We start from the raw sequence: 72089 nt of genomic DNA on the forward strand, positions 1-72089 counted from the left end.
ATTAATCAAATCTAATAAGCACATAAAAGACTATGTGAGGTGACAAGGTATCCTTACCTTCAAATAGTTTAATCACAATAATCTTGCAAGTTATGCAAGGCAAGTGTATCGCCAGATACATTGCTAGTTTAACCTTCAGCTACCTTAGAAGAATAAACATGCACTGATTAAGTATTGTGTTAAGTAATTATAATTTCAGTCCGCTTAAATAATTAATTCATTAGTTACCTCACAATTGTAATGCAAGAATAACTTAGGCCTGATTTTACTTAATCAAACATTTTACCGAGGCCTATAACAGCACAAACACAATTTTAATAATTTAAGAAGATGAAATGCAATCAAACCAACACGAATTAAATTCAAGCTAAGTTGATTAAATTAACCATTCTAACAACATAAATATTCATAGATATGTTCATTATAACAACAACAAAAATTAAAGAGATAGGGAACAAGAATCAAATCCGGTGTTTCTCCGTGGCTTAACTAGGTTGCTCCGTCTTCGTTCTCTGTTGTCCTCACTGATCAAGGTTGCTATGAACACTCAATGTTGCTCCAAAATGGCTAATGAATGCCCCTTTTCCAAGAGGAGAAATCAGCAAGAGAGCAAGGGACTTGGAATGGGAAAATGAGAGGAGAAAGTGAGAAAGGAAAGAAGAGATGTGAATGAATGAGGGATGCTTTGAATGATCAACCAAGGGGGGTTTTATAGCTGAATGTGGAAGCTAAAATTTAACCGAATTCGCATGAATTTAAGTTAAAAAGGGTATGAAAAAGTGTTTAAATTTTTGTGTTTCTACTATCACACTTGTGTTTAAATGATTTTGCTTGATGTTTTTCATGAAATGGAACGTTTATCAGTTAAGAGTTACAATTGCAGATGCGTTAAAAGCATCAGTTAGAATTTGTTATGAAAAGTATGAACTTTGGTTAAACGTTATGAAAATTTAATGTATTTAGAATATTATGATTTGGACTTTCGAGTATGTTTCGACTGATGATTATTGAGAATTTCTCTAGAGTTGTGCTAATGATGATAAAGTTAAGATAGGAGAGCATCAAAGCTGTTTAGATAAGTCCAAGTATAGTATCAAGTTCTAATGTGAGTTCTGATATGAGTTCTAAATCGAGATGAGTTATGATTGACTTATTTATTGACTACAATTAAAAATATGGAAGAAAGACTCGACCTGATGGCTATTATCAGGTGAGCAATTTCGAGGATGAAATTTTTCGTAAGGGGGAGAGTTGTAACAACCTATTCTTCAGTGGTGTCAGAAATAGTGGTTTTGGGACCACAAATTTGACAGTAAGTTTGTAAATATTATTATTTAATATTTACGAGTCAATTATGGCTTTACAAAGGTTTTTGATATGATAATTTATATTATATGAATGATTAATTAAGTTCAAGTGGTAAGACTTTAAGGTCAAGTGGTTTTAAAAAATAAGGTATTGTGACCTTGTTTCTATAAACTGAGCCGTAAGTATTTTTATAAATATTTACAGAGTGTTATTAAGGTTTTATTAAAGTTTCGTTAAAAATTTTAATATTTCATAGCTAAGTAAGAAAAAAGGACTAAATCGTAAAAGTTAAAAAGTTAATCGCTATTAGTTTAAAGATGTTAATTGATTAAAGAATTATAATTGGATGGCCTTATTAGATAAATAAACCATCCTTAAAATAGTGGGACGATTTAATGCTTTAATTTATTTTAAGTTTTAACGTTTATTATGTTATTATATTATGAAAATAATGAATAAAAGGTTTAAAAAATAAAAATAAACACATAAAAAAAGGTATTTTTCTTCTCTCCCACTGAATGTCACTATGAAAATGGAAATTGAAAAGCTTCAAGCTTCGGTTCTTTTATGGATGATGCATGGTAAGCCATTTTTCATCCATTTCTATTAATTTTTATGTTTTTGAGATTGTCGCAACTAGGTCCAACTAGCTTGTATCTTCGTTTTTGAAAATGCTAAAGATTTTGAATGTTTCCATTGATAAATATTTGTGATTTTAGATGTTAATTGATTGATTGAAAGCAGGGATTTAAATTATCGTGCCGCCACGATTTTGGTCGGGTTGTGTTTGTCGCGGTTGCAGACATAACGGATGCTATTGCAATCACCGTGGGTATCGCGATCGTGAATTTTCTTAAAAATTCACACAACTTATTGTAAAGCATAATAGCGGTTTCGACCGGTGCCGCTACCGCTATATAGCGGCCACTATAGCAGTATCAAACCTCTATTTAAATCCCTGATTGAAAGTATTAGTTGTTATTTATAAGTATTTTATTATGTGATTTTTGATGAATTTACCAATTAGGGACTAAATTGTTAAAATAGTAATAGTTCAAGGACTTGATATGAAGTTGTTGCAAAAATGGGCTGAAATGGATGCTATTGACATTTGACTGGTATAAATTTTCAATAAAATTGGTTTATTTGCATGGTTCGGACATAGGGATTAAATTGAATAAAATGAAAAGTTGAGGGTAATTTTATAAAATATCAAAAGAACTAAATTGCATAAAATGAAATGATTTTTCTATCTAAATTACTAAATTTAATAAAATTATTAATTTAGATCAAGAACAGTTGAAAATCGAGAAGAAAGAAAAATTACCAAATAGCCCATTTACTTTGTCATTTCTGCAATTTTGCCAAGTAAGTTCGTATGAACTATAATCACTTAAATGTTGATTAAATTGAATGTTTAATGTGGTGTTCTAATGTAAATGAATCGACATATATATGTTCTATATTATTTTGCAATTTATCATGTAAAGAAACGATGAAAATCCAACGACGTACGATGACTATCGAGCCCCATTTGGACCTTAGGAATTCTTAGGATACAAATGACATGTCATTAGGCTTTCCCTATTTTGGGTGCTAGTCTTGAATGTCCTACCGATGGCTGAGGTCTTGCATTTGTTGCGGATACTCCACAGTTCGTGTGAGGAGGCCCATTTCACAGCTCGTGTGAGCAATGATGTAAAGGAAAGGAAAATTTACAATTATATGTTTAGCACACTTCGTGTGAACTATCTCGCGTATCCGATGATATTCTAAACAGTTGAACGGGTATGAAAAGGAAGGAACAATTGCATTCAAATGACTTATATCATGAAAACTATGAAAAGGAATGAAAAGGAAATTTTGAATGAAAGTATGTCTATGTTCATGAAATTGATGATTTCAAGTGAGATTATTTATGTTTAACAACGTACCTTATGTTAATTCAAGTGAATTATGAATTGATGCACTAACATGTGTTATTAATGATGCTTAGGCTTGTGCCAAGCTATTGGTTGGATTGTGTTATGCTAGTTTTAAAGATATGCATTGAAATGGTAAGTGTCCAACTAGAAATATGCTTATGTTCAGGAAAGGTTGGTAAGAATCAAAGTATGTAATTTCTTATGAATGGTTTATCATGTAGTTGATTTCAAATGAGTTATGTTTAAATGCACTAGCTTGTAGCTATGGTTGATGTTCATGCTTATGTCTTTCGTGTTATGCAAATGAAATGGGTGAGAATAGATAATGAAATGGTAAGTTCATAGTAGAGATGTAATATGATTAAATAAAAGGATTATTGAGTTAAAGAACTTACTTGTAAGTGCGAGTTTACTTATGACATGAATAAGTACACTAATTCGTGAATTGATAACGTAATTAAGCTTATGCTGTATAATGGAATAGTAAGTAAATGACATGGTTCATTGTTTTAAGAAAAGCTTGATGAATTTATAATTCAACTTATAAGACCCTATTATGTTAAATGGAATGTATTCGAGATGTTAATGAACCTATTCATTTGTGAGATGATAGTTACATAGTTTGATAAATTTTGAGGAATTGGTTAGGTTTATTCATGACTTATAAAGTCCATATTTGAAATGGAATGTTATGTTTAAAGTTTATACGAGCTTACTAAGCATTCATTGCTTACGTAGTTATTTTCCTTTACTTTACAGATTATCGAAAGCTCAATCGGTTTGGAAGGTTGTCGGAGATCTATGACACTATGCAATAATTATATTGGTAGATTTTGATGTCTTGATCAAGGTTATAATGACATGTATAGGTGGACTTGTGGTTTATGTTAGTTGATGAGTTTGGCATGTATATGTTATTTTGGTTTATGTAACCTTGACACTTTTGATTCCTTATTGATGTGTGTTATTTTGACACTGTATTAATTCATGTTTGAATGGCTAAAATGGTAGGTGATGAATTGACCTCAACATGGTCAAGTTATGGTATGCTTTGGGAAGGTTTTGAATAGATGTGCATGATTGAAATATGGTATGTATGTATGTTGGTTGTTGGAACCATTTGGAAATAACTAGTTTTGTGTCATTTTGATGGTTTTGATGTGTGTGAGAAATGGTCCAAATGGCAAGGTTATTTTGATATGGCATGAATCTAATATGGTATGTTTGATATGTGTCAATTGTGATGTGTTTTGGTATGGAAACAAGTTAGTTGATAAATGGTTAAATATGTATATGTTTAGGTATGTTTGATGTATGTGCTTGTGTCATGGGTTGCGAAGGGAAACTTGCAACCATGACGGACTTGTGCGATTTATCGCTTTTGAGGGAGGTCATTTGGCCCAATTAGATTGGTCCAGTGCTTGGAGAGATTAAAAGCCCATATCCGGAGCTTGGCAAATATGGAAAGTAATCTTCAAATATATGCTTGGCAAATATGGAAGGTGTAACACCCCGAACCCGAGACCATCGCCGGTGTCGGACACGAGGGGTTAGCAAGCCAAGTTCACTTGTTTTGCCCATCCATTGGACATTTCCAGTCAGGCTGGAAAAACTGCGTCACTGTCGCCTTAAAAATCATATCTCGAGTTTCAAAACTCGAAAACTGGTTTCGTAAATTTTCCCTGAATTTAGACTCATATATCCATCCATGGATTTATTTCTAGAATTTTTGGTCGGGCCAATTGGTACAGTTTATTAGTTAAAGTCACCCATGTTACAGGGATCGACTGCTCTGACCTTCACGTGGTATAACTTGAATATCTCTCTGTACAGGGCTTTAATGCTGGTACCGTTTGTTTCTAATGAAACTAGACTCAAAATGGAATCTGTACATATAAGGTATGTCTCCTAATTATTTCTGGATAATTTATAGTAAATTTTTAAAGTTGCGACAGGGAACCCAGAAACCGTTCTGGCCCTGTCTCACAATAGCTTTATTATCTCTTAACATGTAACTCCTATGACCATTTCGTTTCTTCCATATGAAAATAGACTCATCAATGTTCATTTACATAGCTGATTCACTATTTAATACCATTCCTACAAATTTTGGTGATTTTCACATTCACATTACTGCAGCTGGCAGCATCTGTTTTAAGGTAGGTCTTACCTATTTTGTAGTCTCCATGAACCAACTAGTCTTGCCTTACATAGGTCCACATATGATCATTTTAACCATGCCAATGGCTGATCATGTGACCAACATTCCCATTTCCAATTCATAGTCACATCATGACACCATATATATATATACAAACCACAAATAGTTTAAGTTGATACTTCACTATTACGAGCCATTTTCGCATGGCCGTACACATATACATCATAACATATTTAAACCAACAAGGGGTAGTCCTATACATGCCATTTCAAGTTCAACCAAGAATTTATACCAAAATGGGGGCTTGATAGTGTGGATGACTTCGACTTCAACGATCCCGAATCCGATTGCTATCGAGCGAAATCTAGAAAGCGAGAGCCAAAGCGGTGGAGTAAGCATTTTTATGCTTAGTAAGTCTCAAGGAATATAATCAACTCTAATTACAGCAATACATTCACATAGTTAAATGCATCATTTCATTAATGCACATTCACATAATCATACTTACTTCACCATCCCAACTCTTATGTTCATACACAAATAACGGCTTCATTAAGGCCGATAACTCGTTCCATCATAGGAGCAGATATTCACACGCTCTTAGTCCTAGCGCGCAAAGCACACACCGCACTTACCTTGTCATTGGGAAATTTCACAAGTGCATTAGCTGAAATTTTCCAGCAAGCTTATAATTTTCAAATCACATACCTTCGAGTTTAACCGGATGTCGCTACTCGATCAATCGCCGGGACATAGCCGGTTATGGTAACCCGCACCAAGGCCTACGGGACTTAACCCGGATATCACGATTTGCACAAATGCCTTGGTCTTAGCCGGATAGAATGACTTCATACGAATGCCTTGGTCTTAGCCGGATGTAGCCACTAGCACAATTGCCTTGGTCTTAACCCGGTTATAATTTCCAGCATAATTGTCTTGGGCTTAGCCGGATATCAATCAATTTCTCATGCACACATACATCAATAATCATTGGACATACATATTTATTTTCGTTACTAAGGCTCAAACACAATTATAATCACTAACATAATCGCCTTCGGGACTTAGCCCGGGTATCATTCGAATACTCATACACACATAAATCAATAATCAATACATCCATATTTCATTCCACATAATTCAAGTAAGGTCACTTCTTGAGGACTTACCTCGGATGTTGTCGAGCGGCTTTTACGGCTATTCGATTACTTTTTCCTTCCCCTTGTCCAATTGTGGCCCTCTTAGCTCTTGAGCTAATTCAAACAAATTCAATTTATCAAAACCTCATTGTGCTAGCTTATGGCGAATATGACAAGGAATTTAAATGGTCATATGGCCACCCTTTAGCTTGAATACACAATGGTCATGCACATTTTATACTACATCAAGCACTTCAATACAATTTATTCGAGCATCAAGGAAAAGCTAAGGCCTTCAATAGGCTACCCAAGGCCGAATATACTTGTCCATGTTGAGGCCAATTATGCACTTAATACCACACAAAAACAGCATGCATTTTACTAGTTAATGCTTTGCATATTGTAGCTCAAAACTTACAATATAGCATCAAGCACTCATATGTGTGCTAGGCGAATGTGCTTACAATTTCACAATTATTCTTCAACATCTTCTTCTTTAAACAAACTTATTCATCACTTCCTTCATAACCAAAACATCATGTGCAAACATATATATACATATATGGGCATGGCGAATTTCAAGGTGTCCATAGCCATCCAAAACACAAATTTTAACTAACATGCAAGAAGCATGAACCATGCTCATGAATGCATCATGGCGAATATGACAATCATGCTCCTTTTCAACTTCAATCATGATAAAACAAAAGAAAGCTCAAAATCTTACTCAAGAGTAGACAATCCATCATTGCATGCATCATCATCAAGCTTCACACTTAGCATGCAATGGCTTTATCACCATAACAACTTTGGCCAAATACCATTTCCATGGCTTAACAAAGATTTGAGCCATGGCTAACATGCACATCAAGTTAGCAACCAAAACATGCATGAAACTCCTAACACAACCTCATACATACCTTAATCTTGATGCAAACTTAGCCAAATCTCCTTCTAGATCTCTTCCAAACCAAGCATGAAGCAAAAATCCTCCTTCTTCCTTAGTTTTGGCTCAAAGAAAGGATGAACAAAATTTTTTCTTTCCTTCTCTACAACTCACGGCAATGGGGGGATTACCACACTCACACACATTTTTTTCATTTTTTATCACCCATACACCTTTGTTTATTATTTCACCCTAATGCACCAACAAAACATGTTTCATGACATGTTTAGCCCATCCTCCTTGTCATGGCCGCCACCACCTATAAAAGGGGGAATTTGACATGCAAGTCCATTATTTTGCATGCATGATTTAATTAGTCATCACACATTTCCTATCATACTTTCAAAGTTCATTACTAAGTCCTTTCTTGTGGAATTCACCCTTATAACACTAAATCAATCATCATAAAATGTCATACATGAGCACACACATATTATAGGCATCAAAATAAATTTTAATTATTTTTATGCCTCGGTTTTCTTGATCCTGAGACCACCTTCCGACTAGGGTCAATTTTGGGTGTCACAACTCTCCCCACTTAAGAAATTTTCGTCCCAGAAAATCTTACCGTAAATAGGTTTGGATATCGCTCTTTCATAGAGTTCTCGGTCTCCCAAGTAGCTTCTTCTATCCCGTGCTTGAGCCATAACACTTTTACTAGCGGAACCCGCTTGTTTCACAACTCTTTCACTTCTCGTGATAGGATACGAATCGGTTCTTCCTCATAACTCATATTAGCTTGAATTTCAATTTCGATGGACTAATCACGTGCGATGGATCGGATCTATAGCGTCGAAGCATCGAAGCGTGAAAGACATCGTGAACCTTTTCGAGTTCGGGGCAAAATCAAGCGATATGCCCTTGGATCGACTCGCTCGGATATCTCATATGGCCCAACGAACCTCGGGCTCAACTTGCCCTTACGGGCGAATTTGAGTATCTTTTTCCAAGGCGATACCTTGAGAAACACTTTATCACCCACGATACTCGATATCCTTACGCTTCAGTCCGCGACGACTTCGACGATCGGAGGCTATCTTGAGACTTTCACGGATTACTTTCACTTTCTGTTCAACATCCCTAATCAAATCCACCCGAAAATCTTGCTTTCACCGAGCTCGGTCCAAAACAATGGTGTACGGCATTTACGACCGCATAAGGCCTCGTAGGTGCCATCTTAATACTTGATTGAAAGTGTTGTTGTAAGCGAATTCAATCAACGGCAAATACCGTTCCCATGAACCACTAAACTCGAGGACGCAACATCTTAACATATCCTCAAGTATCTGAATTATCCGCCGGATTGACCATCGGTTTGGGGGTGAAAGGCGGTCTGAAATGCAACTTGGTACCCAAAGCTTCTTGCAACTTTTTCCAAAATCGCGAGGTAAATCTCGGATCTCTATCCGACACGATGGAAATAGGCACCCGTGTAATCTCACAATCGAGAAAGCGTACAATTCAGCTAATTTGTCCATTGAAAAATCCGTGCATTATGGGGACAAAGTGGCCAACTTAGTCAATCGATCTACCACGACCCAAACCGCATCCTTCTTACTTGCTGACAATGGCAGTCCGGATACAAAGTTCATTGTGACTCGATCCCATTTCCACTCGGGTATCGTGATTGGCTGAAGTAATCCTGAAGGCACCTGATGTTCCGCTTTCACTTGTTGACATATTAAACATCTCGAAACAAAGTCGGAGATGTCTCGCTTCATACCATGCCACCAAAATCGACGTTTCAAATCATTGTACATCTTCGTACTCCTCGGGTGGATTGCCATTCGGCTACAATGGGCTTCATTCAGAATTATCGAAATGAGTTCCGAATTCTTTGGAACACACAGACGACTTTTGAACCTCAAACAATCATCATCATCGATTTGAAACTCGAATCCTTGTTGAAACACACTCGGCCCGCTTTGCGACCAACTCGTCGTCGACTTTCTCGAGCTTCTCGAATTTGATGTATCAATAGTGGTTTGGCTTTCAATTCAGCTACTAACACACTATCGGATCAAGCAGACAAGTGCACGTTCATCGCTCAGAAGCGAATAATGATTTACGACTCAAGGCATCCGCAACCACATTCGCCTTTCCGGGTGATAGTCAATGACCAGCTCGTAATCCTTTAACAGCTCGAGCCAACGTCTTTGTCGCAGATATAAGTCTCTTTGGATCATCAAATATTTGAGACTTTTGTGATCCGAGTATACATGGCACCTTTCACCAAATAAGTAATGTCGCCAAATCTTTAAGGCGAATACAATGGCGGCCAATTCGAGATCATGAGTCGGATAATTTTTCTCATGTGGCTTTAATTGCCTCGACGACAGGCCACAACTCGACCTTCTTGCATTAATACGCAACCTAACCCAAGTAGAGAGGCGTCGCTATAGATGACAAACTCTTTGCGAACTCGGGTTGCACTAGAATTGGGGCTTCATCAAATAAGTTTTCGATTGATCGAAACTTTTTGGCATTTCTCCGTCCATTCGAACTTAACATCCTTTTGGAGTAGCCGTCATCGGCGTGGCTATCGTTGAGAAGCCTTTACAAATCGTCGGTAATAACAAGCAAGCCCCAAAATGCTCGAACCTCGTAATATTTCTGAGGCTTCCAATTAAGTATGGCTGAAATTTTATTGAATTCGACTCGAATACCGATCAGATACCACATGACCCAAGAAGCTAACCTCTCTTAACCGAACTCACACTTCTTGAACTTAGCATATAATTGCTTATCCCGTAAAATTTGCAGCACTAACCGCGGTGTTCAGCATGTTCGGTCTCATTTCTTGAATAGACCAAGATGTCATCAATGAACACGACTACGAATCGATCCAAATATGGTCTAAAGATCCGATTCATTAAATCCATAAATACCGCGAGGGTATTAGTGAGCCCAAACGGCATCACTAGGAACTCATAGTGACCATATCTCGCTCAAGGCGGTCTTGGGTGCGTCCGAATCTCGGATTCGCAATTGATAATAGCCCGATCTCAAATCTATTTTCGAGAACACCGAGGCTCCCTTTAGTTGATCGAACAAGTCATCGATACATGGCAGCGGATATTTGTTCTTTATTGTCGCTTTATTAAGTCGACGATAATCGATGCACAACCGCATGGTTCCATCCTTCTTTTCACAAACAACACCGGCGCACCCTAAGGCGAAAAACTCGGCGAGCAAAACCTCTATCCACCAATTCTTTGGCGAGCTTCCAACTCCTTTAATTCCGTTGGTGCCATACGACACGGAGCTATCGAAATTGAGTGGTACCGGTACCAATTCGATGCCAAATTCTATTTCCGAACGGTGGTAAACCCGCAATTCTTGAGGAAAACATCCGGTATTCACAAACCACGGCGCAGATTCGGGTTTCTTTTACGATTCCTTGTCATCGAGCACGTCGCAAGGTACGCTTCGCACTCTTTTCTTACATATTTTAGGGCCAACATTGCGATATTACGGTGGCAACCCTTTAAGTCCGTAGACTTAACCCGAATTATCTCGTTATTCGCACCTCAAATCGATAGTCTTGCTTTTGCAATTTACGACCGCATCGTGCATGGTCAACCCATCCAAACCAAGAATAACGTCGAATTCATCGAGCGGCAAAAGCATCTAGTCCGCGGAAACATGAACCTCGGAACACTAGGGGACTTTTCTTGCACACTTTGTTGACAAGCACGTAATGACCCAAGGGTTTGACACCGAATTACAAACTCGATGAGACTCAATAGGCAAAGTCTTCTTTGGATGCTAAGGTTTCACATATATAAGATTGAGTAGAACCGGGGTCAACCAAAGCAATCACATTAGTATTGAAAAGAGTGAAAGAACCGGTAATGACATCTGGAGAGGCAGCATCCTCGCGTGCGCGTATGGCATAAGTCCTCGCAGGAGCACGAGCCTCAGATCTAATGGTAGCATCTCTAGATCCTCTCGACCGCCACCGACATTGCCCATATTTCTAGGTGGCCTACCTCGGCGATGGTAGCACCCGAGTTTCCACTCGACTCACATTCATTCAAGCATCCTCGGGCAATCCTTCCTAAAGTGGTCGGCCGATCCACACTTATAGCAGGAGCGATCACGAAACCAACAGCTCCCCGAATGCCATTTGCCGCAATGTTGACACTCCGCCCTCTCTCGGCGATCATTTCCACCACTGGCGATCGAAGTGACTCGTGTGGTCACAGGGGGTCAATCGCGTCCTCGTCTGGAAAAGCCCAAAGTGCCTCTAGACCGGTTCACATCATCTCGAAATCTCTTCGGTGCCTGTTGAAGAGACTTTCCCGAGGACCTCTTTCGGAATTCTCCAGTTCCCACATCAGCTTTTTGTTTCTCCTTTCTAAGCTCTTCGACTTTACAAGCTCGCTCAACAAGTACTACGATCTCTCGTATTTCGAGAATGCCAACGAACATCCTTATATCATCATTCAGCCCATCCTTGAAGCGTTTACACATAATAGCCGGACGAAATGCATTCTCGCGTGTCGGCTAAGCCTCACAAATTTTCGTTCATAGTCGGTGCAGACATAGAACCTTGCTTAAGATCAAGAAATTCCTTCGCTTTTGGTCGATGAATCTCGATCGATATACTTTTTTTTTTTTGAACTTGGTTTGAAAGAATTCCCAAGTCACTTGCTCTCTAGGTACCACGAAGTCGAGTACTCCACCAATAGTAGGTGGAATCACGTAGCAAGGAGATGGTACACTTTAAGCACTCATCGGGTGTACAAGATAGCTCATCGAGCACCGGATAGTGTTGTCCAACCAAAATTCAGCTCGTTCGGCATCATCATCATCCGTAGCTTTAAATTCAGTGGCCCCATGTTTTGAATCCTATCGATTGGGGCTTACTTGACCTTATTTGGTCGATTCTGGGAGGTATTGTAGGTCTTGGGGTTGCATTTTTGGGAATGGAGGTTGTGGGACAGTAGTGTTAGTTCGAATGTATTGATTAAACCATTCGTTCATCACACTATAAAAGGCTTGCCTAGCCTCATCATTCGGATTGCTGGCCATAGGTTGAGAGTCCGCCGGTGCTGTCCCTTGTGGGAGCAGCGCCACACTCTCCACATCATCAGCTATTGCTCGGTTAGGATCGGGATCCATTGCTATAAACAAACTCAAAGTCAAATTGTCGAAATCACCACACTATCGATTCATCATTTAATGGCATGTATAGCTAGACCCCAAACACCTCACGGTAGTCCTAGAATCGACTAAACCGTGGCTCGATACCAATAAAATTGTAACACCCGAACCCGAGACCATCGCCGGTGTCGGACACGAGGGTTAGCAAGCCAAGTTCACTTGTTTTGCCCATCCATTGGACATTTCCAGTCAGGCTGGAAAAACTGCGTCACTGTCGCCTTAAAATCATATCTCGAGTTTCAAAACTCGAAAACTGGTTTCGTAAATTTTCCCTGAATTTAGACTCATATATCCATCCATGGATTTATTTCTAGAATTTTTGGTCGGGCCAATTGGTACAGTTTATTAGTTAAAGTCACCCATGTTACAGGGATCGACTGCTCTGACCTTCACGTGGTATAACTTGAATATCTCTCTGTACAGGGCTTTAATGCTGGTACCGTTTGTTTCTAATGAAACTAGACTCAAAATGGAATCTGTACATATAAGGTATGTCTCCTAATTATTTCTGGATAATTTATAGTAAATTTTTAAAGTTGCGACAGGGAACCCAGAAACCGTTCTGGCCCTGTCTCACAATAGCTTTATTATCTCTTAACATGTAACTCCTATGACCATTTCGTTTCTTCCATATGAAAATAGACTCATCAATGTTCATTTACATAGCTGATTCACTATTTAATACCATTCCTACAAATTTTGGTGATTTTCACATTCACATTACTGCAGCTGGCAGCATCTGTTTTAAGGTAGGTCTTACCTATTTTGTAGTCTCCATGAACCAACTAGTCTTGCCTTACATAGGTCCACATATGATCATTTTAACCATGCCAATGGCTGATCATGTGACCAACATTCCCATTTCAATTCATAGTCACATCATGACACCATATATATATATACAAACCACAAATAGTTTAAGTTGATACTTCACTATTACGAGCCATTTTCGCATGGCCGTACACATATACATCATAACATATTTAAACCAACAAGGGTAGTCCTATACATGCCATTTCAAGTTCAACCAAGAATTTATACCAAAATGGGGGCTTGATAGTGTGGATGACTTCGACTTCAACGATCCCGAATCCGATTGCTATCGAGCGAAATCTAGAAAAGCGAGAGCCAAAGCGGTGAGTAAGCATTTTTATGCTTAGTAAGTCTCAAGGAATATAATCAACTCTAATTACAGCAATACATTCACATAGTTAAATGCATCATTTCATTAATGCACATTCACATAATCATACTTACTTCACCATCCCAACTCTTATGTTCATACACAAATAACGGCTTCATTAAGGCCGATAACTCGTTCCATCATAGGAGCAGATATTCACACGCTCTTAGTCCTAGCGCGCAAAGCACACCGCACTTACCTTGTCATTGGGAAATTTCACAAGTGCATTAGCTGAAATTTTCCAGCAAGCTTATAATTTTCAAATCACATACCTTGAGTTTAACCGGATGTCGCTACTCGATCAATCGCCTTGGGACATAGCCGGTTATGGTAACCCGCACCAAGGCCTACGGGACTTAACCCGGATATCACGATTTGCACAAATGCCTTGGTCTTAGCCGGATAGAATGACTTCATACGAATGCCTTGGTCTTAGCCGGATGTAGCCACTAGCACAATTGCCTTGGTCTTAACCGGTTATAATTTCCAGCATAATTGTCTTCGGGCTTAGCCGGATATCAATCAATTTCTCATGCACACATACATCAATAATCATTGGACATACATATTTATTTTCGTTACTAAGGCTCAAACACAATTATAATCACTAACATAATCGCCTTGGGACTTAGCCGGGTATCATTCGAATACTCATACACACATAAATCAATAATCAATACATCCATATTTCATTCCACATAATTCAAGTAAGGTCACTTCTTGAGGACTTACCTCGGATGTTGTCGAGCGGCTTTTACGGCTATTCGATTACTTTTTCCTTCCCTTGTCCAATTGTGGCCCTCTTAGCTCTTGAGCTAATTCAAACAAATTCAATTTATCAAAACCTCATTGTGCTAGCTTATGGCCGAATATGACAAGGAATTTAAATGGTCATATGGCCACCCTTTAGCTTGAATACACAATGGTCATGCACATTTTATACTACATCAAGCACTTCAATACAATTTATTCGAGCATCAAGGAAAAGCTAAGGCCTTCAATAGGCTACCCAAGGCCGAATATACTTGTCCATGTTGAGGCCAATTATGCACTTAATACCACACAAAACAGCATGCATTTTACTAGTTAATGCTTTGCATATTGTAGCTCAAAACTTACAATATAGCATCAAGCACTCATATGTGTGCTAGGCGAATGTGCTTACAATTTCACAATTATTCTTCAACATCTTCTTCTTTAAACAAACTTATTCATCACTTCCTTCATAACCAAAACATCATGTGCAAACATATATATACATATATGGGCATGGCGAATTTCAAGGTGTCCATAGCCATCCAAAACACAAATTTTAACTAACATGCAAGAAGCATGAACCATGCTCATGAATGCATCATGGCGAATATGACAATCATGCTCCTTTTCAACTTCAATCATGATAAAACAAAAGAAAGCTCAAAATCTTACTCAAGAGTAGACAATCCATCATTGCATGCATCATCATCAAGCTTCACACTTAGCATGCAATGGCTTTATCACCATAACAACTTTGGCCAAATACCATTTCCATGGCTTAACAAAGATTTGAGCCATGGCTAACATGCACATCAAGTTAGCAACCAAAACATGCATGAAACTCCTAACACAACCTCATACATACCTTAATCTTGATGCAAACTTAGCCAAATCTCCTTCTAGATCTCTTCCAAACCAAGCATGAAGCAAAAATCCTCCTTCTTCCTTAGTTTTGGCTCAAAGAAAGGATGAACAAAATTTTTTTCTTTCCTTCTCTACAACTCACGGCAATGGGGGGGGATTACCACACTCACACACATTTTTTTTCATTTTTTATCACCCATACACCTTTGTTTATTATTTCACCCTAATGCACCAACAAAACATGTTTCATGACATGTTTAGCCCATCCTCCCTTGTCATGGCGGCCACCACCTATAAAAGGGGAATTTGACATGCAAGTCCATTATTTTGCATGCATGATTTAATTAGTCATCACACATTTCCCTATCATACTTTCAAAGTTCATTACTAAGTCCTTTCTTGTGGAATTCACCCTTATAACACTAAATCAATCATCATAAAATGTCATACATGAGCACACACATATTATAGGCATCAAAATAAATTTTTAATTATTTTTATGCCTCGGTTTTGCGGTCCTGAGACCACCTTCCGACTAGGGTCAATTTTGGGCTGTCACAGAAGGAGATCTTCAAAGATATGTGATCCTAGACTTTAATGTAATCTTTAGAAGATACGATTCTGTAATCTTAGAGATTTGATATCTTGATAGATTTAGATCTTAGCCATTGATGTATTTCGATCTGTACCGTTGATATTGGGAAGGCTCAACTATAAATAGAGGCCTCTCGCCCTTATTGTATTCATTCAGTGATTAATAGAATTTTGAGAGCATTCACTCAAACTTTTCTCTCAAGTGTTCTTATTTTTCTGTGGCTTTTGTTCATCTTTTGAGATCGTTCTTACTCATTCATTTGCTGCTCTTCATGGGTTCTTTAGAGGAGTTCTCTTGAATCCTCAATTGTTGCGAGATAGGCTGACTTAGGCATTTTTGGATCAGAGAAACGCTTAAGGCCGCACGGATTGCTAGTGAAAACTCTAAATCCGTGATAGTTGGTATCCGAGCTAGTGTTCGAAGGCACCGTTGAATGATGCCGAAAGAAGTTGCTGAGAATATTGATGGAATTTAGACTCGTGGGAGGGCTAGGAAAGCTAGCCGTTCGAGGGACATACTGTCGGCTTTGGAAGATCTAGTCGTCACTCTTGAAGAATCCGTGGGGGATGTCAAGGAGAGGGTTGATGATATCAATGATAAGGTCAACGATGGGTTGCAGTCTATGCAAGAGCAGCTCAAAGAGTATGTGTTGGATAATGTTGAAAGCTGACGAGTTGGGATGATGCCATCGAGATTATGATGGTTGGTAAGACTGATGCCATGGAGGCTATGATAATGACCTTGAAAGAGGAGATTGTGGAGCTCAAGGGTGAACTCACAATCTACAAGGCTGCTTTGGGCAATGGAGGGTTGGCTGCTGTCACACCCAAGCCCAGTGTGGATGTTCCTAAGCCAAAGGAGTCTAAGGGAACAAGGTCCGCAAGTGATGTGGACAATTTTCTGTGGGGAGTCAAGCAATACTTTTGTACCAAGGGCATTGCTGATGATGCCACTAAGGTAATTACTGCTGCTATGTATCTTACTGACATTGCCTTATTGTGGTGGCGTCATAGGTCCACCGATGTGAGATGTGGTGGGACAGAAATTGGAACTTGGAAGGAGTTTCAATATGAGTTCAAAGCACAGTTTTATCCTGAGTATGCCGAGGATGAAGCTCGGGTAAATTTGCGTCGGCTTTCGCAACAAGGCATTGTGAGGGAGTATGTGCAGGAGTTTAGCGAACTCATGCTTCAAATTTCTGATATGGGTGAGAAAAAGGCATTCTTTTCCTTCATAGATGGGTTGAAACCATGAGCGAAGCAAGAGTTGCAACACCGAGGAGTCCAAGAACTTACCAAGGCCATGTCTGTAGCAGAATCGTTGGCTGAATTTGGTGGGAAGAAAGACAAGCCTGTGTCTTTTAAGCCTAAGTCCCAGCCAAAGGGAAATAGTGGGGGAGACAAAGAAAGGCCCCCTAGAAATGACAACAGTAAGAAGCATTGGGACAAAAGGAAGGTGGGCCTATAAGGTGCTTCCATTGTGATGGCCCACACATGATTAAGGATTGTCCAAAGAAGGCTGCGCTCTCCGCTGTGGAAGCAAAAGTGGAATCCGATGTGGAGGATAACAATCTTGGTTTAATACTAGGGGGTGTTGAAGACAAGATGAGTCATGGACTAATGTTTGCGGACATCATGGTAACTGGAAAAAAGTTGAATGCACTTGTCGACACAGAAGCATCTGATTTATTCATGTCCGAAGGGGCTGCTCATAAACTTGGCCTCAAGATTGAAAATGAGCCGGGTTGGATTAAGACGGTGAATTCAAAAAGTGTTCCAATCAAGGAGGTTGCAAAGGGAGTAAATCTCCAATTTGGCAATTGGACCGGTAAGGCATCCATCAAGGTAATACCACTTGATAACTATGATTTTGTAGTTGGATTGAGTTTTCTTGATCAGGTTAATGCAACGATTTGCCCTTCTGGGAATTTCATGGTGATTTCGGATTCGAACCACCAATGCATGGTGAGATTGACAAGAAAGGGGAGCCTAGAAGGTAAAACGTTGTCCGCAATCCAATTTGCTAAGGGAGTACGTAGAGATGAAGTCTCCTACTTAGCCACTTTGAAGATTGAGGAAACCGATAAGACCGTGGGTGAGATCCCTAAGAAAGTGGGCCAAGTACTACAATCCTTTCGAGATGTGATGCCTGCAAAGTTGCCAAAGAGTTTTCCACCTAAGAGGGAGGTGGATCATAGGATCTAATTGGTGTCCAACATGGTGCTGCCAGCTAGGGCCCCATATCGTATGTCCCCACCAGAATTGGAGGAATTACGGAAACAGTTAAAGGAGCTTTTAGACGCGGGATTCATTAGGCCATCTAAATCTCCGTATGGTGCACCAGTGCTATTTCAAAAGAAACATGATGGGTCATTTCGAATGTGTATCGATTATCGGGCCCTAAACAAGATCACCGTAAGGAATAGGTACCCTATTCCCCTCATTGCAAATTTGTTCGACCAACTTGGTAGTACGAGATGGGTTACCAAGTTGGACTTGAGATCGGGGTACCATCAAGTTCGGATAGCCGAAGGAGACAAGCCAAAGATAGCTTGTGTGACACGGTATGGCTCGTATGTGTTTTTGGTGATGCCCTTCAGACTCACGAATGCCCCAGCTACATTCTGCACCTTGATGAATAAGGTACTTTAACCTTTCCTTGATCGTTTCATGGTTGTTTACCTTGACGATATTGTGGTGTACAGTAAGTCACTCGATGAACATGTGGAGGATTTGAGGGAAGTGTTCCAAACTTTGAGGGAAAATGAGCTATTCGTCAAAGAGGAGAAATGCACCTTTGCTCCACGAGAGGTGCCATTTCTAGGTCACATTGTAGGAGGTGGCAAGATCCGGATGGATGAAAGCAAGGTTCGGGCCATTGCCGAGTGGGAGGCTCCAACCAAGGTGATAGAGTTGAGATCTTTCCTTGGGTTGGCAAACTACTATAGACGCTTTATCGAAGGTTACTCTAGAATTACTGCACCCTTGACGGGCATGTTGAAAAAGGGTAAGGTATGGGATTGGAACCCACAGTGTGAGAGGGCCTTCAATCAATTGAAGCAAGTAATGACAAGTGAGCCCGTACTTGCATTACCGAATTACTTGAAGCCTTATAAAGTACGCACGGATGCGTCAGATTATGCCATTAGAGGAGTACTGATGCAAGAGGGTCATCCCATTGCTTTCGAAAGTCGAAAGCTTAATGAGACGGAACGGAGATATACGATCCAAGAAAAGGAAATAACCACTGTGGTGCATTGCTTGCGCACATGGAGGTATTATTTACTGGGTTCCAGGTTTGTGGTCCTTACCGATAATGTTGCCAACAGTTATTTTCTAACCCAAAAAAAGTTGTCTACCAAACAGGCTCGTTGGTAGGTTTTTCTAGCAGAGTTCGATTTCACAATGGAATATAAGCCAGGGAGTGCCAACATGGTGGTTGATGCACTTAGCCGAAAGATGGAATTCGCGGCCATCAGTCAACTCAACGGTTCTTATTAGAGCGCATTCGAGAAGGGTTGTATCATGACCCCATAGCCAAAGGCTTGATTGAGTTGGCCAAGGAGGGGAAAACGATGGGATTTTGGCTTGATGGGGAACTACTATACACCCATGGGCACCGCCTCTATATGCCTCACTTTGGGAAATTGCGCAAGGAAGTCATGAAAGAATGCCATGACTCACGATGGGCGGGCCATCTGGGAATACACCGTACCTTGGCCCTTTTGAAGGATCGATACTATTGGCCTCACATGGGTGAAGATGTGGAGACCTATATGAAGACTTGTCTAGTATGCCAACAAGACGAGGTTGAGTTAAAGAGTCCCGTCGGCTTGTTACAACCCTTGCCCATTCCGGAAAGGCCATGGGAGAGTGTATCCATGGATTTTATTGTGGGTTTGCCTAAGTCTGACGGATTTGCAAGTATTCTTGTTATGGTAGACAGGTTTTCAAAGTATGCAACGTTTATTTCTGCTACCAAGGAGTGCCACATTGAGGGGGCAGCTCGCTTATTTCTTAGACACGTGGTAAAATATTGGAGAGTGCTACTGTCTATTATCAGTGATCGAGAAGGGAGATTTACGGGCCGGTTCTGGACAAAGCTGTTCAAGTCAATGGGCTCGAACTTGAACTTTTCAACAAGTATGCATCCACAAATTGATGGGCAAACGGAACGAGTGAATGCATTGTTGGAGACATATCTTCGACAGTATGTGAGTGCCACGCAAAGGGATTGGCCCAAGTTGTTGGATGTGGCCTAATTCTCATATAACTTGCAGCGAAGTGGGGCAACGAATCAAAGTCCATTCGAAATAGTGACAGGTCAACAGCCACTCACACCTAACGCTGTTGCGACCCATTATACAGGACCAAATCCTACTGCATATGGATTTGCGAAGGATTGGCAAGAAAAGAATGACTTGGCTAGGGCTTGTTTACACAAAGCAAGCAAGCGCAACAAGAAGTGGGCCGATCAGAATCGAAGGGATGTGCAGTTTCAGGTGGGGGACTCAGTCTTTGCCAAACTACACTTGATGTTGTGATAAACAGGTTTACACAAGGGGCTTGTGCGGAGGTATGATGGGCCGTTTAAAGTCTTGAAAAGGGTAGGCAAGGTGGCCTACAAACTTGAGTTACCAGCAAAGCTGAAGCTCTACCCAGTGTTCCATGTAAGTATGCTCAAGCCATACCATGGGGATTATGAGGATCCAAATTGAGGCAAGTCTGAACGAGCACCAATGGGGGTAAAGGTCTCTTATGACTGAGAAGTTGAAAACATTGAGGCAGATCGTATGGTGAGACGAAGGTATCATCGACCACGACATGAATACTTGGTACAATGGAAAGGACTACCTGACAGTGAAGCAAGTTGGGAAATTGCCAAGGCATTGTGGCAATTCCAAGAGAAGATAGCCCCGTTCCATGAGGGGGACGTGATGAGGGCGTCGCTAGAACAAGTAGGGGAGAATGTCATGGGTTGCAAAGGGAAATGTCATGGGTTGCGAAGGGAAACTTGCAACCATGATGGACTTATGTGATTTATCGGTTTTGAGGGAGGTCATTTGGCCCAATCAGACTAGTCCAGTGCTTGGAGAGATTGAAAGCCCATCTCCGGAGCTTGGAAAATATGGAAAGTAATCTTCAAAGATATGCTTGGCAAATATGAAAAGGGATCTTCAAAGATATGTGATCCTAGACTTTAATGTAATCTTTAGAATATACGATTCTGTAATATTAGAGATTTGATATCTTGATAGCTTTAGATCTTAGCCATTGATGTATTTCGATCTGTACCGTTGATATTGGGAAGGCTCAACTATAAATAGAGGCCTCTCCCCCTTATTGTGTTCATTCAGTGATTAATAGAATTTTGAGAGCATTCACTCAAACTTTTCGCTCAAGTGTTCTTATTTTTCTGTGGCTTTTGTTCATCTTTAGATCGTTCTTACTTCATTCTTTTGCTGTTCTTCGTGGGTTCTTTAGAGGAGTTCTATTGAATCCTCAATTGTTAAGAGATAGGCTGACTTAGGCATTTTTGGAGTTGAGAAACGCTTAAGGTCGCACGAATTGCTAGTGAAAACTCTAAATCCGTGACACTTGAGGTGCCTAATGGCATATTGGTTGTATGGACCTTTTTATGCAGGTTTTGAACATGTTTAAAAGTCTTGATCATATGTCCACAAGTACTTAGGCTTATGCTTGAGAAGGGTGAAAGAAATGGCTTGATTTTAGCTGTTTTCTTGTCGACACCACCTAAGATACGGGCTTGTGTCTCAACCGTGTGTGACACACGGTCATGTGACACGGTCGTGTGTCCCCTGTAGGTTTTAAAGGGTTGCAAGTCAAGCAGTTATACGACCTACCACACGGCCTGGCACACGGATGTGTGAGGCCAATTCGAGTGTTACACGGCCTGGCATATGAGCGTGTGGCTTGACCGTGGGACCCATGCCAGTGTGTTACACAAGCACGAACACGGGCTGGGATATGACTGTGTGTCCTTATTTCGAATATTACATAGCCTGAGACACGGGTTTGTGTCTCAGCCGTGTGAGTCACACGGCTTGGCCCTGTAACACCCCTAACTCGTGACCGACACCGGTGTCGGACACGAGGGGTTAACGAGACAAATCCTCTTAAAGTACCGACCAATTTGGCATTTCTGGACAGGCTGGAAAACTGCGTCACCGTCGCCTTAAAAATCATATCTCGAGTTCCAAAACTCGGAAACTGGTTTCGTAAATTTTCCTGAATTTAGACTCATATATCCATCCATGGATTTATTTTTAGAATTTTGGTTGGGCCAATTGGTACAGTTTATTAGTTAAAGTCACCCATGTTACAGGGATCGACTGCTCTGACCTCCGCGCGTTACAACTTGAATATCTTTCTGTACAGGGCTTTAATACTGGTGCCGTTTGTTTCTAATGAAACTAGACTCAAAATGGAATCTGTACATATAAGGCATGACTCCTAATTCTTTCTGGATAATTTATGGTAAATTTTCAAAGTCACGACAGGGGACCCAGAAATCGTTCTGGCCCTGTCTCACGAGAACTTTAATATCTCCCAGTATACTGCTCATATGGTCGTTTCGTTTTGTCCATATAAAATAGATTCATCAAGGATCAGTTCCATAATTTACTCACTATTTAATTCTACTTATACTATTTTTAGTGATTTTTCAATCTCATCTCACTGCTGCTGTCCGCAACAGTTACTGCAGTAGACTATGCCAATTTCATGAATTTTTCCTTGGCCTTAATCATCCATCATACATGACACAAATTATGGTCACCTTAACAAAATTTGAGTTTCTAAGACTCGTGGCTATAGGTTCTAGCATCCCACTCGGCGACCACGTAGGCCATTTTCACATGGCTTAAAGTTTACAACCCACAATTCGACAAAATATAATAGCCTATACATGCCAAATGTTCTTCAACAACAAAAAAAGTAATACCACAAGATTTCAGCCGGTGTGATGACTTCAACGACGGTTCCGAGCACACAACAGTACGAGTCCCAGTGACCTAAAATGGGTGACAAGAAAACACTGAGTGAGTTTACAACTCAGTAAGTCATAAGCATTTATCAATCCACTAATAAAGTCACTACAACATGTACAGCAAGCGAGGCTAGGTACTCATCCATATCGAATCTATACCATAATACCTCGGACCTTTCGGTCCAATCTCGTACCAAGTCATACATCCACATTTCATAATCTACACAACAAGATAATCAAGTATTTTCACACATTAACTCATTTTCCAGCACAACCATACAATTTCAATCATCACATAGATTTAAGGCTTACCAATTCAACCCCAAGCATGGACGTATTTTCTATTCATCATGAGCTCGAGGTACTTACCCGATCCGCTGTCCGTGATCAACTCGATAATATCGCACACTCAGTGCCAATAGTGATGCAAAAGCATATAATAAGTCCGCACACTTAGTGCTATATAATCAGCTCGCACACATAGTGCTATATAATCAAATTCGCACACTTAGTGCTGTACAAATTTTAAATCCGCACACTTAGTGCCAATCTTGTCACCGTGTCCATTTATACCCGCACACTTAGTGCTAAGACCAATACGTTATGCATTTTACTACCTTTATACATTCAACAATGGCATCATTCCATACACATACATTTCCACTTACACATCAATTCATTAAACACAATTGCATATATATATTATGATCATTTAAATCAATGCCAAATATATGCTTTATGACTTACCTTATATTGGATGAAACGATTTCCAATCGACTACTCGATTATCTTTCCTTTGCCTTTGCTTGATTCTCCACCTCTAGCTTCTTGGGCTAAATTTAACAAATAAATTGGTTTTATCATTTGAGCATCGGAAGAGGAATTCAAGATGCCTAGCCAATATATAAATATCTACTCATTAGGCATCAAAGTCGCATATGTACAAAATCATGAATCGAACTCAACACCTTAGTTAGTATTCCTCTTAGCGAATTTTTTAAGCCAAGAATAGGCATCAATATGCTTGCCTCTAACCGAATGCATGCACACCAATTTCCCTCATGTGGCGAATATGCATGCCCATGTTGAGGCCGATTATGCACTTAATACCACACAAAACAGCATGCATTTTACTAACTAACGATTACATATTGTAGCTCAATACACATCTCTCATGTACTACATAACCGAAAACATCATCCCAAGCAAATATATACCTTGAAATAGTATATATGTCATACCAATTCATCATGTGCAAACACATATTCAAAGCTCAAATCTTACCTACCATGCAACATGCATGAATCATACTTGTGGATATACCATGACCGAATACATCACAACACCATCATTTTGGTCATGATTAAGCAAAGAACTTAATGTCTCACTCAAAAATACTAAAAAGAAAGTCCAAGAGCCATCAATCCCCATCACATACACCATTAACAAGCTTCATATTTAACATGCAATGGCATTAACACAAAATCCACCTTGGCCAAATACCATTTCCATGGCATAACAAGGATTTGAACCATGGCTAACATGCACATCAAGTTAGCAACCAAAACAAGTATGAATCTCATGACACAACCTCAAACATACCTTAATCTTGATGCAAGTATAGCCAAATCTCCTTCTAGTTCTCTTCTAAACCAAGCATGAAGCAAAAATCCTCCCTTTTCCTTAGTATTTTCGGCCAAAGAAGAGAAAAATGGATGAACAAAATTTTCTTTTCTCTTCCACAATGCACGGCAAGGGGGGGTTTCACTCACACACACACATTTTTTTTCTTTCTTTATTACCCATACTCATTTGTTTATTGTTTCTCCCTAGTGCACCAACAAAACATGTTTCATGACATGTTTAGCCCATGATTCCTTGTCATGGCCGGCCACTTCATGTTAGGGGAAATTTGACATGCAAATCCCTTATTTTTGCATGCATTATAAACTAGTCATCCCACATTTCCCCATCATACTTTCAATGTTTACTACTAGGCCCTTTCTAGTGAAATTCACATTTATAACTCTAAATCGAAACATCAAAAATGTCACACATGAATTAACACATATTATAGGCATCAAAATAAATTATAAATTATTTTTATGCCTCAGTTTTGTGGTCCCGAAACCACATCCCGACTAGGGTCAATTTTGGGATGTCACAGGCCCCATGGCTGTGTGAGTCACACGGCTTGGCCCCATGGCTGTGTGACCCTATAGTGTGAAATTTTCTATCTTTTTCCATAAAGTTCTAAATGCTTCCGATTTAGTCCCAAATCATTTTTAAAATGTTTCTAAGGCTTCGAGCCTTAGATAAGGGACGATATGCATGTGTTTCAATGGACTATTATGTGATTAATGAAATGTATGGAAATGAATGTTTTTATGTTATGTTTTTCGATAATGCTCTGTAACCCTATTCTAGTGACGGATATAGGTTAGGGGTGTTACAACTGTGGTGAGCATGGATCAAACCTGCCAAAAGAGTTCACCGTTCTTTATGATGTTGAGGTTCCTGTCATCATCTTCTTTAATACTAGCAAAATATTTGGGTTTTCCAGCTCTAATTCGAAAGTAATAGCTGAGAAACAACATGTAATATCCCTAAACTGGGTCTAGTAGTTTCAAGTATATTTTTGGGGTTTCGAGTGTGAAATAAGGAATTTATAGGGTTTCTAGCATTTTTTAAATTTAATTTAGGAGGTTAATTTCATTTAAAATTGATTAAAAATAATCTAAAAATCAAAAAATCAACAACTTAATTTTAAATATTGTAAATAATTATTTGTGAAAATATTCAAATTGGGTTGAAAAAGAATTTTAAAATAAATTTTATTAAGGGTAATTTGAGTAAAATTAAATATTAATTAAATAGAATTTAATTGTTAAACAAGAGAAATTTTAGAGTATTTATATGACAAATAAACCTTAAACTTCAGAATTTTGGAGGGAAATGATTAAATGGTAAAGTAAGGGAAATGTGGGAGTGGCTATTAGGAAAATTTCCCAATTTTTAAATTTCTGGTGGGTGGTTTCAGTTTTAAAACTAGTGTATCTGGTCCACTTTTCATACATTTTGCATCAGATTAGAGAGCTTTAAAATTTGTTTTCTTTGCATGATTTTAAATATCTATCATCAAAGAATAGATTCAACTAATTTCCTTCTCAAAATACTCTCTCAATTCACTCGAAATTATTCTCAAAAGTAGCCAAAAATATTTTGAAATTTCTCATGTTTCTTGAATCAAGATTTTCAATCAACGAATTTAGAGCGAATTAAAGGAAATATTCAATCCTAAACTTGTTTTTATGTTGATTAGAAACACTTTTACATAATTTGAGAGTCAATTAAAGGATTTTTATCAATGTTATCTTTTTCCAAAAACACATGGTTCTTTGATGGTGATTTTGAGAAGAAATCCACAAATCAATGGATGTTCCAACTCAAAATGGATCTATTAAAAGGTTTTTGATCTTATTTATCAAGATTAAACATGATTTGTGAGGTAAGTTAAAGAAATTCGAATTTCATCATCTTCATTAACTGATTTTCAGAAATTTTTTGAAATTGATTTAAAGATGAAACTGATGCTTAGTATAAGTGTATTCAGTCTAGTATTGATGATTGAAAGTGTTTAGGAGGGTTGGAGAGATCTATTTTTTAAGGAATCGAGTTTTCGATTGGATGTTACAAATCTGATAAGGTATCTTTGTGAGAGGATTTTGATTAATATAGTTAATTAAAATTTGTGTTTATTAGCATTGGAAATGTGGTAATGTCTACTTTTATCTCTGTTGAAGCTCTAAATCTTGAAGAGGACTGAGCTAACAGGAATTGAAGTTTGGATTTGCTTGGTTGATTGTTTGTGGTAGAATAAATTGTGTGGTGAGTGTTTCTAAGTGCGATTTGGTAAATTGACCCTCAATTATGTTTAATTAGTAGCTTAATTGATAATTTCAATTGATTAATTATGGTTGAATGGTTAATTTTTGCAAGATTTATATTATATGTACAATAATTGAATTTTTATTGAATAATGGTAAATATGAATTTAGGTGATTTTGTGCAATTTAATTAGGCTAATTATATTGATATTAGAGCATGGTTACTGGAGTTTTTGATCATGATATATTGGTGTTACAATTGGTAATTGAACATTGGAAAATGAGAAATGAAATGTTTGATTTAATTGGATGCTAAATGGCTATGTTACATGTTACACATAAGCATTTTGTCAAATTAAATTGAGCACAATAATGACTGATTTATATGCTATGTTTGACTGAATATATTGGCAACATGCATGGTGTATCCATTGGATATAGTTGGTATGACATAGGATTTGTGAGTACTCACCTTTATTTGTGACATTGTGAGTATATGGCTTTAGGTGGACTGATTTGTTTGGAGTAGATAAGGGAGTGTTGAGCATGAGTCTCCACTGATTGGGTTATTTGAGGCACTATAAGGGAGCGTGTGCTACGGGCCGCTCAACTTGGTGGACTATATTTGATATTTTTGGGATTTCGAAGATCCGTTTATTCGATGTATGATCACCCGATTAAGCCATGAGAAATGTATGCCAATATATTTATGTGTGAGTATTGTTATATCATTCGATGTTTATAAACCATGAATAATTTTTTCTTGATATTGATAAAGCATATGGAAATTAAATTGACTTGTTTCATTATTATGGCTGATAATTGGTGATTGATTGGATGTGATTTAAGCATGATTTACATGTTGATTTACTAGTCATTTTTATTAACATTCATTGAGCTTTTTTAAGCTTACACTCTCACAATTTGTGCAGATAATTATCTGGCTTGAGGAGATGAGCAAGAGAGTTCCAAGAGATTTAGGCTTGGTAGAGACTTTATTACATGTTTTAGAGACTGTATCAGGCATTGTGGAACTCCCGAGAATTAGTTTAATTTTGGTTGTAATTGGATTTTGGACATTGTACATTGGACATTTTATTTTGGTGGTTTTATAATAATTTTGAGGCATGTTTGAGTTTAGTTATTGAATGATTTACGGTGTATTATTACTTGATAACACAGTGTGTGAGGCATGAAATTTGTACTAACGATTGTTTAAATGAAGCTTTCATGGAGTGGTTTAGTAGCAAATAAGGTACGCCACTTGTTTGATTTATTTGGTGTTTGTTATGTATGAAATTGATTGCCTAATTCTTTATAATTGAGGCTTGATTGATGTCAATAAACTCAATTGAAGGTGTATGTATATATATGTTAATTAATCATAGTTAAATTGGGTTTAATTGGCCATTAAAATATGCAAAATCAGGTTTTAAAATGATTTTTTACAAAAATAGGTGCAGTAGTTTTCACAGAGGTGTGTGCCTGTCCACATGGCATGTGAGGGGTTGCACACGAGCGTGTGGATAAGTGACACAGGCATGTGGAGACTAGAGCTATCACACACGGGAGTATGGGATTTCCACATAAGCATGTGCAATTGGTCTAAAAGTTTTTCACAATGCCAACACCGTTGTTTAATGACACATGGTCTAGGGGACATAGCCTTGTGGGTTTTGGGGAGGGGTTTGAAATTTTATCTTTTCATTTGTTTAAGTTACAATTTAGTCCCTAATAATAAAACTTGGATTAGACATAGTAAAAACGAACTCAAGTTAAGCTGAAATTTTTGGGCTTGCATAATTTGACTAAAAGAAGATTAGTAAATACTTAGAACTAAAATCGGGTTAGTTTTACCATATGTGGTAAAATGAGAATATGGCCTTAGGTTAAATTATCTAGGAAAAGTTTAAAATTGGCTCATAATTTGCTTCTGCATTAATAAATAACTAATAATTAGATAAGATTGAGGTGTTATAAGGTTGGGGTGTGTCTTGGGTGGTCGTTAGTCGGAGAGTCACTTAGGTAGCTAATGTAATGCTTTAAATTCAAGTCGATTCATCTCGGTCGGGTTTGGGGTTTCACACAACAGTACTCAATGGCGATGGTGGATATCGATAGGAAGTGAGCGGCACCGATAGAAGTGACATGCACTGCAAAGAGCCGTGCTAAGCAAGGGGAAGGGCTTCGACAATACTATATCCAACGCATACTTCTTCCTCTTTAAAGCTTTATAGCTATTTATGGATACATTTTTTATTTTGGCTCCACATACATTCCAACTTGCCTCAGTTACTGTCTCAATTACTATATTAGCCATTTCTTATCATCTATGTTATGGGGTTTGTCATTTATTGGCAGATTTTTCGAGAAAGCTAAGGTGAAGAACAGTGAGGAGGAAAGGATGTGATTCAACTTCATATCGGCTGATTTGCTGGCTAGGTGAGTTTTTCTTTGGTGTAGGCCTTCCTAGGTTTAGAAAATATAGTCACCTTTTAGGAAATAAAAAAGATAAGGTATTACGCCCATACCAATTGTTTCTACTGTGCTCATGAACTGCTCGATGATATGCAAAAGAAGGAAAGCCTCTAATCTTTTCCTTCGGTTTGTAGAACCAAAAATCGAACTTGGAAAGATTGAAAAGCTATACAAAAATATGTATACATCAAGTTTGGCCTTACCCAGTTGCATAGAAGTGCCCCCAAGTATTTTTCCTGCCATCAAGCTGAGCTTTATGATTCGAAAGCATAGAATGATATTTTGGATATGATTCTTACAGAGGTATGCCCATGCTTTTTCTCCTTATTTATTTTTAAAAATAATCTATACGTATTTAGGTGTTTATTTCTAGTTGTCTTAACATATCATAGCTTCTCCATTTGGTTTCCTATTGAAGTGTCAATATTTATTGTGTAGAATATAACTAGCATTGCTGATAAAAAAATAATTACATGTGCTATCATTAAATAGTTTCCTTAGTTTGTGTATTTAATAGGACATATTTTAATGTATGTGGTGCATATCATTTGCCTATTTTTGTTTTGTAGTTGAACCATCAATCATTTCAACCATATCATCTTTGTTATGCCCACATAAAGCAAGATGACACATTTATACAGTGCTTGAAATAATTGGGTGTTGGCTCCACAATTTGATGTTTTTATTAAATGGTAAAAACTTTAAATAGCTTTTTATCTATTACAACTTACATAAACTATTGCATGTTAGTTTGGCTTACTTGTTGAGTAAATGAGCTTTTTTCGTTATTAGAACATCTATGTATTTATTGACTCAAACCTCTCATATTGTTTCATATGACCTCATTTTGGATTTTCTTTTAAATATAAGTATCCTAAGATACTCTTAATGTTGTTTAAAAACAACAAGTTGTTACCATGGCATATGATAATGATAAATGAAATTAAGTTCTTGTGACTGTCAGTAGCTAAGCTACACTATTTTCTTAATGTTCATATTAAGAGGGGACAATCTTATCTAATCCTAAGGCTAAAACTGTACCACCCTATACCTAACCCGGTTGCCGAGCTGGAGTAACAAGATACTACACAAACGTCATATCATCACTCATTTCATCACATCTCATTAGGATACGAACATCATCATATTTAAACAATTATAGGAGTTTTAGGTTTAAAACACCCTAGGCAATGTTAGAATTACAAAACATACATAAAGCGACCATATTACGAGTTAGAAGCATGCTTTAAGTCCACTTAAACAAATTTGCCAAACTGACATGTAGGTATCGATACACACTCGATGGTATTGATATTTCTCATAAAAAGTATCTATACCATTTAGAAAATCAGTACCTTTTTAGCATTTTGTATCTCTGCAAAAATTAAGACCCAACAAATGATCAATACAATTTAGGAAATATCTATATTTTTACTCCTGAGTATCGATACTGAGAATTGGTATCGATACCAATTCAAGCTATTGACTTCCTGTACATTCGTTTCAACATAGAGGTATCGATACAAAAGCCTCGATTATTGATACCTTTGTATAAAATAGCAAAACAAGGCATTTAACACAACAAAACATATGTCAATTCATTATGCATATATAACCTCAAAATTCGGCATAAAAAAATCCAAAATTTGCAGCTAAAAGCATCATCAATATTTCCAAGCCAAGACAACTTAATAACATAATATCAATTCCTAAAAATCTAAGATCATATAAACTATTTAAGACATAATAGTAATAAACCAAAAATGTCTACCACATTGCCTTATTCCCAAAGTTCAAAGAATAATATGAATTCACCTACTCAAGATCTAAAGCCTAACTTGGATCACGTCCTTGGAATTTTTGCACCGCTCACACTGCAATGCTTGGAAAAACCACCAAATAAACATGATAACATGCGTTAAAAGAAAATGAACATAGCACAATTACTTACATAATTTACTATAATTACATACTAAAATACTCATACCATATCTACCAACTCATCTAGCTTTGGCATCACATATTTAAGCAAATACCATATTTTGTAAAATCATTTAACAATAAATTGACACTTGAGGCTATGAAACATAAAAGTTGGCTCTACCACCACATATTCGATATTCAGATCTCCAACACACTATTTACTCGAGGAGTTAAACATATCACAAAAGCGTAGTATTTAGCTAACACTCTCCAACACACACTACAGCAAAATAGGTTTTTAGCGGCGTTTGGATAAAAAATACCACTATAGATCGAGCATTAGCGGTGCTTTTTGAAAAACGCCACTATAGATCGAGAATTAGCAGTGCTTTTTAAAAAACACCGCTATAGATCGAGCATTAGCGGCGCTTTTTAAAAAACGCCACTACAGGTCGACCATTAGCTGCGCTTTTTGAAAAACACCGCAAAAAAATAAGCACAACGCCATTGTTTTATGTTGAGCTTTAATGGCATTAGCGGCGCTTTTTGAAAAATGTTGCAAAAAATTCAGTAAGAAGCCGTCGTTTTATGTTGAGATTTAGTGGCATTAGCGGTGCTTTTTGAAAAACGCCGCTTTAGATCTAGCATTAGCAGCACTTTCTGAAAAACGTTGCTATAGATCGAGCATTAGCGGCACTTTTTGAAAAACGCCGCAAAAAAATTCAGCAAGACGCCATCGTTTTATATTAAGCTTTAGTCACATTAGCGACGATTTTTGAGACGCCGCTATAGATCGAGCTTTAGCGGCGCTTTGTCAAAAACACTGCAAAAAATATTTTATCTGTCTATTTATTATTTAACTCGTTTATTTATATTAATTAAAATACAATTTATTTTAATTGAATATTTAAATTTTTAGAAAAAATAATGACATGTAGAAAAGATTTGAAAGTAAAAACATAGAAAAATATATGCTAAAATGAAAAAAATTAAAATCTTGTTATTTCAAATAATTTTAGAGTTTTTGGGTATATGACTAATTGCTTGTTAATTTATATATTAAATAAATTCTTATATAATCACCAAAGAGATAATATTAAATATAAAATATTGAATTAATTATCATTATAGTTTAGGGTTTAGGGTTTAGGGTTTAGGGTATATGATTTAGGTTTTAAAGTTTAGGAGTTACTATTGTAAGGTTTATGGATTATGAGTTTAGGGATTATGGTTTATGGTTTATGGTTTATGGTTTAAGGGTTGGAGTTTAAGATTTAGGGTTAGGGTTTAAGGGTTATAGTTTATGGTTTATGGTTTAGGGATAGGGGTTAAGGGTTTAGATTAATTAGTGTGAAAAATATATGTTAAGAATTTGAAATTGTTAGAATTAAGTGACCCAAATTCTTATTTAAATAAAATACGATGGAAAATAAAATAAAAGTAAAATCCATATAGAACTAGACTTCTTTTATTTTATTTTAGAATAAGGTTTTAAACCTTATTAAACTCCATCTATTTTATATTGATTAGGATAAGGTGTTTCAATCCTACTAGAATATGGCTTTGCAAGCCTATAAATAGACATAGTCTATTCCTCTTGTATTTGAGTAAAATTTTTCGACATAGTGAATTTTCTTCTCCTCTGCGTGGTTTTTTTCGAAAGGGTTTCCACGTAAAATTTATGTGTTCTTTATTTTTATTTATTTTATTCTATTTTATTTTTCACAAATTGGTATCGAGCTTAGGGTTATTCATCTCGATCACGGTAATGGCGTCTTTGAAGTATGAAATTCATTGTTGGATCGCAACACCAGATTTGCGTTGTGGCAAATTAAGATGCAAGCGGTTCTTGCAGATGGATCTAGAGGATGCCCCGCTAGGATAGATAAGATGCCTTCGACATTAACAGATGAAGAGAAGAAGCGTAAGGATCGAAAGGCATTAACACAATTACATCGCATTTGTCCAACGAAATTTTGCGAGGATGTGATGAAAGAGAAAAGCGCCATTGCATTATGGAAGAGGCTAGAACAAATATGTATGTCGAAAACTCTAACAAGCAAGTTGCATATGAAGCAGCGTCTTTATGCTCATCGTTTGGAGGAAGGTGCGTCTGTACACGAACACTTAACAGTGTTTAAAGAAATTCTCTCAAACTTGGAGGCCATGGAGGTTCTGTATGATAAGGAAGATCTAAGGTTGATTCTACTTTGTTCGTTGCCCCCGTCTTATTCAACCTTTAGAGACACGATTTTATATAGCCGCGAGTCTCTCACAGTTGATGAGGTTTATGATTCTTTAACCTCGTATGATAAGATGAAGCATCTTGTGGTTAAACCCAACTCTCGGGAGAGGGTCTCATTGTTCGTGGGAGACAAGACCGAATGTTGATGATGATCGTGGTAGAACACAGAATGGAATCCTCGTGGTAAATCTAAGGGTAGATCGAAATCTTCAAACAGAGGTAAAACTTGCAACTTCGCAAGAAGAAAGGGCACATTAAATCTGAGTGCTATAAGCTACAAAATAAGATTAAAAGGAGGCTGCGAATCAAAAGGAAAACAAGACGAGAAAATTCGGTGAAGGCGATGTTGTAGAAGACTACGTGATGGTGAACTTCTAGTTGCTTCATCAATGATTCTAAAGTAAGCGAGAGTGGATACTTGATTCAGTTGCACCTTCCACATGAGTCCCAATCGGGATTGGTTTACAACTTATGAAACGATGTCTGAAGGTGTTGTTTTGATGGGAAATAATGCTTCATGTAAAATCGCGGTGTTGGAACAATTAAAGTTAAGATGTTTGATGGAGTTGTCGAACACTTAGTGACGTGCGGCATGTTCCGAATTGAAAAGAAATTTAATTTCGTTGAGTACTCTTGATTCAAAAATGCAGATACACGGTGAAAGTGGGGTTTTAAAGATTTCAAAGGGTCCCTTGTTGTGATGAAAGGGCAAAGAAAGATTGCCAAGTTATATGTTTCTGAGGTTCTATTATTATTGGTGATGCAATTGTCGCTTCCTCTTCCTTGTCGGATGATGATATTACTAAACTTTGGCATATCGCCTAGGGCATATGAGTGAGAATGGCATGGCGAATTAAGCAAAGAGGACTTCTTAATGGGCAAGGAATTTGCAAACTGAATTTCTGTGAGCACCTTGTGTTTTGGGAAGCAAAGAGAGTTCGATTCACTAGAGGAATCCATAACACGAAGGAAGCGTTGGAGTATATCCATTACGATCGTGGGGCCATCCGAGTGCCTTCGAGAGGTGGAGCTAATTATATGCTAACCTTTATTGATGATTTTTCGAGAAAAGTTTGGGCGTTCTTCACGAAGTAAAAGCGATGTGTTTTCCACATTTAAGTCTTGGAAAATTATGATTGAAAAGCAGACAGAAAAGCAGATAAAATACCTCCGCATGCACAATGGCTTAGAGTTACGTTACGATGAGTTTAATAGATTGTGCAAGTCGAAGGATCATGAGACACTTGACGATTCGTCATACTCCACAACAAAAGCGGCGTTGCGAGCGAATGAACGAAGCGATCATGGAGAAGGTTCGATGTATGTTGTCAAATGCCAACTTACGAAGTCATTTTGGGCGAAGCGACCTCTCTGCATGTTTTTGATCAACCGATCTCCATCCGTTGCCATTGAGAAAAAGACTCCACAAGAGGTATGGTGCGTAATCCCGCTAATTATTCGATTTAAAGATTTTTGGGTGTCTGCGTATGCTCATGTTGATAATGGAAAATTGGAACCGAGATCCATTAAATGCGTTTTCTTGGTTATAAAGTGGTGTAAAAGGCTATAAGTTATGGTGTCTGAAAATAGAAAAGTTGTGATTAGCAGAGATGTTGTTTTTGATGAAAGCGCTATGCTACCTAACTTATCTCTTAAAGACTCTTCCAATAAAGAAAACCAAAAGCGGTGGAGCATCGATTAATCTGAGAATCAACTCCTCAAGCCAATACAAAAATTGAGAATAGAGTTGCTTCTTCACCGCAATACTCTATCGCCAAAAACAGGACAAGAAGAGAAATTAAACCTCCAAAGAAGTATGCCGAGGTTGATCTAGTTGCTTATGCTTTAAATGTGGCTGAATATATAGATGCGAATCAAGAGCCATTTAATTATTACGAGGCGATTAGCTGTGAAGACTCGAAAAGTGGATGTTTGCTATGCAAGAGGAGATGGAATCACTCCACAAAAAGCAGAACATGGGATCTTGTAAAACTTCCTAAAGGTAAAAAAGGCATTCGTTGTAAATGGGTGTTTAAAAGAAAGAAGGGACTCGGGAGTTGAAGAACCCAGATATAAAGCAAGGCTTGTTGCAAAGGGCTACAGTCAAATTCGAGTGGACTTCACAGATGTGTTCTCTCCGGTTGTTAAGCATAGTTCGATTCGAGCTTTGCTTGGTATTGTGGCCATGCATGATTTGGAGCTTGAGCAGTTAGATGTAAAAGCGCATTTTGCATGGAGAACTTGAGGAAGATATTTACATGCAACAACCAGAGGGTTTTATAGTCACGAAAAAGAGGACTATGTTTGCTTGCTGAAAAAGTCCCTTTACGGTTTGAAACGATCACCAAGACAATTGGTACAAGAGGTTTGATTCCTTTATGACTTCTCATGATTTCAAAAGAAGTAGTTTTGACAGTTGTGTCTACTTTAAGAAAAAGCAGTGATGGTTCTTTTGTGTATCTACTTCTTTATGTTGATGACATGTTGATAGCGACAAAAGATAAAGAGAGATAAGAAAGGTTAAAGCCCAACTAAGTGAAGAATTTGAGATGAAAGATTTAGGACCAGCAAAGAAGATACTTGGTATGGAGATTCTCGAGATAGAAAAGCAAGTAAATTGTACCTAAGTCGGAAGGGTACATTGAGAAAGTTCTTTGCGAGTTCAATATGCAGAGTGCTAAGCCTGTTAGTACTCCTTTAGCGACCATTTCAGACTTTCATCGGCCTTATCTCCTCAATCGATAATGAGATTGAGTACATGTCACATGTTCCATACTCTAGTGCGATGGGATCTCTTATGTATGCTATGGTTTGTTCACGTCGATTTATCATATGCGATCGGTGCGATTAGCGGATACATGGCGAATCTGGTAAAGAACACTGGAAAGCGATTCGATGGATTTTAAGATACTTACGAGGCACTACTAATGTTTGCTTACAGTTTGGAAGAACTAAAGATGGAGTTATAGGGTATGTTGATGCTGATTTTCTTTGGAGACCTTGATAGAAGAAGATCTCTCACAAAGTTACGTCTTTACAATCGGAGGTTGTGCAATTAGTTGGAAAGCCACTTTGCAAACTACGATCGCTTTGTCTACCAATGAAGGTGAGTACATGGCGATTCTTGAGGCTTGTAAAGAAGCTATTTGGTTGAAGGGACTATTTAGTGAACTCAATGAAGACCTTCAAATCAGCACAAGATTTTGTGACGGTCAGTGCCATCTTTCTTACAAAAGATCAAATGTTTCATGAGAGAACAAAACACATTGATATTCGGTATCATTTTGTTCGTGATATTATTGCTCGTGGTGATATTGTTGTGAGCAAAATTAGCACTCATGAAAATCCTGCAGATATGATGACTAAGTCACTTCCTATAACCAAGTTTGAGCATTGCTTAGACTTGGTTGGTGTTCATTGTTGAAGTTAAACCCTTAAGGGGTTTTTGGAAGAGGTGAAGAACTTGTTTATTGAAAGTTTGCGATGAAGAACTTGTTCATTGAGAATTTGTGTCAAGGTGGAGATTGTTAGAATTAAGTGACCCAAATTCTTATTTAAGTAAAATACGATGGAAAATAAAATAAAAGTAAAATCCATATAGAACTAGACTTCTTTTATTTTATTTTAGAATAAGGTTTTAAACCTTATTAAACTCCATCTATTTTATATTGATTAGGATAAGGTGTTTCAATCCTACTAGAATATGGCTTTGCAAGCCTATAAATAGACATAGTCTATTCCTCTTGTATTTGAATAAAAATTTTTCGACATAGTGAATTTTCTTCTCCTCTGCCTGCGTGGTTTTTTTCCGAAAGGGTTTCCACGTAAAATTTATGTGTTCTTTATTTTTATTTATTTTATTCTATTTTATTTTTCACGAAATACTATTATTTAAAACAATTCTAAAGTTTTTTTGGTATATGTGATTGTTTTCTAATTTATATATTAAATAATTTCAAATTTTAAATAATTTTCAAGGTTTCAAATTTTATCTAATTCTTTTAATATTACTTAAATTGTAAAAATATTTATTTAAATGAAAAAATTAAAATACTAATATTTAAAATAATTTTAAATTTTTTGAGTATATGATTGATTGTTTTTTAATTTATATATTAAATAATTTCAAATTTTAAAGGCATTAGCGGCGTTTTCTCATAAATGCCACAAAAGGTTATTTTGTTTTAGACAAAACCACATGATTTTGTTGTCTTCAATTTTATCCCCAACCCAAATAGCCGAAAAACCTTAATTTTTTCCCCTAAAAATTTCCCCCAAACCCTAAATTTTCCCCAAATCAAAATCCCAACCCATCTTTGCATCACCGGACCCGACCATCTACTGCATCGCCGTCGCACTCCTCTTCGTAACTATTCGGTAAGTAAGACATAGCGAGATTAACCCAAAACCCTCACTCAGCTCTTTTTGCCATCTTCTTCTTGGTTCTTATTCGCCTCTTTTGGCGGAACATCTTATTGTTTTGATGGATTGTTGTTCAGTTTCAAGGTTTCTTGTTTTTTTGTTTTTACAAGTTTCAATCTACAGCCATGGGAAAAGCAAAAAAGGCCCCCAAATTTACTGGCGTGAAAAAAATAGTCACTCAAAAAGCTATTAAACAACAAGTGTTTTTTTCCCCGTTTTCCTAATCATCTTTTTTAAAATAAAAAAAAATCTTTTCCTTCTCTTTAATTTACTTTTGTTGATATAATCATTTGGATTGATTGTTGTTTATGTAAAATTTCAATCACAAGGACCAAGTTTTGAACCTTAACAAGGAGGACCTCAGTAAGGAAAAATTCCCCAAAAATGTGTAAGCTTATTTATATTCTTGTATGATATTTCTAATTCTTCTTTACATTTTTTTTAAATTTAAGATTTTATTGGTTCTTTTCCAATTTTGTTGATTGTCATATGGACCAGGCTGAACATTTCTTCAGCTCTTTTCTTTACACAACACCTCCTTGGGACCGCTTTATCGTGTTTTGGTTGATACCAACTCCATCAATTTCTCTATCCAGAACAAACTAAGTGCTTCGTAGTTCTTGCCCTCTTGAATTTTGTTTTAGGGTCTAATTTTACTATGATAATAGTAAAATTAGGTCTGTTATAAAATGTTTATAATCCCCTCTTGCAAAGTAAAAAAAAAAAATTGAAATGTTAATTTTATCCACATGCTCTTTTCTTATGATTCCTTTTCGTGTCATTGACAATTCTTAACATTTTTTCCCCTTTGGTAGTTGGAGTTAGAGAAGGGAATGATGGACTGCTTATATGCAAAATGTGAGTTATGGAGTTGGTTTTCCTTTTAAACATTACTTTGAATACATTGTACATTTTTCTTAATTGCTAAATCTGTCTTTTTTAGTTACAATCCTAGTCCTTTTTATTGCTGAATCTAATATGTTCTTTTGCATTTGAAGGCACACCTTGCATCATAGATTGTATGATGGCTGAGCTTGAAAACTTGGGCCAAAAGTACCGTGTAGCTTTGAGGTAAAGCCTCCATTAACCTTTAATATGTAATATCTCTTTACAGTGTCATATGTAACACCCCAAACCTGGCCTAGGAGTTTAGGCCGAATTCAGACTGCTACATTGATCACCGAAGTAATCGTGAGAAAATTTTTACAAAACCAATCGACCTTCAATTCTATTCCTCAAAACATTTATTTTATTACAAATCCAAAAGTATATAAACGTTCAAAACAAAATTTATACCACAGAATTTTAAACCTTACAGTTCGGAAATAAAAGCGATCATGCAACCTAATATTTTGTTTCCACCAAGACTGTCCAAGACCTTCGCGTGCTAAGCCCATCTCTAGAATCCAGAAACTATACCTGAAAGGGGAAACAGAAGAAGGGGTGAGCTACACGAGCTCAGTGTGAGATCAAAACCAACTAACTACAGAATTAGAAACGAAAAACCAGTAATAGTTCTAAAACAGAACCTACTTATAGAGTTGTAAAGAACATAATAAACCATAAAAGTAACATATTTTAATCCCATACTTAGCATATTTTTGGATGATTTATCATATAATTTAGTGAATTAGATGCTCCTAAACCTTCAATTTCATGTTTTATACTGAAGAGAGCATAGGGGAACAAAAGGAGCAGAAAACGGGCCAAAATAGACAAACGGGCTAATTTAAAGATCTATACGGCCAAGACTACTTCTACACGGGCAGAGCAAACGCCTGTGTGAGACACATAGGCTGGCCACACGCCCCTGTGGTAGTCCGTGTCGATATCGCTCCCTATTTCCTAAATACAAGGAAAAAGCCAAATTTTAGTGTTTCTGAGCATGCTAAAGTTTATATAAACACAGTAGAAGTAGACCTAAGGGGACACACAGAGCAGAAAGAAAAAATTATTCGAAAGACGCCGTTGGAATCGTCTCAGAAGTAGATCCACCTCAAGATTGAAGATCTCCATTCAAATTTCTCTTGAAGTTTATTTGGGTTTTTTATGTCTTGTTGTTTTTCTAAATTTGAGATTTTTTCCTTTTACATCATGAACTAAACCCCCTAAATACCTAGGGAGGATGAAACTTATGATGAATCTTCTTATTTAATGTTCTAGATTTAATGATAAATACTTGTTCTTGTTCTTATTCTTGTTCTTAACTATGTGTTCTTAATTCTTAATCTAATATTTTCAGGATATTAATTCAAGTTGATATGCTTATTCAGAGGAGCAAAAGTCCCTGTTTAAGAGTAGATCTACAATAATTAAGTGAAGTTGCATGCAACCCTAGAAATAGGGCAACATAAACCTGTCGGATTTGAGTCAAATCTAATAAGGGAATCCATAAATCGAGTTAATATGACAATAGGGGTTTTAATTAGAAAGAGATTTCAATTAATCAACCTAGAGTCAGTTGTTCTTAGTCTCGAAAAAGATATTAACACAATTTAGGGGTTTCTACGGATCAAGACAAGTGAATAAATCGTTTGACTCAGAGTCAGAATAATAAGTGAAGTCTAGCTAGATACTTCCTTGGGTATTGTCTTTATTATTGGTTTATTCGATTATCTTCTTCACTCTCTGTCGCGTTTAGTAGTTAATTAGTTAGTTAATTTTAGATTAAAATAGATCTCTTATATTTTAGGCTAAATAATAGAAAAATAGTTAATACTAGTACTTTTAGTCCTTGCGGATACGATATTCTGGACTCACCATAGCTTTACTACCATTTGATAGGTACGCTTGCCTTAGTCGTGATTGTAGTCTAGTTTAGTGAACCATCAAATGATCATCAAGTTTTTGGCACCATTTCCGGGGACTAAAATATTAGGAACGCTTGATTTTTATTAATTTAGCCATTTTTATTTTATTGCATTTAATTTTTGTTTTAGTTTTATTTTGAATTACTAATTTTCTTTTTGTTTGCTTCTGACAGGTTCTTGTAGTTTATGATTAGAAGGAATCCATCAGGTGCATTATTATTCAATAGCGAAATTGAAAGTACAACTCATAGAAATCGTAGAGAAATAAGGCGGAGCTTACAGTATATAGAGGAAGAGCACGATAACGATACCCATACTACCAAGGAGATGGATGAAAATTGGAATAATCCGCTACCTCTTGTGGTTGCCGTAATTCTTGTAAATCAGAATCTTGCTCCTCGTACTATGTACGATTATGCTAAGCCAAATATCACAGGGGCTGAATCCAGTATTGTTCGACCTATAGTCGCTGCAAACAATTTTGAACTGAAGGCAAATACAATTCATATGATCTAGCAGTTTATTCAGTTCGATGGTTTGCAAGATGAGGATCCAAATACCCATTTGGCTAACTTTCTGGAATATTGTGACACTTTCAAGATCAATGGCATTTTTGATGATGCCATTCCCCTAAGGCTATTTCCCTTCTCGTTAAGAAATAAGGCTAAGCAGTGGTTGAACTCCCTACCACGAGGTTCAATCACTACTTGGGAACAAATGACCGAAAAGTTTCTATTAAAGTATTTCCACCAGCTAAGACAGCCAAATTGAGGAGATATCTCTTCCTTTGTGCAGATGGATTTAGAGACTTTATACGACGCATGGGAGAGGTATAAGGACTTACTAAGAAGGTGCCCTCACCAGGGTTACCTTTATGGCTACAGGTTCAAACTTTTCAGAATGGTTTGAACCCCTCAACTAGGCAAATGGTCGATGCAGCTGCCGGTGGAACCATAAATAAGAAAACACCTGAGGAGGCTTATGAGTTTATTGAAGAGATTTCACTGAATAATTATTAGTGGCAAGTGATCGTGATTTTCGTGACAGGTAAGTTTTGTATATTTATAATTAATCATTCTTGAAACTAACTATTATCACGATGTAGGCAAGTGTACCTATCGAACAGTAGTATAGTTTTAGCAAGACTGGATTGTCGAACCCAATTGAACTAAAAGTACTAGTAATGACTGTCTTTTTATTATCTAGCCTAAGAATAAGGGGGCATTGTTTTAACTAACTAATTATCTAAACTAAGAATTCACAGAAAATAGAATTGGGGAATTACTTTTGGAAAAACAATTGAATTAAGACAATACTTAAGGAAGAATCCACCTAGACTTCACTTGTTATTCTGACTCCGAATCGGATGATTTATTCATTTAACTTGTTCTGTAGAAATCCCTAAGTTATGTTATTATCCCTATTCAAGACTAATAACATCTAATCCCTAGATTGAATAATTGAGACTGTTCTCTAATTAACACCCTAAGGTTGCATTAACTCGATCTATGGATCCCCTTATTAGGTTTCACCCTAATCCAGCAAAATCTTGTCACCCTATCTCTAGGCGCGCAATCAACTCCACTTAATTTTGACAAATGTACTCTTAGACAGGGTCTATTCCCCCCTGAATAAGAGCTTATCTTGAATCAGTATCCTGGGATATCAAAACAAGAATTAAGAGCACATAATTAAGAACAAGTTAAATATTTATCATACAATTCAAAAAATAATAAAAAGATTTGTCTTAGGTTTCATTCCCCTTAGGTATTTAGAGGATTTAGTTCATAACTAAAAAGGAAAACATCTCAGAAGAATAATGAATACAAAACATAAAAAAAACCCAAAACTCCTGAAGGGAAATTGAGGAGAGATCTTCAGTCTTGATGATGAATCCGACTTCTGAGATGGATCAATCAGCTTCCCTTGAGCAGTTCCCTGCCTCCTTCTCTCTGTGTGCCCCCTTTTCCTCTTCCTTTAGGGCGTATTTATAGGCTTTAGAATTCCTAAAATCCCTCACAATTAGCCTTTTCCGAATTGGACTCAACTTGGGCTCGGCAGGGATACGTCCGTGTGACACGCCCATGTGCAATTACTTTAGGCCGTGCTCAAGCCTGTTAGAATGGCACGGGCGTGTGTTCTACCCGTGTGAGTCGTGCTTCAATTCTGCCAAATTGACACGGCCGTGTGGTCTGCCCGTGTGAGGAAGTCTAGGTCGTGTTGATTTCGTACTTTAGCCTATTTTCTCCATTTTTGTCCCGTTTCTTGTTTCTTTTACTCTCCTATGCTCGCCTAAGTATAAAACATGAAATTAAAGCATTAGGAGCATCAAATTTACCAATTCTAAGGAAAAATCATCCATAAAATGTGTTAAGCATGGGATAAAAATATGTATGAATTACGATTTATCAGCAAGTCACGAGGACAAAGCCGACAAAAGCCACTAGTGTTTTCAATCTCGACACGGTCACCATGTTATCAAACCAGGTCGAGCTCTTAAATAAAAAGATTGATGGTTTATGTGTCTCTATGTAGGTACATTCGGTGATGCAGTGTAACACAAGTGGAGGAGGAATGAATAATCCAGAATGTCTAGCCTATGACCCTAGCAATACGAACGAACAAGACAACTATATAGGTAACAATTCTAGACCTCAGAATAACCCTTATAGTAATACTTACAATGCAGGGGAGGAACCATCCCAATTTCTCTTGGGGTGATCAAGGTAATCAAAGACCACAACCACCTTCAGGTTTTCAACCACCTTACCAGCAGGAAAAGAAGTCGAACCCTGAGGAGATGCTAACGAAATTCATCTCGGTGTCAGAAACATATTTCCAAAACACTAAAACAGCGCTTAAAAATTAACAAGCGTCGATTCAAGGGCTCGAGAACCAAATAAGCCAGCTTGCTAAGCTGATCTCTGAAAGACCACAAGGTAGCTTGTTTAGCAACATTGAGACTAACCCAAGAGAGCAACTCCATGCTATTACTGTTAGAGATGACGAAGGGTTAGTTGATTCCAACCCAGAACCAAGGCAAGAAAGCGTGGTAAGTAAAGATAAGGTGGATGAAAGCCAAAATAAACAAAAACCGGTAAGAAGAGAATATACACCTCGTGTGCCATACCCTAAAGCCACAAAGAAAGACAGCACAGATGAACAATTCGGTAAATTTCTTAACCTTTTAAAGAAATTACTTATTGACTTACTGTTTATTAAAGCTCTTTCGCAGATGCCCAATTCAGTTAAATTTTTAAAGGAGCTTCTAGAAAATAAACGGAAGTTAAATGATTCGTCGCCTGTGAAATTAAATGTAGTTTGCTTAGCAATTCTACAAAATAAACAACCCAACAAGTTAAAAGATCTAAGGAGTTTTACTATTCCTTGTTTAATTGGTAGTTTAGTTGTTAATAATGCTTTGGCTGACTTAGGGGCAAGTACTAACATCATGCCTTATAAAATGTTTAAGCAACTAGGTCTTGGGAAACCCAAACAAACTAGGATGAGTATTCAACTAGCAGATAAAACTATTAGATTTCCTAGGGGTATCATTGAAGATGTACTAGTAAAAATTGATAAATTCATATTCCCAGTAGATTTTGTTGTTTTAGACATGGAAGAGGATGGTGACGTTCCTTTAATCTTAGGATGACCATTTTTAGTGACTACCAGGACAATTATTAATGTTGGTATAGGTGAACTCACACTTCGTGCAGGTGACGAAACGGTTACTCTTTAGGCTCGTGATTCGATTGAGATATCAAGTAATAAAGATGACCTTATAAATCCAGTTAATTATACTAATCATGTGGTCCTATCCCCTTTGCAGGAAACACTTTCAAGAAGCATAAATGAGCCACATTCTAGTTCATGCACTAATAATGGAACCATCCATGAAATACGAATGCCACAGATAGATGAACTAGATGAATGGCAGACTTATGGAAAGGAGGAGTAGAAGCAACACCATGTCGAGTTCAATGAGAGAATCAATCAATTCAAGGTTGGGGACCAAGTCGGTTAGATAAAAAAGACACTCGAATTATCATTACAGAGCTCAATGTAAACGGAGCGACTCCTTTTACGGCATTCAAAGTCTTTCCATACGGAACAGTCAAGGTAACCCATTCGCATTTTGGCACTTTTAAGGTAAATAGTACTCGACTTAAACCTTATTTAAATAAAGGAATTAACAGGGAGAAAGAGGAGTTTCGACTCTGTGATCCACCCTGACCATGTGAATACGAGATAAGTCGAGCTTAGACTCTAAATAAGCACTTCTTGGGAGGCAACCCAAGCACTAACACCACTAACTAGTTTATTTTTATCTATTTTTCATGTTTATATGCAAGTTTCTTGACTCACATGACCTGGACACATGGGTGTATCCTAGGCCGTGTGACTTCACATGGGGACAATAATGAGTTACACGGCCATGCGATGTGGCTGCATAACACACACGGCCTGGACACATGGGCATGTCCTTGGCCGTGTGGATTTTGGGACTTAGTTTTTAAAATTTGAAAAATCTGATAGTGAGCTACACGGCCTGCGACACGGCTTTGTTGAACACACGGCCTGGACACACGGGCGTGTCCTTGGCCGTGTTGACCTTGGAGCTAAATTTTCCCAAATATCAATAGAGACACTGCCAAAAAGAGGCCACACGGGCAAGTCCTAGGCCGTGTGAAAACTAAATTTAAATTTTTAAATTTTAAACAAGTCAGAGAGCTCCATGGGAGAGGCATGTGTGGGAGACCACACGAGCGTGGGAGAAGCGAACAACATAACACACGACCGTGCGATACGGCCATGTGCACCACACAGCCTGGACATACGGGCATGTCCAATACCGTGTGACGAGTGGTCTATTATTTTACTCAACTAATACAAGCTTAATTTTGAGCTACACGAGCGTGTGACACAGCCGTGTGGCCCAACACGGGTCACACACGACCATGTTCCCTTTTAAACTCCCTAAACCCTAAGTTTTATTTTATTTTTTCCTTCTTCTTCATTCAACCTAATCGCTGAAAATCGTAAAACCCACTCCCTCTTTTTACGGCCACTATCACCCACAACCATCCACTTCCCCCTTACTCCTCCAGTGCCGACCTCCTCTTATGTCTTCTTTCTTCTTCCCTTTTCTCTTATTTTCTCCTCTCTTCTCCCTTGTGCACACACCAGCCCCCTTCACCCACCCTTCTACCTTCCCGCACCCCCTTATCTGATCCCCAACCTGTCACACGGCCCCTCCCTGACTGCCAGTCGCAACCCTTTCGACAAGCACCACCCACCGATGATTCACCATGACAAACACTTGTGGCAAGTCCAAGGTAGCCGTCCTCGCTTTGAAAAAATAGAAGGGCCCAGACTCGACCTCCACTTCGAGTACATCTGCCGAGACTCGCCATCCTTATCTTCAATTTTTGGCGAACCCTCAGGAAGAACTGTACCAGCTTCATCGAGTACAACCCCTCAGTGTAGGTCGCTGCATTGATTGGGCCGCGCTAGAGTAGGTTCGTTTGGCTAATGATGTGTACACAATTATAACCACAGCCCCGTGGGATAGGTTCTTCACCATTATCGAGCCCACCTACTCGGAGGTCACCTTAGAGTTCGGTGCCACATTTTCGGTCCAGTAGGTCATAACAGTTCATGATGAGCCAGGCACCATCACCTTTTCCCTTGGCAGTTTAGTACGACACATGAGTGTACCAGAGTTTGGTGCTGCTTTGGGCCTTTACACAGAAGAGTTCATGAGCATCGAGGACTTTCTCCACCTTCATTGACATATTCATTACTCGCCCTCGCGATGTTGGGTTGAGCTCACAGGTGACCTGACTAACTATGACGCTGGTCGCTCGAAGGTGACACACCTCTCTCCGGCCATACGGTATATTCACGCCCTCTTAACTCACACTTTGACAGGTCAAAGAGAGAGCACTAGAGTGGTTAGTACTTATGACACCTATTTCCTGTAGAGCATGACTACTGGATATGTGTTTGATGTGGTGTATTTCATTGGACTCGCTTACCGCAATCAGACTGAACGCCATAAGAAGGGCCCCATCTTTCTTGGCCCTTACGTGACTCGTCTCGCTCGACACTTTGGTTTACTCGACACACTGGAGCAGTCCTCGACACTTACCCTAGTCGGTCAGATGTCCCCTCAGGTCATCTCGAGCATGATACATATGAGGATGATCGAGCGGCAACGTGGAGTAGACCCCCCTCAGTAATGAGTAGTCTAGTCTGACATTTAGCATGACCTAGAGGACTTCATTGTTGTTCCTCCCTATCACAAGGACCCACCACAGCCTCCACCATCGAGTCACCGACATCCCTCCACTGCTAGCTCTTGAAGATTGTCCTATGAGGAGTTCATGAGTTTCCGTCAGTACTGTTCTAAGTGGTTCGATAGGCTTGATGCGACCTTGCAGCAGATCTCCAACATTTACATATTTCTCCTCCAGCACCGACGATGCACGCATTTGACGATGAGGACCACTGAGTCCATTTATCTTTATTTTTATTTTTATTTTTATTTTTATGTTTATTTTGTTTTCCTATTTTGAACTTTATTTAAATTATTGTAGTTGTTTCTTAACAAGTAACCTTTTAATCTTCTTCAGCATTGTGTTTATTTTCTTATCAGTTACTCAGAATTTTGCACTACCCCTACATTTATCTACAATTCTGCTTTTCATTATTCTGAGAAATTCATCCACCACTTAGGGCTGTTTCAATTATCTCCCTATCTTATGATATTTTATTTCTATTATGATTTATATTTATTTGTACACTGAGGACAATGTACATCTTAAGTGTGGGGAGGTTATTTGTATGATTATTTGAAAATCCCTAAATTATGCCTTGTGTTTAAGTAGTTTCCTCATATTACTTTTAGAATGAACTCTTATTGATTTGTGATTTTCATTGATATGTTTTAGATGAAATTCATAGGTATTTGTACATTGATGGCTTAAACTTTAAGACATTAGAGAATCAAGCATAACAAGTCTATTTTTCAGAATTAAAAATTTTCTAGGTTGCTTCCCTAAATTAAGGTATTACCTTGAAGTTTGAAATTCACAAGATTTACATCAGAGGCCATAATTTTTATGAGATTTTGAGCCTTTAGAGCATACATTTTTTTTGTGCTCACTTTATTATTGGTTATGAGTGTGTCAATATTGAATTGTTTTTCTAGAACTTGCTTCGATTATACATGTCGAGACCACACCTTTAATTTGATATACTGAGATGATAAAGGCACCTAGGTTTTAACCAACTTCCCCCACAAAAAGCCTCTATCACAAATTAAACCTTAGTGAAACCCTTTGAGCCTAACAAATCGTTTCTTAATTTATCCTTAATATTAACCCATACATCATACTTTTTGATTTACTGAGAATTTTTCCTATTTTATTGACTCCTTTTTTGTTGAAATTTGATTTGGTTAATTGCCTAACTATATTCTTTTATTTTAGTTGTAAAAAAAAAAAAAAAAGAAAAAGAAAAGATATAATATTTACATACATGTTGATTATTATTAGTTCTTTGTCTTGAGCTTAAGTAGTTAATTTCATATTCGAGAAGAAGCTCATGTTTATCTTTAATAAATTGGATTGATGTAATTATTTAAGTATTAGTTTATTTTTCTAGTTAGGTAATTTATCAATTTGATCTCGATTCTAAGCTTCTTTTTCAGCCTTTATCCACACCTTTAACCCAAGCCCCGTTACGACCCATTAAAGACCTTTTGATTTGTGTATCATATCATTTTATAGTGGTGGAGATTTGATTTTCATGTAAGCTTATGGTAATAACTTTTCATGTTTAACTCTTGAGTGCTTAATTTTTGAACCTTAAACACTTTGAATGATTTGAGTGAATATTTAGTGAGGATGTCAATTCTTTTTAATTTTTGAATTAAAGTTAATTATTTAGATAAGGGGAAATACCTATGTTTTCATGCTTTAAATGTTAGACTTGGATTGCTTGTGCATTTAGTGCTCTTTTGTGGAATTATCAATATATGATTGTTTGTGAAATTATGATAAAACATTATTGATGAGAATTATGAATTGAGGAAGTTTAATTTTAATTATGAGTTGAGGATTTTGCTTGAGGACAAGTAAACACTTAAGTGTGGGGATATTTGATAAATTATAAAAGTAACATATTTTAATCCCATACTTAGCATATTTTTAGATGATTTATTAGATAATTTAGTGAATTAGATGCTCCTAAATTTTTAGATGATTTATCAGATAATTTAGTGAATTAGATGCTCCTAAACCTTTAATTTCATATTTTATATTCAGGAGAGCATAGGGGAACAAAAGGACCAGAAAACAGACCAAAAACTGAAAAAACGAGCTGATTTAAAGATCCACATGGGCAGAGCACATGCCCGTGTAAGACACACAGGTTGGCCACATGCCCATGTGGCAGCCCATGTCGATATCGCTCCCTGTTTCCTAAATATGCGAAAAAAGCCAAATGTTAGGGTTTCTAAGCATTTTAAAGTCTATATAAACACACTAGAAGCAGACCTAAGGGGACACACAGAGCAGAAAGTAGAAATTATTTGAAGGAAGCCATTGGAATCGTCTTAGAAGTAGATCTACCTCAAGATTAAAGATCTCCATTCAAATTTCTCTCGAAGTTTATTTGGATTTTTTATGTCTTGTTGTTTTTCTAAATTTGAGATGTTTTCCTTTCACATCATGAACTAAACCCCCTAAATACCTAGGGAGGATGAAACCTATGACAAATCTTATTATTTAATGTTTTGAATTTAATGATAAATACTTGTTCTTGTTCTTGTTCTTAGCTATGTGTTCTTAATTTGTGATCTAATATTTTTAGGATATTAATTCAAGTTGATGTGCTTATTCAGAGGAGAAAAAGTCCCTGTTTAATAGTAGATCTACCATAATTAAGTGGAGTGGCATGCAACCCCAAAAATAGGGCGACATAAATCTGTCGGATTAGAGTCAAATCTAACAAGGGAATCCATAAATCGAGTTAATGCGACAATAAGGGTTTTAATTAGAAAGAAATCTCAATTAGTCAACCTAGAGTCAATGTTCTTAGTCTCAAAAAAGATATTAACATAATTTAGGGATTTTTATAGATCAAGACAAGTGAATAAATTGTTTGATTCAGAGTTAGAATAATAAGTGAAGTCTAGGTGGATTCTTCCTTGGGTATTGCCTTTATTATTGGTTTTTTCGATTATCTCCTCCACTCTCTGTCGCATTTAATAGTTAATTAGTTAGTTAATTTTAGATTAAAACAGATCCCTTATATTTTAGGCTAAATAGTATAAAGATAGTTAATACTAGTACTTTTAGTCCTTGTAGATACAATATTCTGGACTCACTATAGCTTTACGCCCATTCGATAGGTACGCTTGCCTTTGTCGTGATCGTAGTTTAGTTTAGTGAACCATAAAAAAATCATCAGAACCAGCCTGTACATTCGTATCAGATGTACCAGAAAATAACAGTGTTTCATACGTAATTAACATACTTAGAATACACAATCACAAACACCATTCAGTCACAGTAATGATAATTCTCAAACAGTCAGACAATTATAGTTCAGAGTCAACAGAATTCACATAGGTACAAGCGCTTTCCAATTGAACAGTCAATCATACATTTCAGTCGATCCGTCAATCAAATATTTTAGCCGAACTGTCAATTTGATGTATATGAATGCAATGAGATAAAAGAAACAACCCACCCATCTAGCCAACACACCTCTCCGTCTAACCCAGTACTTCTTGTGGGGATTTAATCAACCCACCCATCCTTACACTTACAATTAGTGCCAAACGCAGTACATAGCAGTAATTTGCAGCTGAGCTGCCAGTCACATATATTACGCAACAAAGCTAGAAGATAAGTTGTACTTGTGCTATGCGTTAAACCGCAATACAGACATGTAGTATGAACTGCCAGATAAAATAATAGTATCTAACGTACATGCGGTACACTGCAATGCAGTTATTTTCTATACCGTTAAGTTTGTAGTAAAACTGCCAATTCAGTCAAAGGTACGTAGCGTAGCTAATGTACATGCGGTACAGTGCAATGCGGTAATTCGCTATGCCGATATTAGTAATGTCCATAACTCTCTGGGTATTGGAATTGCCCACATCCCTTTAGATAATAGGGGCAATCAGTAACCAACAGAACAACTACCAGTTTAGTCAATCTTCCATCTATTCAAAATTCCACCCAAAATGGTTTATGTATGTATGTATGCAGTTAGATGTACACAATCAAAGTACCAGTTTCAAACAATTATTCAGAGGCAGACACTCACATCCAATCAAACAGTTACAGAATCAACCATGTGCACCTTTGTATCTCAAATTCAGTAACAACTTATCACAAATACACACATGTTAAAACTCAAATCAAAATCATAATTACCCTTAGTAAAACTTAGTCGAGGGTTGGAACACACAGAGTCGCATTCGCAATTACATTTGACCTAAAACCAAAGTTTGGTGAGATAAGGCCACACGCCTGTGACAGCCCTAAAGTGACCCTAGTCGGAAAGCAGTTTCGGGACCGCTAAACCGAGTCACCAAATTATTTGAATATAATGATTAATGTCTAAAATATGTGAATATGAATGTGTGAAAGTTTTAAGCTTCGATTTAGTCAATTGCATGTGAATTTAGCTAATAGGACTTATGTGTGACACTTTTGAAATGTGATAGGTCAATCTATAAGGATCTATTAGTGCATGAAATCAAAAGGGTGGACTTGCATGTCAATTTCCCCCTTAATTAGTAAGTGGCCGGCCATGGCAAGGAGGGTGGACAAAATGTTATGGGCAAAACATGTCATAAACATGTTATGTTAATGCTTATGTTAGGAATAATAAAATAAAGAACATGGGCAATAAAATATTAGTGTTAGTAGGAGGAGAAACAAAAAAAAAATGTGTGTGGTTGCCCCCTTCATTGCCGTGAATTGAAAGAAGAAAAAAAAAAGGGGAAGCTTTATTCTTTGGTTCTTCTTGGCCGAATTGAAGAAAGGAAGAAGAGAGGTTTCGGTCACCTTGAGCTTAAGGGGAGGTTAGTATGTTGTGTTAGATTCTTAAATTTTAAACTTGTTTCTAGTTAATTAGCTAATTTCTTACACAACCCATGGCAAAATTTCGAAATCTTGGTGATGGCTTGAGTATTCGGTTTTAGTTATTAAAGGATGAGATTGGGTTATAATCTTTATGTTTTATGAAGAATTGTTGAAGAGAAGGGTTTAAGTAGTCAAGTTATAAATTTTAATGCTCATGAGTACAATGGCCAAACATAGATTTGTCTAAAGAATTGAACAAATGCCGTGTGAGTGATTGAAATGAATGAGTTGGAGGTTGGATCATGTTAAGATTCGCCTTGTACATAAACATTAAGAGTTTGATGTTTTGTGATTTTGGAAGGTAAATAAGGTTATACACAAGATGAATACTAAGATTTTGGTTGACTTGTTTTCAGTGAGGTTCGGCCAAGGACCTTATGTGCAAGTTTATTCGGTTTAAGTAGAGTAAACGTGACGGGTAGATATGAAGTAATGTGTATATTGGTTCGGCTGCTAAGCAAGGAAATAATTGTTGGTAACATAGTATCTATGCACTTATGAATATATATATATATATATATATATATATATATATATATGGTATTTTAAGTATAATTGTTCATTGATAAGGTTGGTTAATAGTTTAAGTAAGGATTACTATATTTGATATGTACACAAATTGAGGCAATAGGTTCGGCAATTAGCTTAAGACATACGGGTAATATCATATGTCCGATCATAGTTAAACATTCGATAATTGTGATTCTTTGGCTACAATGTTTGAATATCGCCATGGGGAGAATATATGATCGGTTGCCTAATATTAGTTCGAAATGAATCTAAATAAATAGATATTTGTATATAGTAAAGTTGGATAAGTAATTGGATAAATTTATTTGTTTATTAAGCTTAAGAGCTTAGAGGATCAAAGTTGGATAAGGGAAAGGAAAAAGTGATCGAATAGCCACCGAAATCGTTCGACCACATCCGAGGTAAGTTTTCGAGTAATGAAACTTAGATTTTGATTCGATTAGATGATGTTATAAGCAAATCAAAATCATGCCCTTCGTATGTAGCTATTGAGCCGAAAATGATAATGCTTGATAAGTGACTTGTGTTTGAATTCTAGTTATGAAAATAAAATATTGATGTGTCATGATTTATTGATATGTGCATGGATATTCGGATTGATACCCGGGCTAAGTCCCAAAGGCATTTGTGCTAGTGACTAATTCCGGGCTAAGCCTGAAGGAATTTGTGCGAGTTACTATATCCGGGCTAAGTCCCGAAGGCATTTGTGTGAGTTACTATAACCGAGCTAAGTCCCGAAGGCATTTGTGCGAGTTACTATAACCGGGCTAAGTCCCGAAGGCATTTGAGCTAGTAGCTATATCCGGCTAAACTCCGAAGGTACTTGATTTGGGAATGAGCGATCTTGCTATAATAATTTAAATTGATATGCTCGTAAATCCCAACGATGAGGTACGTTTCGTATATGCATTGGAGTAGTAAATTCCCTTGAAATATTATTCGCTCAGTCAATTAATGAGCTTCCGACCTTTGGCTAAGTTGATCTTTTGTGTATGAATATAAGGGTTGGTAATGTGAAGTAAGTATGATATTGAGAATTTGTGCATATGAAATTATCCGTTTAGCCATATGAATGCTATACTTTAGTTGTGTCTAATTTCATGGCTCAAAACTTACTAAGCATTAAATGCTTACTCCGTTTCTTTGATTCTCTGTTTTATAGATTTTGGTTCGTCAGCTATCGGACTCGGGATTGTCGAAGTCGAAGTCGTCCACACTATCAAAGCCCCTTTGGTACACTTTTGGCTGAACTCTGAAATGGCATGTATAGGACTACCTTTTTTGATGTTGGTCATGTACCTTTCGGTATTGTACGAATTTGGATAGCCATGCGAAAATGGCTTATATATATTTTGAGCATAATGTTATAATCATTTGTATGTATATGGTTATTGAGAGGTGTGGATATGCTTGGCAATGATTGGCCATTGGAATGGTTAATCACGATCATACTTTGTGCTATATATGCTAAAGGGATGGGTGAATCATGGAAACTATGTAATAGGTAAAGTCTAGCTTAAAGGCAGATGCTGACAGCAGCAGTGGTGTGAATTTGAAAAATCACTAAAAATATTAGGAATGGAATTAAATAGTGAATAAATTATGAAATCGAACCTTGATGAATCTAATTTCATATGGAAGAAACGAAACAGTCATATGAGTCGTATTTTAAGAGATATTTAAGTTTTCATGGAACAGGTCCAGAACGATTTCTGGATCCCCTAATATGACTTTGGAAATTCACTATAAATTAACCAGAGATAATTAGAAGTCATGCCTTATATGTATAGATTTCTTTTCGAGTTTAGTTTCTTTAGAAACAAACGGCATAAGTATTGAAGCCCTGTACAAGGAGTTATCTAAGTCGTAATGCATGAAGGTCAGAGTAGTTGAACCCTGTAACAGGGGAGAATTTAACTAATAAACTGTACTAATTGGCCCGACAAAAAATTCTAGAAAAAAAATTTTTAGATGGATATATGAGTCTAATTTCAGGAAAAATTTATGAAACTTATTTTCGAGTTTTGGAACTCAAGATATGATTTTTTTAGTTGACAATGACACAGTTAGCTAGCTAGTCTGGAAATTTTAAAATGGACTGTGAAAATAAGTGAATTAAGTCTGTTAACCCCTCGTGTCCGACCCCGGCAACGGTCTCGGGTACGGGGTGTTACAATTTTATTGGTATCAGAGCTACGGTTTAGTCGATTCTAGGACTACCGTAATACGTTTGGGTCTAGCTATACATGCCATTTTGTGATTATTTGATAGTGTGGTGATTTCTGACATTTGCAAATGTGTTTATTTATAGTAATGGATCCCGATCCCGATCGAAGCAGTAGTGATGATCTTGAGAGTGTAGCGCTGCTCCCGACAAGGGACAGCGCCGGACTCTCAACCTATTGCTAGCAATCCGAATGATGAGGCTAGGCAAGCTTTTTATAGCGTGATGAATGATTGGTTCAACCAATACATTCGAACTAATACTACTATTCCACAACCTCCATTCCCGACTAATACCACCTCGCACCTACAATACTCTCAAGAATCTGACCAAATAAGGTCAAATAAGCCCCTAGTTGACAGAATCTGAAAACACGGGGCTACTGAATTTAAAGCTACGGACAACGATGATGCCGAGCAAGCTGAATTTTGGTTGGACAACACTATTCGGGTACTCGATGAGCTATCTTGCACACCCGATGAGTGCCTAAAGTGTACTATCTCCTTGCTACGTGATTCTGCCTACTATTGGTGGAATACGTTGACTTCTGTTGTGCCCAAAGATCAAGTAACTTGGGAGTTTTTCCAAACCGAGTTTCAGAAAAAGTATATTAGTCAAAGATTCATGGATCAAAAACGGAAGGAATTTCTTGAACTTAAACAAGGTTCCATGTCGGTTACCGACTATGAACGAAAGTTTGTAAGGCTTAGCCGGTACGCTCGAGAGTGCATTTCCTCATAAGCCGTAATGTGTAAACGTTTCGAGGATGGACTGAATGATGATATAAAGCTGTATGTTGGCATTTTGGAAATCCGAGAATTTGTGGTACTTGTCGAGCGAGCTTGCAAAGCCGAGGAGCTCAGTATGGAGAAAAGAAAAGCTGATATGGGAGCAAAGGAGTTTCGTAAGAGGTCTTCGGGGAGGCCCTTTCAACAGTCATCGAAGAAATTTAGAGATGATTTGGGCCGATCTAGAGACACTTCGGGTTTTCTAGACGAGACCGTGATCGACCCCGTGAGTGCACGAGTCACTTGATCGCCATGATGTTGGAAATGATCGTTGAGATGTAAGCAGTGTCGAGATTGTGGCAAATGGCATTCGGGAGTTGTAGATTCCATGACCGCTCTGTTACAAGTGCGGTCACCGACCACTTTATTAAAGATTGCCCGAGATTGTCCGAGCAGAACGTAAATCGAGTGGGAAACCCGGTGCTACTATCGCTCGGGTAGACCATCTAGGAATACGGGCAATGCTAGTGGCGGTCAAAGAGGATCTAGAGATGCTACAACCAGATCTGAGGCTCGTGCTCCTGCTAGAGCTTATGCTATACGCGCACGCGAGGATGCTTCCTTGCCAGATGTTATTACCGGTACTTTTACTCTCTTTGATACTAATGTGATTGCTTTGATTGACCCCGGTTCTACTCATTCCTATATATGTGAAACCTTAGCATCCAAGAAGACTCTACTGTTGAGTCTCATCGAGTTTGTAATTCGGTGTCAAATCCTTGGGTCGTTATGTGCTTGTCGACAAAGTGTGTAAGAAATGTCCCTTAGAAATCAGAGGTTCCTGCTTTCCGGCCAATTTGATGCTTTTACCGTTTCATGAATTTGATGTTATCCTCGGTATGGATTGGCTATGTGACATCCCTAATTTGACCCTAGTCGAGATGTGGTTTTGGGACCATAAAATCGAGTTATAAAATTTATTAAATATTAAAATTCATATCTACTATGTGTGATAGTGCATGTGTGAAATTTTGATGCTTAAATTCTGTTAGTTGAATGTGAATTTTAGTCAAAGGGCTTATGTGAGAAACAAAAAAAAAAAAAAAAGTTATGAATTAATTTGAAGACTAGTTAGTGCATGATTCTCAAAATGGGGACTTGCATGTCAAATACCCCATTTTGAGAAGTAGTGGCCGGCCATAATGACAAGGGTGCATAGAAAATGAATTCAAGAAAGTATATTAATATTATATGGCCTTAATTTATAAAAAAAAAAAGATAAATAAAACATGGTGGGGTGGAAAAAAAAAAACAAAGTTTGGTTCATTCTTATTCTTCATTGCCGTGGTGAAGAAAGAGTAAGGGAGTGAAGCTCAAATAATCGGTCATATGCATAGATCTATTCTAAAGGCATGTAATGTGATTTTTGTCAAATTGATTATGAAATTTGGTTGTTAATGACATGTGGTAGATAACCCATGATTTTTAATTCTAGATTAAGTGATGTTTGTAAGGATTTTCAAAGTTCATGTAAAGCTTACCTTTGGTCATATTAAGGAATGGTAAATTGGTTGTAATATTATATATATTTTGATAGTATATTAGATGGTTTGAGATTTGAGCTAGTTACATGTGCTATTATGAAGATTTATGGGTGTTTTAGAATCGGCCTAAGTGTTTTAGTCATTAATATATATATATATATATATATATATTGTCGAATATATGCCTAAGGAATTGGTTAAGTACATTATTGTTCATTGAGTAAGTGATTGAGGAATGGTTAGAAGAAATTGAATGTTAAACTAGTTGATTTGTTTATAATGTCCGATTATAATCATTTATAGAGATGTGAATGAATTGTTGTTATGTGAATAAATATTTATTTGATGATATATATATATATATATATATATGTATTCGCAATGGGATAAAATGTGTATTAAGGTAAGTTTCATGGTGATTATGCTTGTGATGTTGGGTTAATGTTCGGCATTGAGTAATGTGGGGTAAGGTGATTAATCGGCTATGAAATTAGCTAAATTGAATAGGTATATTTAATGATATGCTTAGTGTAATGTATAATCTTATAACTCGGTTTGGTATGGAGACAAAGGTTAGATGTATGATTGGATTTTGGTATGTGTTAAATTGGTTAATCAAAGATTTAATATGACGAAATGTTAATGAATAACATAAATGGTTTGCACCTTAAATAGTTGAAATAAAGCTTGCCGATTATGATTAAATGTTTAAATTGTAATGGTCATATATAGGTATATATATATATATATATATATATATATATATGTGTGCCTTATGTATGTACCATGTACACATAAGGACATTCGACAATATGATTAAATTCATGTATAAGAAAGCATGATAAATTAAGTGACTCTTTGCTTGTGAAGGTGAATTAGATATAGATTAAATGATATGTGATTGCCAAATGTGATTGTTAAGTGAATAATATTAGTTAAGTACTTAAGCAAATCTATTGTTTTACTTAAGCTTAAGAGCAAAGAGGATCAAAGTCGGATAGGGGAAAAGAGAAAGTAAACGAATGGCCGTGGATATCTAGTCGTCGACCACTTCCAAGGTAAGTTTTAAGTGATCAAATATTGAGTAAATTCAATCATAATAGGACATAATGAGTTGATTTAACAAGATGTGATGTGGCCATGATATGTTTTAAACTTAAATGGTAAGTACATTAGTGTTTGGACTTGGAAATTTAAGAGCAAATTGTAAAAATCTGCTTAGGACAGCAGCAGTAGTGTGATTTTGAAAATCACCATAAATTGTCGAGTGGAATTAGAGACTGAATAAAATATGAAATCAAAGCTCAATGAGTCTAGTTTCTTATAAAATAAACAGTGCAAGCAAAGGAATTTCCTATAGAGAGATATTTAAAGTTGTGTGTGATAGTGTCGGAATGAATCAAATCCCTGTTCTGCATTTAGAAAATTATTATAAATAGTACAAAAATTGTTATAAGATAAAATTTATATGCTTAGACTCCTTAATAAGTCTAGTTTCAAATGAAATCAAATAGAACATACTTTGAATTCTGTACAATGAGAATTTTGATTCGTAGTAAAGACTGGTCAGGTTAGTCAAACAGTGAAACAGGGGAAACTTTAAGAAAAATCTGGTATTGATTGGCCAAACCTAAAATTCTGAAAAATTTATGGATGGAAGATATACGAGTCTATATTCAGGGAAAATTAACGGCAAGTGATTTGGTGTGACAGCCTTAAAACAACCCTAGTCGAAATGTGGTTTCGGGACCACAAAACCAAGGCATAAAAATAATTTAATATTTATTTTATTGCCTATAATGTGTGTTAACTCATGTGTGATATTTTTTATGCTTTGATTTAGAATTATAGATGTGAATTTCACTAGAAAGGACCTAGTAATAAACTTTGAAAGTATGAGGAAATGTGTGATGACTAATTAAAGGATGCATGCAAAACAATGGACTTGTATGTCAAATTTCCCCCCCCCCATAGCTAGTGGCCGGCCATGACAAGGATTTATGGGCAAAAATCATGTCATGAAACATGTTTGGTAAATGGGTTATGATGGAAAGAATAAAATAAGGGGTATGGAATAAACAATTAATGTTAGTAGATGAGAAACAAAAAAAAAAGTGTCCATCTTCCTCCATAGCTTGGCGAATGTCCTAAAGGAAGAAAGAAAAATTTTGTTCATCTCTTTTCACTCTCTTGTTGGCGAAAATACTAAGGTTAAGGAAGGAGTTTTGCTTCATACTTGGTTTGGAAGAGGATTAGGAAGAGGTTGGCTAAACTTGCATCAAGATTAAGGTATGTTTGAGGTTCATGCATGTTTTTAGTTGCTAGCTTAATGTTCTTGTTAGCCCATGGTTCAAATCCTTGTTATGTCATGGGAATGAAATTCGCCAAAGTGAATGTGGTGTTAATGCCATTGCATGTTAAATAACAAGCTTGAAAGTGATACATGTGATGGAGGATTGAAGATTCTTAGATTTTCTTTTAGCATTTTTTTGAATGAGATACTAAGTTCTTTGTTTCACCATGACCAAATTGAAATGGTGTGGTGTTGTGGTATTCGCCATGATATATCCATAAGTATAATTCATGCATGTTGCATGGTAAGTAAGATTTAAGCTTTGGAAATGTGTATATATTTGGATATAAGCCACTTGAGAATTCGCCCTTGCACCTACATGAATATATGTTTGCACATGATGGATTGGTATGACATATATACTAATTCAAAGTGTATATTTGCTTGTGATGATGTGTTGATTATGAAGTAAATAAGAGATGTGCAATGAATTACGATATGTAATGTGTTAGTAGTAAAATGTATGCTGTTTTTTTTTTTTGTGTGGTATTAAGTGTATATTCGCCACATGAGGGGTAATTAGTGTGCATGCATTCGGTTTGAGGCAAGCATATTGATGCCTATTCTTGGCTTAGAAAATTCGCTAAGAGGAATATTAACTAATGTGTTGAGTTCGATTTATGATTTCGTATATATACAACTTTGATGCCTAATGTATATAAGGGCCAAGTACTTTGAACTTCACGTTGATGTTTGAATGTATTGAATTGCTTGTTGTGATGTAAAATGTGCATGACCATTGTGTATTTGAGCTAAAGGATGGCCATATGACCATTTACACTCCTTGTCATATTCGCCATAAGCTATCATGATGAGATTTTAATAAGTTAAATTTGTGTAAATTAGCTCAAGAGCAAAGGGAGCTAAATCCGATAAAGGGAAGGAAAAAGTAGTTGAATAGCCGTCGAAATCGCCGACAACATCCAAGGTAAGTCTTGAGTGATGACCCTACTTGAATTATAGCAAAATTATGCTCCTTGTTTGTGTGGCCATTGAGCCGAAATAGTAAAGGTTGATAGATATTTTGTGTTAGAGCTTTAGTGTGAAAATGAACTATGGACGTGTCTTGAATATTGATATATATGTAAGTGAACATTGAAATATATCCGGGCTAAGACCCAAGGCATTCGTATGAGTTGATATATCCGGCTAAGACCAAGGCATTCGTATGAAGTTGATATATCCGGCTAAGACCAAGGCCTTTGTGCAAGTCACCAACCGGTTATGACCAAGGCAATCGTATGAGTCGCTATATCCGGTTAAATCGAAAGTATGTGATTCGGAAGTGAGCAATCTTGCTGTGAAAATTTCAGCTTATACACTTGTGAAAATTCCAGCAATGAGGTATGTTTGTATGTGCTTGTACTAATTGAATTCTTACAAGTAAGTATGCGCTAAGTTGATAAACGAGCTACCGGCCTTGGGCTAAGTTGTTCTTTTGTGTATGAACATAAGGGTCGGTGATGTGAAATAAGTATGAGTATGGGAATGTGAATTAGTAAAGTGGTTTAATTAGCCATGTGAATAAAATACCTTAGTCAAAGCTGATTTCATTGCTTGAGACTTACTAAGCATTAAAATGCTTACCCCGTTGCTTTGGCTCTCTGTTTTATAGGTTTTTTCGTTAGCTATCAGATTCGGGATCAAAGAAGTCAAGTCATCCACACTATCGAAGCCCCATTTTGGTACAAATTTTGGTTGAACTTTGAAATGGCATGTATAGGACCATCCTTTGTTGAAGGTCATGTACCTTCCGGTTTGTGTAAACTTGGATAGCCATGCGAAAATGGCTTATATACGTTTTAGCATAGAACTATAATCGTTTGTATGTTGACCCTTATGAGGTATGGAATTATTTTGAAACGATTAGCCATTGGAATGGTTAATCATGATCACGCTTTGTGCTATGTATGTAAAAGGGCCAATTGAATCATGGAAAGTATGAAATAGGTAAAGCCTACTAAAGGCAGATGCTGACAGCAGCAGTGACGTGGATGTGAAAAATCACTAAAAATAGTAGGAATGGTATTAAATAGCAAATAAATTATGTAAGTGTACCTTGATGAATCTACTTTCATATGGAAGAAACGAAATGGTCATATGAGTTATAAGTTAACAGATTTTAAAGTTCTTGTGAAATAGGGCCAGAACGGTTTCTGGATCCCTGTTCCAACTTTGGAAAATCATTGTAAATTAACCAGAGATAATTAGGAGTCATTCCATATATGTGTAGATTCCTCTCTGAGTCTAGTTTCTATAGAAACAAACGGCATTAGTATTGAAGCCCTGTACAGGGAGATATCCAATTCGTAACGCACAAAGGTCAGTGTAGTCGATCCCTACAACAGGCGAGACTTTAACTAATAAACTGTACTAATTGGCTCGACCAAAAATTCTAGAAAAAATATGTAGATGGACATATGAGTCTAGTTTCAGGAAAAATTTACGGAACTGATTTTCGAGTTGTAAAACTCAAGTTATGAATTTTGGAGCGACTAGTACTCAGATTGGCAGCTTGTCTGAAAATTGTCAATAAGTGGGTTGAAGTTCGTTAACACCTCGCGTTCGACTCGTGACGGTCTCGGGTTCGGGTGTTACAATTTTATTGGTATCAGAGCTACGGTTTAGTCGATTCTAGGACTACCGTAATGCGTTTGGGGTCTAGCTATACATGCCATTTTATGTGATTATATGATAGTGTGGTGATTTCGACGTTTGAACTTGTGTTTATTTATAGTAATGGATCCCGATCCCAACCGAAGCGATAGTCGATGATGTGGAGAGTGTGGCGCTGCTCCCAAGACAAGGGACAGCGCCGGACTCTCAACCTGTTGCTAGCAATCCGAATGACGAGGCTAGACAAGCCTTTTATAGCGTGATGAATGATTGGTTCAACCAATACATTCGAACTAATACTACTGTTCCACAACCTCCATTCCCAACAAACACACCCAAGACCTACAATGCCTCCAGTAATTGACCAAATAGGTCGAATAAGCCCCAGTTGATAGAATCCGAAAACATGGGGCTACTGAATTTAAAGCTACGGATAGTGATGATGCCGAGCAAGCCGAATTTTGGTTGGACAACACGATCCGAATACTCGATGAGCTATCTTGTACACCCGATGAATGCCTAAAGTGTACCATCTCCTTGCTACGTGATTACGCCTACTATTGGTGGAGTACTCGACTTGTTGTGCCCGCGAACAAGTAACTTGGGAGTTCTTCCAAACCGAAGTTTGGAAAAAGTATATCATCGAGATTTATGGACCAAAACGAAAGGAATTTCTCGAACTTAAACAAGGTTCCATGTCGGTTATCGACTATGAACGAAAATTCGTGAGGCTTAGCCGACACGCGAGAATGCATTTCTTGAAGTCGTGATGTGTAAACGCTCAAGATGGACTGAATGATGAGATAAAGTCGTATGTTGGCATTTTGGAAATCCGAGAGTTTGTGACTCTCGTCGAGCGAGCGTGCAAAGCCGAGGAGTTTAGTATGGAGAAAAGGAAAGCGGAAGCGGGAACAAGGGAGTTTCAGAAGAGGTATTGGGAAGCCCTTCCAACATCATCAAAGAAACTTAGAGATGGCTTAGGCCGATCTAGAGACACTTCGGCTTTTCTAGACGAGATCGCGATCGACCCCTGTGACCACACGAATCACTTCGATCGCCGATGAGTGGGAATGATCGACGAGAGAGGACTGAGTGCCGTATTGTGGCAAATGGCATTTTGGAAGTCAGAGATTCCGTGACCGCTCTGTTACAAGTGTGGATCAGTTGACCACTTCATTAAAGATTGCCCGAGGTTGTGCGAGCAGAATGTGGATCGGAGTGGGAAACCGGTACTACCACTTGCTCGAGGTAGACCATCCGGAAATACGGCAAGGCTAGTGGTGGTCGAGAGGATCTAGAGATGTGCGACCAGATCCGAGGCTCGCGCTCCAGCTAGGACTTATGCTATCTGCGCAGACGCGAGGATGCCTCCTCGCCGGATGTTATTACTGGTACTTTCACTCTCTTTGATACTAATGTGATTGCTTTGATTGACCCGGTTCTACTCATTCTTATATATGCGAAACCTTAGCATCCAAAGAAGACTTTGCCTATTGAGTCTCTCGAGTTCGTAATTCGGTGTCAAATCCTTTGGGTCGTTATGTGCTGGTCGACAAAGTGTGTAAGAAATGCCCCTAGTAATTGAGGTACTGTTTTTCCGGCGGACTTGATGCTTTTGCCGTTCGATGAATTTGATGTTATTCTTGGGTTGGATTGGTTGACCGTGCATGATGCGGTTGTGAATTGCAAAAGCAAGACTATTGATTTGAGATGCGCAAACAACGAGATGATCCGAGTTGAGTCTACGAACTTGAAGGGGTTGCCAATGTAATATCATCAATGTTGGCCCGTAAATATGTAAGAAAAGGGTGTGAAGCATACCTTGCGTATGTACTTGATGATAAGGAGTTAGGAATAGAACCCAAATCGTGCGGTGGTTTGTGAATACCGGACGTTTTTCCCAAGAATTGCCGGGTTTGCCACTGTTCGGAGATAGAGTTTGGCATTGAGCTTGTACAGGACCACACCGATTTCGATAGCTCCATATCGTATGGCACCAACGGAATTAAAGGAGTTGAAAGCTCGGTTGCAAGAGTTGATGGATAGAGGTTTTGCTCGCCTTGAGTTTTTCACCTTGGGGTGCACCGGTGTTGTTTGTGAAAAGAAGGACGGAACCATGAGGTTGTGCATCGACTATCGTCGACTTAATAAAGTGACAATAAAGAACAAGTATCCGTTACCACGTATCGATGATTTGTTCGATCAAGCGAAGGGAGCCTCGGTGTTCTCAAAATAGATTTGAGATCGGGCTATTATCGATTGCGAATCCGAGATTCGGACATACCCAAAACCGCCTTCGTAAGCGAGATATGGTCACTACGAGTTCTTAGTGATGCCGTTTGGGCTCACTAATGCCCTCGCGGTATTTATGGATTTGATGAATCGGATCTTGAGATCATATTTGGATCGGTTCGTAGTTGTGTTCATCGACGACATCTTGGTCTATTCGAGAGATGAGACCGAACATGCGAGCACCGAGATTAGTGTTGCAAATTTTACGGGATAAGCGGTTATATGCTAAGTTTAGCAAGTGTGAGTTACGGTTAAGAGAGGTTAGCTTCTTGGGTCACGTGGTATCGCATCGGGTATTCGAGTCGACCCAAGCAAAATTTCAGCCATACTTAGCTGGAAACCTCCAAGAAATATTACCGAGGTTCGAGCTTTTTGGGACTTGGGTTACTACCGACGGTTTGTAAAAGGATTCTCGATGATAGCCACACCCATGACTTAAACCGCTTCGAAAGATGTCAAGTTTGAATGGACGGAAAAGTGTCGAAAAGTTTTGACCAATTGAAAACTCATTTGACTGGAAGCTCCAAAGATTAGTACGGCCCGAATCGGCAAAGAGTTTGTCATCTATAGTGACGCCTCCCTACTTGGGTTAGGTTGCGTATTGATGCAAGAAGGTCGAGTTGTGGCCTATCGTCGAGACAATTAAAGCCACATGAGAAAAATTGTCCGACCCATGATCTCGAATTGGTCGCCATCGATTCGCCTTAAAGATATGGCGACATTACTTATTTGGTGAGAAGTGCCATGTGTATTCGGATCACAAAAGTCTCAAATATTTGATGACTCAAAGAGACTTAAATCTGCGACAAAGACGTTGGCTCGAGTGTTAAAGGATTATGAGCTGGTCATTGACTATCACCCGGAAAGGCTAATGTGGTTGCGGATGCCTTAAGCCGAAATCACTTGTTTGCTTTACGAGTGATGAATGTACACTTGTCTATCCTACCCGACAATGTGTTAGTAGCCGAATTAATGACCAAACCATTGTTGACTCATCAAATTCGTGAAGCTCGAAAGTTGATGAGGAGTTGCGTGCAAAACGGGGTGAGTGTGTTTCGAACAAGGAATCGGAGTTTCAAATTGATGATGACGATTGTTTGAGGTTCGAAGTCGTTTGTGTGTTCCAAAGAATTGAACTTATTTCGATAATTCGAACGAAGCTCATTGTAGCCGAATGGCAATCCACCCGGGAGTGCGAAGATGTACAATGAGTTGAAACGTCGGTTTTGGTGGCATGGTATGAAACGAGACATCTCCGACTTTGTTGCAAGATGTTTAATATGTCAACAAGTGAAAGCGGAGCACCAAGTGCCTTGAGGTTACTTGATAGATCACGATACCCGAGTGGAAATGGGATCGAGTCACAATGGACTTTGTGTCGGACCGCCGTTGTCGACAAGTAAGAAGGATGCAATTTGGGTTATTATTGATAGACCGACTAAGTCGGCTCACTTTATCCCCACAATGCGTATGGATTTTCATTGGATAAACTAGCTGAATTGTACGTTTCTCGATTGTGAGATTACACGGTACCGATTTACATTGTGTCGGATAGAGATCCGAGGTTCACCTCGCGATTTTGGAAGAAATTACAAGAAGCATTGGGCACCAAGTTGCATTTCAAGACCGCCTTTCACCCCCAAACCGATGGGCAATCCGAGCGTATAATTCAGATACTTGAGGATATGTTGAGATGTTGCATCCTCGAGTTCGGTGGTTCGTGGGAACGATACCTACCTTTGATTGAATTCGCACAACAATAGTTTTCAATCAAGTATTAAGATGGCGCCTTACGAGGCTTTGTACGAGCGTAAATGCCGTACACCATTGTTTTGGACCGAGCTCGGTGAGAACAAAATTTTGGAGTGGATTTGATTAAAGATGCTGAACAGAAAGTAAAAGTAATCCGTGAAAATCTGAAGATAGCCTCCGATCGTCAGAAATCGTATGCGGATTTGAAACGAAAGGACATTGAGTATCGTGGGAGATAAAGTGTTTCTTAAAGTTTCGCCGTGGAAAAGATACTCGATTCTACCGTAAGGGCAAGTTGAGCCGAGATTCATTGGGCCGTCGAAATCTCCGAACGAGTTGGCCCAGTTGCGTATCGTTTGATCTTGCCCCCTGAACTTGAAAAGATTCACAACGTCTTCCATGTTTCAATGCTTCGACGCTATAGATCTGATCCGTCGCACGTAATTAGTCCATCGAGGTTGAAATTCAAGCCGATATGAGTTATGAAGAAGAACCGATTCGTATCCTAGCTCGTGAAATGAAAGAGTTATGAAACAAAAGGGTTCCGCTAGTGAAAGTGTTATGGCTCAAACACGGGATAGAAGAAGCTACTTGGGAACCCGAGAACTCTATGAAAGAGCAATATCCAAACCTATTTACGGTAAGATTTTGGGGACGAAAATTTCTAAAGTGGGGAGAGTTGTGACAGCCTTTAAACGACCCTAGTCGAAATGTGGTTTGGGACCACAAAACCAAGGCATAAAAATAATTTAATATTTATTTTATTGCCTATAATGTGTGTTAACTCATGTGTGATATTTTTATGCTTTGATTTAGAATTATAGATGTGAATTTCACTAGAAAGGACCTAGTAATAAACTTTGAAAGTATGAGGGAAATGTGTGATGACTAATTAAAGGATGCATGCAAAACAATGGACTTGCATGTCAAATTTCCCCATAGCTAGTGGCCGCCATGACAAGGATTTATGGGCAAAAATCATGTCATGAAACATGTTTGGTAAATGGGTTATGATGGAAAGAATAAAATAAGGGTATGGAATAAACAATTAATGTTAGTAGATGAGAAACAAAAAAAAAAGTGTCCATCTTCCTCCATAGCTTGGCGAATGTCCTAAAGGAAGAAAGAAAAATTTTGTTCATCTCTTTTCACTCTCTTGTTGGCCGAAAATACTAAGGTTAAGGAAGGAGTTTTGCTTCATACTTGGTTTGGAAGAGGATTAGGAAGAGGTTGGCTAAACTTGCATCAAGATTAAGGTATGTTTGAGGTTCATGCATGTTTTAGTTGCTAGCTTAATGTTCTTGTTAGCCCATGGTTCAAATCCTTGTTATGTCATGGGAATGAAATTCGCCAAAGTGAATGTGGTGTTAATGCCATTGCATGTTAAATAACAAGCTTGAAAGTGATACATGTGATGGAGGATTGAAGATTCTTAGATTTTCTTTTAGCATTTTTTTGAATGAGATACTAAGTTCTTTGTTTCACCATGACCAAATTGAAATGGTGTGGTGTTGTGGTATTCGCCATGATATATCCATAAGTATAATTCATGCATGTTGCATGGTAAGTAAGATTTAAGCTTTGGAAATGTGTATATATTTGGATATAAGCCACTTGAGAATTCGCCCTTGCACCTACATGAATATATGTTTGCACATGATGGATTGGTATGACATATATACTAATTCAAAGTGTATATTTGCTTGTGATGATGTGTTGATTATGAAGTAAATAAGAGATGTGCAATGAATTACGATATGTAATGTGTTAGTAGTAAAATGTATGCTGTTTTTTTTTTGTGTGGTATTAAGTGTATATTCGCCACATGAGGGGTAATTAGTGTGCATGCATTCGGTTTGAGGCAAGCATATTGATGCCTATTCTTGGCTTAGAAAATTCGCTAAGAGGAATATTAACTAATGTGTTGAGTTCGATTTATGATTTCGTACATATACAACTTTGATGCCTAATGTATATAAGGGCCAAGTACTTTGAACTTCACGTTGATGTTTGAATGTATTGAATTGCTTGTTGTGATGTAAAATGTGCATGACCATTGTGTATTTGAGCTAAAGGATGGCCATATGACCATTTACACTCCTTGTCATATTCGCCATAAGCTATCATGATGAGATTTTAATAAGTTAAATTTGTGTAAATTAGCTCAAGAGCAAAGGGAGCTAAATCCGATAAAGGGAAGGAAAAGTAGTTGAATAGCCGTCGAAATCGCCGACAACATCCAAGGTAAGTCTTCGAGTGATGACCCTACTTGAATTATAGCAAAATTATGCTCCTTGTTTGTGTGGCCATTGAGCCGAAATAGTAAAGGTTGATAGATATTTTGTGTTAGAGCTTTAGTAACGAAAATGAACTATGGACGTGTCTTGAATATTGATATATATGTAAGTGAACATTGGAAATATATCCGGCTAAGACCAAGGCATTCGTATGCGAGTTGATATATCCGGGCTAAGACCAAGGCATTCGTGCGAGTTGATATATCCGGCTAAGACCAAGGCCTTTGTGCAAGTCACCAACCGGTTATGACCAAGGCAATCGTCTTGAGTCGCTATATCCGGTTAAATCCGAAAGTATGTGATTCGAAGTGAGCAATCTTGCTGTGAAAATTTCAGCTTATACACTTGTGAAAATTCCAGCAATGAGGTATGTTTGTATGTGCTTGTACTAATTGAATTCTTACAAGTAAGTATGCGCTAAGTTGATAAACGAGCTACCGCCTTGGGCTAAGTTGTTCTTTTGTGTATGAACATAAGGGTCGGTGATGTGAAATAAGTATGAGTATGGGAATGTGAATTAGTAAAGTGGTTTAATTAGCCATGTGAATAAAATACCTTAGTCAAAGCTGATTTCATTGCTTGAGACTTACTAAGCATTAAAATGCTTACCCGTTGCTTTGGCTCTCTGTTTTATAGGTTTATTTCGTTAGCTATCGGATTCGGGATCAAAGAAGTCAAGTCATCCACACTATCGAAGCCCCATTTTGGTACAAATTTTGGTTGAACTTTGAAATGGCATGTATAGGACCATCCTTTGTTGAAGGTCATGTACCTTCCGGTTTGTGTAAACTTGGATAGCCATGCGAAAATGGCTTATATACGTTTTAGCATAGAACTATAATCGCTTGTATGTTGACCCTTATGAGGTATGGAATTATTTTGAAACGATTAGCCATTGGAATGGTTAATCATGATCACGCTTTGTGCTATGTATGTAAAAAGGGCCAATTGAATCATGGAAAGTATGAAATAGGTAAAGCCTACTAAAGGCAGATGCTGACAGCAGCAGTGACGTGGATGTGAAAATCACTAAAATAGTAGGAATGGTATTAAATAGCAAATAAATTATGTAAGTGTACCTTGATGAATCTACTTTCATATGGAAGAAACGAAATGGTCATATGAGTTATAAGTTAACAGATTTTAAAGTTCTTGTGAAATAGGGCCAGAACGGTTTCTGGATCCCCTGTTCCAACTTTGGAAAATCATTGTAAATTAACCAGAGATAATTAGGAGTCATTCCATATATGTGTAGATTCCTCTCTGAGTCTAGTTTCTATAGAAACAAACGGCATTAGTATTGAAGCCCTGTACAGGAGATATCCAATTCGTAACGCACAAAGGTCAGTGTAGTCGATCCCTACAACAGGCGAGACTTTAACTAATAAACTGTACTAATTGGCTCGACCAAAAATTCTAGAAAAAATATGTAGATGGACATATGAGTCTAGTTTCAGGAAAAATTTACGGAACTGATTTTCGAGTTGTAAAACTCAAGTTATGAATTTTGGAGCGACTAGTACTCAGATTGGCAGCTTGTCTGAAAATTGTCAATAAGTGGGTTGAAGTTGTTAACACCTCGCGTTCGACTCGGCTGACGGTCTCGGGTTCGGTGTTACATTTGGAGCCTTGTAGCTCGGTTATAAATAATTTAGTGACCATTGGTCGGAAAACAGCTTGTAGTGAATATGTGATTTTTGTTGTAAACATGGATAAAACTTGTTTTAGTTGCTCATAAGCTATTGATTAAACCCATACTTGAATTCTAATTGTGATATTGTAAAATGATATATGAGTGTTAGATGGATCTTTGATATTAAAATTTGTGAAATTTGTAAGTTTATGAGTATTCGAATATGAAATGATAGTATGGCGTGAAATTGAATTATTCATTGGAAAAGTGATTGATGTAGATTCGACCAAGACCAAGTCTGTACATGAAAGTGTATATATATGTGATAAGGCCTAATGGCCGATGTGATGAATGTGAAAGTGTGTATATATGTGATAAGGCCTAATGGCCGATGTGATGAATGTGAAAGTGTATATATGTGATAAGGCCAAATGGCCGATGTGATGAATGTGAAAGTGTATATATATGTGATAAGGCCTAATGGTCGATGTGATGAATGTGAAGGTGTATATATGTGATAAGGCTTAATGGCCAATGTGATGAATGTGAAAGTGTATAAATGTGATAAGTCCCGAAGGGCATTTGTGACAGTACTATATCCGGGTTAAAACCCCGCAGGCCTTATACGAGAATATTATCTTGATTAACGTCTATAGGCTTCGTGCTTGTACTATATCCGAGCTTTAAAGACCCGACGGCTAAATGCTAGGATTCAAGTAAGACTTTGATATTGAGTATCGCAATAAGTTACCATCAAATAAGTGTTATGTATTTAAGATGTTCAAAAGGACATTTACTCATCGGTGGAGTGATTTGAGGTGAATTATCGATGATCGAAGGGGTAAGTAAATGTGATTAATATTATGACTCCAAATATGTGAATGATCTAATTGGTAATGGTATGCTGTATAATGAAGTATGTGATGAAATGTTCTTATGAATTAGAGCATATTCGCCCAAAAGCCTTATGATTTGAGTATGGGTTGGGCTAAATGTACCAAAGACAAGGTAAGAATTATGTTTTCATATTTACGTATATGTGATAAGGAATATGTTTATTTCTTTATGTGCCTCTGGTAATTCAAGATTTGTCATGTTGAAATACTTAAAATAAGGGTGTGATTATGAGTAAGTGGAAAGGAACATGGAAAGTTGAAATTTGACGAAGAATGTGCTTTGGAAATATTTGACCATCTAGGTCACTATTATTCAAGGTATATATATATATATATATATATATATAAGACACCAAGTAATTGTCTATTGATATCATGGTTCGAGATGAAGCTCTAGATTAACTTCATCGAACAGTTGAAATGAATGACCAATGACGTTGAATGAGAACACTTTGTTTTGCTTAAAACTTACTAAGCTCGCAAAAGCTTACTCGTTCAATTATGTTTTGGTGATAGGTTGTGGATTCGACTACCACTCGGGATCATCAAGACTTCGTCACACTATCTACCATTGCGGCAACTATGTAATTAGACTTAGCTTATGGCATGTATAGGATAGGCAATATAGTAGAATGATATTATGACTATTGTATATAAGCCATACGAAAATGGCATCTGTTGGACGTTTACTTAAAGAAGGGAGTTTAAAATTTTATTCTTCCGATCTTATTCCTAATTTACGGTAACACCTCATCCTATTAGGTGTGATTACGGGATAGGGTGTTACATTTTAGTGGTATCAGAGCTACGGTTTAGTCGATTCTAGGACTAACGTAGCACATGTGAGTCTAGTTATACATGCCATAGAGTGATAATAAGATAGTGTGATGATTTCTGACAGTTAAAAGGTGTTTCTCATATTGTAATGAATTCCGATCCCAATCGAGCTGTAACAGATGGTATTGAGAGTACTGAGACATGCTTATGATGCGTCAATATTGAGAAAGGTATAATATGAGTAAGTTTTGAGAAAGTGAATTTGGTATTTAATTTAAAAAGCCATGATATACATGTATGATAGATGAATGATATCCTATCGTCCTTACCATAATAAGGTTATTGAGAAAGAAATCATAAACATGTTGTTTGTGTAGCCGAGTGGCTATTAGAGAATTTAACAAAGAACAAAATTGGGGATATGTATATATTCTTATGTGTGTTTGCTCATTGAGC

General features: G+C 37.5%; 1 protein-coding gene, 1 non-coding gene and 1 pseudogene across 2 annotated transcripts; 2 read left to right on the top strand and 1 right to left on the bottom strand.

Annotated features, from left to right (window-relative positions):
- The first annotated feature begins 18262 nt into the window (after positions 1-18262).
- On the top strand, positions 18263-21084 carry LOC108465452 (uncharacterized). Its single transcript, XM_017765774.1, has 6 exons — positions 18263-18609; positions 18751-19348; positions 19498-20259; positions 20326-20547; positions 20597-20621; positions 20834-21084. The coding sequence occupies exons 1-6, from the start codon at positions 18263-18265 to the stop codon at positions 21082-21084; spliced, it is 2205 nt and encodes a 734-aa protein (XP_017621263.1).
- Positions 21085-38134: 17050 nt separating this feature from the next.
- On the top strand, positions 38135-39084 carry LOC108465453 (rRNA-processing protein FCF1-like; annotated as a pseudogene).
- Positions 39085-41579: 2495 nt separating this feature from the next.
- LOC128294496 (small nucleolar RNA R71) lies at positions 41580-41687 on the bottom strand. Its single transcript, XR_008284805.1, has one exon. It is a non-coding gene; the product is annotated as a small nucleolar RNA R71 (small nucleolar RNA).
- Between the last annotated feature and the right edge of the window lie 30402 nt (positions 41688-72089).

This window comes from Gossypium arboreum, chromosome 6, assembly GCF_025698485.1.
Source record: "Gossypium arboreum isolate Shixiya-1 chromosome 6, ASM2569848v2, whole genome shotgun sequence".
Taxonomy (NCBI): domain Eukaryota; kingdom Viridiplantae; phylum Streptophyta; class Magnoliopsida; order Malvales; family Malvaceae; genus Gossypium; species Gossypium arboreum.

Coding starts and splice junctions, on each gene's coding strand:
- LOC108465452 (XM_017765774.1), top strand. CDS start 18,263: ATGGTGCTGCCAGCTAGGGCCCCATATCGTATGTCCCCACCAGAATTG. Junction 19,349..19,497: donor TACTGGGTTCCAGGTTTGTG/GTCCTTACCGAT, acceptor TGATGCACTTAG/CCGAAAGATGGAATTCGCGG. Junction 20,260..20,325: donor AGACATATCTTCGACAGTAT/GTGAGTGCCACG, acceptor TATAACTTGCAG/CGAAGTGGGGCAACGAATCA.